General features: G+C 39.3%; 1 protein-coding gene across 1 annotated transcript; it reads right to left on the minus strand.

The window, feature by feature from the left end:
- Window positions 1–24,362: 24,362 nt before the first annotated feature.
- LOC310893249 (uncharacterized protein) lies at window positions 24,363–59,671 on the minus strand. The gene is made up of 4 exons (XM_083821940.1): window positions 53,707–59,671; window positions 37,203–37,301; window positions 26,356–26,430; window positions 24,363–26,015 (listed from the first exon to the last, which is right to left on the minus strand). Exons 1-4 carry the CDS (start codon window positions 53,764–53,766, stop codon window positions 25,947–25,949), a joined length of 303 nt encoding a protein of 100 aa, XP_083678066.1. The 5' UTR covers window positions 53,767–59,671; the 3' UTR covers window positions 24,363–25,946.
- Between the last annotated feature and the right edge of the window lie 5,460 nt (window positions 59,672–65,131).

The raw sequence follows: 65,131 nt of genomic DNA on the forward strand, positions 1-65,131 counted from the left end.
TCTGGACAAAATAATCTCTGAGAGGAATACAATAAATGTGGGAAAGCCAGTATGGAGATGCCATCCATGCTGAAGGTTTTTCCAGAATTCTTTGGTTTTCTGACTGAATGTGGAAGATAGGCATGTTATGTCAAGTCAGTTCAGTTGGAACCTCAAGACATCAAAATACTGAGCTGCAGACTGCAGAGTATGACCCAGATAGCTGAAATATTTTAAAACATTATTTAAAGACTTTTCATGAAGGTAACAGCCCTCTGGCTTAAGTCTGGAATAGAGCTCATTTAAAAGTCAGCATTTTCTAGGAAAATTTGTTACTTTTTAGTGGTAATTCAAATACTAAAGATTTTCTACCAAATTTATGAACATGTTGATGTGGAAATACTCCTAAGTTGCCACAAATATATATATGTACATATATATATATGTTATTAGACATCGTGTGTTCTCCTTTCTTGTTCTCTTCTGTTGGTCACTTGCAGACAGCTTTCACCCTCAGAAACTCATTATAACCTTCGCTTTAGGACAACGCAAAGGAAGGAAGCATTGCGCAGTGTGTGTCTTTGGCTACAGTGCACCAGTTGGAAATACATTGTATCTGGGAAGCCTGTCCCTAAAAGAGAATGGAGGCAAAAGAACAATAGCACTGCAACTCTCATGAAGGTTTATTTCCAATCAAAATACGTAGCTCTTCAGCCAAAGCTGCACAACTCTGTGATCTGTTTAAAGCATATATATATATATATGCTTAATTTGATTTAGAGAAATTTCAAAGAAAATTATCATCTTTAGCAAAACTAAAAATATCTGTTGAAAATAATATAAGAATTGAATTATTAGAATGCCTTATCTATTCAGCTTTAAATATTCACAATATAGAACTACAATAAATATGATTAATGCAAGTATAGATATTTGTAGAAAAGGTAATAGAGGCTCAAATAATACTCATACAGAAAGTTTCATATACTTAAGAAAATATCCAGAAATCACAAAAGATATTTCAATATTGCTTTATATGAAAAATATACAGATGTAATTGTATAGTTTCATTTTTCAGAACAAATTAAACTTCATAAAACAAAAAAATCCATCTTTTACCTGTCTATTATATAGTGTCATGAAAGGTAAGAAATGTTTTATCACTGTCAACATGAATATGCAGCTTGTGCTTTTCTTCCTCCATTTTAAGAATAGTCAAGAAGGAAAAAAACATTGAAAAAAAATATAGAAAAAGCCAACTAATGTAATGTGCTTTATACTGAAAAAGGTAAAAGGCACATTTTGCGATCTTCTGGGTGAACATACTCTTGAAGGTTTATCATATAAATCTGAAGTATATTTTAAAAGAATATTTATTTCATGCTACAGCTTGTAAATCAATCCAAGTTCCGCTTATTTCAAAATACTAAGGCAATCTTCTTTTAAGTATTTTCTAAATACATGTAAAATCTGAATGTTTTTAGTTTGAACTGTAAGTATTCAACAATCTATTTCAATTTCACAATTCTATTCAGGTTTCCTAAAAATTCCCCAATATAATAATAATTCCCCAAATTATTTTGATTTTTTTTTCAACTAGGGTATTAAATCACATTAATGAAATATTCCTGTGTTTGCATCCACCCAAGGTCACCAAGTTCAAATCTATTTTTCTCCATTTTCTCCATTGCTTCAAACTATTGTTGTCAAAGAAGGCTGGGGTGGTTTTCCATCATAGAAATGCAGACACAGTAGAAAGCATAACACAACTCTGTATGATCTGGAATAAGTCGGTGATGCTCTGGTGTGGGTTGAAGCACTCTTAGGAGAATCACTGGAACCTTGCTTTAATATTTTATTTTTTTGTGTGTTGTTGTTGTTAGTTTGTTTGCTTGTTTTTCCTGAATGATGGAAAGATTTCATGTGTATCATTACAGCTTTACAAGAGTAATTTCTGTACATCCACCTTAATATAGTATGTTACTATATGTTACTATTATAGTTAATATTATTATTACTAACACTAACAAATTCACACAATCACACACACACACACAAAAATAGAATATCTATTTTCCTGAAAATGAGTATAGAGACTGAATGGTCAAAAAAAAAAAAAAAAAGTGGAGGGTATTGCTGTTACAACTAGCTGCAAATACTTCTGATAGAATCATTTTTCAAAGGAAAATTCAAAACTGTCCAAAATAAGTTGCTCTGAAAACTTACATGGGTTTTTGCCAAAATTTTGTTTCAGCAAAAAATGAAGACAAAAGTTACAGCAATGAGGAAAAATGTACTGTTTGGCTATCTTCCAAATGAATCATTTCAGATTTTTAGTGATGCAAGCGTTTGTTTTTCAATACAAAAGTATCAAAAGAAGAGACTGTAATCAAAGGATGTGATTATTTCAGAGAGACATACTTTGATTGATCGGCAATATTTTCATGTAAGTGGAAGAAAGGATCTGATTTTCTTTACTGCAGTGATATGTAAAGCTTACATCTGTCACATTTTCTTTCCTTCACCTGCGTCCTTCCAGGCAGATAGCAGAATGGCAGTTTAGGTTAAATGAGTGCCACTGAAATTCTTCTTGCACAAGGTGATTTTCCTTTGTGTGGAAACTTCACCACCAAAATCTTCTGTAAAGACAGGTTGAGGTCCATGATGCCCACGATATGGCCAAACAGGTGTATATATAGCTTAGTCTACAAAAATCTCAGTAGATATTATTTCCCAGGGATGCAACTGTAGGCCATGACATGTTCTGGGGAAGGTCCTGCTCAAGTAAACTGCTTTCACAGGGCACATAAAACCTCTTACCCAGTAACATTATCAATGGCTCTGAGAGTTTCTCAAATGTTTTTGTACATCTGCAAGTTAGAAAAACGTGTACATACTTCAGTGAAGGAGCATTCTGGGTACAAATTCAAAAGCTTCATTTCCTCCAGTACATTAAAAAAAAAAAAAATTACAAATCTACGTTCAGATGGCTAGGGAAAAGAAATAACATTAGGAATAACTCCTGCACAGATTTTTGGCTAGCATCAGTAGTTTTGTCTAAGGACATTTTCTGTCTAGTGCCGGCTGCTTGTTGCTTCATAACACCTGACAAATTCTAGGTTCCTAAAAGCAACCATAAATGTTTTGTGAATTGCTTCATTTAACAGGGAGTTCTCAGGACCTCACCCTCATATTCAGTGTGGTTCTGTCTTTGCTTTTTACCTTATCTCTTTTTTTTTAATACATTTCCAGCTCTTTTTTTTTTTTTTCTAATCTCCCCTCTCTCTTTTGACCACAGAATAGATTTACCAACTGTAAGCTGGAATTTCCCCAGGCATGAGAACTTCTTCTGGAGGGAGATCTATTTTGGGAGGGCTAAGGCATATGGGAGCAGCCCTTACAAATCCAGCGCTTAGAAAAGAAAGAAGAGAGTAGAGTAACTAGAGATTTTGTGCAAGTGAAACAGGATTACTGAAGCATGTATTATATAATCACTCTTCAGAATTACAATATCATATATTTTGAATAATAATCATTCAAGAGACCAGAAGCAGCACCTTTTTTTCTTTTTCTTTTCTTTTTTTTTTTTTTAAGGAGAAGAATGGGGAAAAAGAACATATAGTGAGAATCCAGTTGAATACCTTGTGAGACTGGCTTCAAACGCTAGCCTTCAGAAAGGCAAGATATCAGCACCTTGTCTGTAATATTTTGCTGCGTAAGTTCTATTAAAAATGAGATAGCATATTGTAAATATAAGATCATGTGTTCAATCATTGTGCCAGCACTCACAGCTTCTAGTTCACTCCCAAAGTGCAATATTCCAGATATTATAACAAGGCTGTATGGTGCAGGCTTCCATTGCTCAGAAATGCTACCTTTTAAACTAGAGCATGTAAATGAAATACTTTATGCTACAAAACTAAACTTAGGACTAGTGTAACATAATCCTGATTCACTGCTGTATCCCGTACTACTGAAGGTAGAAAACTTAGCCTGCACTAATGAAAAATATCAGTCCTGATTTCACCAAGCACCTAGACAGGCACTTAAATAATAATTTTGTGCTTCTAGCTAGATTAACAAAGCAACACTCAAGTCAAAATGAAAAACTCAGAAAGCTCAAGTTACATTAAATATTTGCTTATGAATAGCTCCAATTTTGCTTTGATTGTATGCTTGAAGTCCACTTTCCTAGAATTCTATAATAATTGCCTGTATAATATTTGTTTTGCATGCAACTAGGGAAATGATGTTAAACAATCTATTTTCTCTACTATCTTTTAGTTGGTAGTCATAGTAATATCCAAAACATATATTATTTTTGTAGGCTCTCTGACTTCTTCAGTTTGGCAATAGCAAAATAACAAAAGCTATATCAGAGGACATTAATTCTAAAGCCATACAAGCAGAGCTAATTTAGCTATGTGGACAATATAATCGTCAGGAATTACCCTGGGAATCCTTGAAGATGCTCTTAGGATCTCTCACCCATTCCTAGGACAGCTCTGATTAGTATTTCCTTCCTATGAAATCAAAGATAGTGTTCAAATAGAAAGGGAATCCTCTTGGAGTCCTCCTTCCAATGTGATACAGTCTATCCTCTCACAAAACAAGAAATTAGCCTTGAAAAATGATTGCTTTGTTTGCATCAAGGAGATATGTTAGGTACCTGAAATTTTTACTCCTGCAGAACTATAATTCACACCTTGTTTAAAATGCAGATGCCTGAAAATGGGCCTGTAGCCATGCTCTACTCGTCTAACCGGCATTCCAGATACCTTCATAAAAAAAAAAAAAAAAAAAATGGGGACGGAGAGAAAGGCAGAGCCTTGAAGGACAAAAATGCTGATGATTAAAAGGAACAGTATGACCAGTGTATGCTTACAAGTTATGTTCCTTTTAAATAGCAGGTTGTTGGGAGGATTTTTGGAGGTGGTTCCTGGCTTTTTCTTTTTGCTTTACTGCATAGAGCCTACCAGCTGTTTAAGTCAAAAATATGGTCATCTGCACTCCAGCCATGACTGTGCATGAAAATCAAGGCTGGACAAAGTAATATACAAGCAGAACAAAAAGAAAATCTCTCCCAACTAAAATCTTGTCTACTGTATCATCACTTTTCCAAACAGACACTTGTAAAAAACTGTTACTTCCTTTGCCCATCCTTTGCTGATTTACAACAGGCAGACTCTAGGAACAGTTCCTCCTTTTATAGTATACCAGTTTGGTTATGTGTGCTCAGTGGTCCATTTCTACACTTCTACAACATTTCTCACCCTGGACACCAAAAACATAAACTTAAAAAAAAATAATAATAAAAATAAAAAACAAAAAGTAGACATTGTGAAAGTTTCAAAAAGCTGTATGTCACTAAAGGAATTGTGCCCCAAATCCTGCTGGTTCATCCCACTGTAAGCAGCACTACATGCTACTTGCATTCTCAATGTGCATCTCAAGAGGTATTTGGGAGCAACAAGGTCACTCATATTTTTCATCTTTCTTGCAAGACTTATCCGGAAAATTTCAGTGTTTCAGCTGTAAACATGATTAAATTGCAGCTAATGCATAATAGGTGCATGTCAGCGTATCTTTGTGTAAACTTGTTATTCTGCTGTTCTGTATTTGGAGCAGTGACAAATACATTTTATATTCCCAGTCCCTCAGAGCAGCTGGGTTCCCACCTAGTCTGAGCAGATTATAGCAATGGGGGAATGTAGATGAGAGCCCTCTGCTCCTGCAGCCTACAGCCTCAGTAAAGGTGACAATAGGCTTGCAAATATCTTGTGTTCTTTTTTTCTCTCCAATATGAATGCCCCTCATTGCTTTTGTAGCACACTGTAGCACGGTCCTTCCTTCCTAATTTTTTGAGGTAGCATGAGATCTCTACTTTTCTCAGTTTGAAGCTGTCTTTATTACATACCATCAGGTAAACACAAAATGTTCTTGGAAGATCACAAGATGCTCAGATAAGACGTACATGCCCATTTCTTTGTATCTAGACTGTGTCTCCTTGTGCAAAGAAAGTCCCTGGTGTTTTATCATGATGCAGTTACTAAGTACATATCCCCATATGCTCCCTGATAGGTTGGAAGAAGAGACGGTTCCCTCGTTTCCGAGTCATGAAAGTGCCCTGATGGACACTTCTGGTCAGTTTGTCCTCTGCTGGCTAAGCAAGCACATTGTGTTTCCAGCCCTTAGTGGCAGAGCTACTGGTAGAAACCTCTGCAGGCCCCAGATCTCCTGCTAAACAGAAAATACACCCATACAAACCAGTTTTCTGTCTCTGACAAATGCTTCTGGAGCCATGTTTTGATATGGCATCCATGCAAATAGGAAACCACCCAAAATGTAACTCCCTGCCTCCACACAGCTCCTCAACAAGAAGGCACGTGCTCTAGGCCTCTTGGTCTGCTGAGCTATACCAAACATCCATCCAGGCTGTGATGCCTAGAGATATGTAAGCATTACCTGACTTCAGATTTCCACAAGTACTGCTGGTCTCCTACCCAAAAAAGGAGACTCCAGTTCCTCAGGCAGGTGTGGATATAATACTGTGCATTAGAATGATATAATACTTTGCAGACAGAAGGACATTCCTTCACAAATTAAGGCCTCAGAATACAAAAGCAATCCTATATGTGATGGGCTGCAACAGGTGAGGACAAAGCATGAAATAAACCTTTAAGCTAGCCATCTCAAAAGAAGTAGATACATTACACAAAGTCTTTTCTCCATTCATTGCTGCATCTTGGAAAAGCTGCTGCTTTGCATTTTACTTTTTAATGATTCCACTTTTTGTTAGGAAACTGGACAGTAAAAGAAAAATATTAGTGGAAAAAATTGCAAGTATCCCTGCAGCTGAGCTCCCCTGTAGTCTACTCAAAACCTGACCAGTATATCTGCTTTTCAAGTCAGAGAAAATCCTCTGTTCCTTACAAGCAAGTTAAAATGGCAAATGAGCTTTGGGAATCAAAAACACAGCACCACAAGCATTGGTTAGTGCTGGAATGTGAAGCAGAGTCCTTGGGAACAGATGGTTTAATACATCACAATAAATCTCTTATGAGCCTTTGCAACATAGTACTTCAGATAAAAATAAGTTTAAGTTACAATCTGTGAACAAAATGCTGTCCTCACAGGCAGAGAGGAACTGCTTTTGACGTTCATGAGAGTTGCAGCTCCACTTTAGAAAGATTTTAATTAATTCGTATTTTTAAAGGAGCTAATCAAAAGTCCCTTCTCACCTTATTTCATAATCATGAAATTCAACCCAGAAGACTACTGAATGACTCAATACCAACAAACCCTCAGATAAAAATATGCCATTCATTGTTTATCCTGCTCACCCAGGACACCTGGAACAGCAGCTCATGATCCACCTGCTTCACAGACATTAGAGAGTGCAGGACAATTATCACAGCAAAGGAAGAATGTCATTTGAGCTACAAGCACTCACGTTACATACAGCTGACACATCAAAATACCTGCCTTGAGCAACCGTATTTGCGTAAGTGAAAGAGCTACAGACCATGACTGTCAGAAAGATGTCATGTCAATTGGACTGTGCTTCCTTCTTCATTAGGTTTTGTATCAGAGGCAGTCCAGGGAAGGGGAAGAATGAGGGGAAGAAAGAAGGGTTAGATATTCTGGATAACATAGTACAGCTGCAGTTTCCGATTTCAACAGCTTAAAGATCATATTTTTAGAATTACGAACTTATAGGGGACTAGGTACAAGATGGTAATTTCTTGATCTAAGGAACATTAACATTCATTTCTAATTCATATAAGTTGGCACACATCTTCAATTGCATCCACAATGTTTATTCCATCATTTGCTTCATTTCACATGAGTTCTTTCATTTAAACAATATTCTTGTGCAGTAGGGGTGATGGGTCCTAAGCTCTCTCCAGTGGTATCAGCAGCATCTTATGTCTCCCTTGGAGAAGTTAACAGTGGGCAAAGAGTTTGTACCGCATAATTTATCATACTCATGAACGCAGTTCATGAACAAACTGCAGCTTTTACAAGTTTGTTTTCTATTTGAAGCTGTCCAATAAATGTTTTGTGCAAACCAATTTCAGCCTACAAATTGCTCATAAACTGCTCACCGTGAGTAGTACTCCCAGTATTTGCTATTTGTAATTCAGTAGTCAGCCTTTGGGATTGGTTGGGCCAATCCCATGGCTTGTTTTTCTTTCCTGAACATTGAACCAATCTTGCCAAACTCCAAGCAGAGGAGAAAATTGGAGGTTGACTAGGTAATAAACCAGGATACGGTAGGTTTAATGCCCAAGGGAACTGGCAAAAATATGAAGGTCAGTAAGGAGAGACTAGTAAATGTTTAAAACAAATAAACAAACAAACAAAAAAAACAGTGTCAGCTTAGATGTTGGAGATAGAAGAAAATGAAGAGCAGTTCCCAGTCAGGAGCTATGAGCTACATTTATTCTCTCTATTCTTTATTTGGCAGGACAGCCCAGGCCAAGAGGAAATTCAGGCTCAATCTGGCCAATTACCGAATTTTCAGTGATAAATAAAGCAATTTCATTTCATCAAATTTTTAAAAGTTACATTTGTCACTACTTGACATACAATAAGACTATGCGCTTCCTAGATTATTTATTTCAATCATCAGTTCAAAACAGCCAGGTAGGAAAGTAGAAAGGTTTGTAGAATATGGACACTAACTTTTTGACACTTCTTAACACAACAAAACAAAACGAAACAAAGCAAAACAAAACAAAAGAATCTGAAAGTATTCTTTGGCCTGCAAGATGTGTTGATATTGTTTGAAAGTGCTTCAGACTCCACTTTATAGAAAACAGGAATACCAAGTATGGAATATCTTCTCCTACTTCTCAAATAGTAATTTTAGAACTGTGAGGGAAAAAAAAAAAAAAAAAAAGTTATTTCTCCATATTACACATAAGCTTGATCACAGTGCATTTTTTTTTCCCTTTGCCTTAAGGCAAAACAGAAATTTTAGAGAGGACTGAACAGGCATCGATAGTTGGTGGAGATATGCAGAAAGGCAGGAAAAGGACATAAAGGTATTATTGGTAACGCAGAATAAGTAAACAGAGACTCAGTAGGAGAGTTAGCTGAAATGTAGGTCAGAGCCAAGGTCTTCAAGTCCCTGGAGGCTAGCAAAGAATGTCTGAAACCACAGTAAAGTAACACAGGGGAAGTGTTTTTCAAGGTGTGATTGTGCCCATGACCACTAATGCTGAAGGAACTTGAAAGAATCAACAGTATAATGTAACTGTAATTTGTGTAGTGGGTATTGCAGGAGTTAAATTCTAAAACATTCTGGCACTTTTAATTCAGCACAGAAAATGGTGTTTAACAGGGTCCAAAGGCATTTTATTTCAGCCCTGAAATCAATATTGGAAGAAAAGAGAAATTCAGGCCATGTGAAAGGAAATCCAAAAGATCTATGCATTTGCTTCACTTGAGATGGGTGGATTTCTTTTGAGATTGGGTACGCTTACATGATGCCAAGGCTTCTGCAGCTGGCTGGGTTGTTTGTTGCTTCAAATACAGCAGCAGTCCAAAGCTTCCCAGAGAAGGAAGGGCTCATTCACAATGCAGACCTCTAACCCAGAATCTGCCCTGGACTCAGATGCGTTAAACACATCGTATCCTGCCAGTCACGGACAGTTAGTTATCTGTAAATGTTAGGCAGATGAAATACATGTTGAAGAATAAAAATAATACACAGAAATATTTTTATCTGGTGGGATGAGATTTGGAAGAAATCATGACAGTTTTCCAATCACCAGTCATGAAGAGAAAAAAAATCAGCTCCAGCAGAAAATTATCATGAAAAAGCTTGATAGCCTGGAAAGCCAAAGTTGAGAACTGAAGCAAGTGTGAAGTAGAGGCAATATCAATCATTACTCTTCCATCAGTTAGTGGCAATAGCATTGAGAAGCCAAATATTCATCACCTCCCACCATACAGGTGAACTGTAATTTTGCAGCTTGGAAAAATGTCATCCATCAATTGTACCTTGCATTTCAATAGGTAGCAAAATACTGCCGTCATGTGTGGGCACATACCATAATGTTTTCAATGCGTATCTTTGCACAGATAATTTTATTCTGTAGCATCCAGAGAAATTAAATGAGGTCATATGTGAAATACAAAGTGTTATGTGAAAGCCAGCAACACTTTGATTGCATCACCGCCAGCAAAACACCATACTAACAGCAGTAATAAAACCATTTGTCCAATATTGTTGGATACACACATTTTCAACTCCTCTGGATGGTAGTTATTGTTCAGAGACTTCTAGAATAATAACACATTCTGCATGTAACTCTGTTAGAAGGCATAAATAGGGAAGAGACGGATGATCTTTCCAACTTTCACTCACTGGAATCTTCTCAGCATTTGGTTTCCATAGTCTATCCATTTCATCTGGTCACTTGGGATGTCAGCAAGCAGTGATGATACAAGTATACAGTCAGATGCTGCTATTTACCAAGCATCATGTTACACCTATTGCTTGAATAAATCTGAACAGCATCTTAAAGCAAAGGAGACACTGCTGCAGTAACATTGACAGAAGACCTAGCTATTAAGCTGTCTACAGAGTCTAGTATCAGTGAAATGTTTGACAGCCGCAGGGACAAATATGTATTAGCAACATTGCTTAATCCATGTTTCAAGGGCAGAATTGAAACCATGCCTTCACCCTATGCAGGCACAGATTGCTGGAAGGATACTGTCATAAATAATAGTGCTGGAGGCCATACCATTATGCACCTCCTCTTCTCCCTCATCCTTCCACTTAGCTCCCCTAGGCCAAGTATATCTCATAAAGCAGAAGATGCACAAGCTCCTGGAACATCAGAGAGTGCAAAAGAAGTAATCACAGCTATAGTTCCTGGGTCTTCCTTTATCAGCTCAGAGTGGGGCAGTACCTCCCAGGAAAAACTCAATTTGTCTGTATCATGGGAAGAATCTGTCCATTATGAAAGGTCTATAGGTGTCATGGGAGACCTTTTCATATGCTGGGAAGTGAGAAGTTGACTTTCGAAAAGATATGCTCTAGTTCAGACAGGAATTAATTTGGCAAAGCCTATGGCCTGTGTTAAGCAGGAGGTCAGATTTGATGATCACAGAGGTCCCTTCTGGCTTTATAATCTATAAAGGCTAACCACTTTAAGGGGAGAAAAAAAAAAAAAAGACAAAGAAAGAAACCAATACTGGTATTTTAAACCTCCAAATTCACCACCATCCAATATGTTCTCTGATTTCATTTTAAGGTATGTTTGTGGCACTGAGACATATCAAAGAAGTGGACTTAATAAAAACCACAGCATAGAGCACCTCTTTCTTAAGGGATTAATTGGAAAAGCTTAGCAAGTTACACATGCAACATGCAGGTGACTCTCAAAATTAGCCTAATGGAGGAGACTGCAGAGGAATCCATCAATCAACATTCGTACAGGAAGGCGAAGAAGCATATTACCAAGTGTTATGCTTGTATTCCTATTCCCTTTTTCCTCACTTCCCAAACATTATATAAAAGATTTTCTCTGCTCTCTACTTGAATAATTTGGCAGAAGGTAAGAATTGTGCAAATCTCTGTTCTGTGAGAGCTTTTTCTGAAGCTTTGATTCACCTGGGTTCATAAATCTCTAGGTTTTGATTTGAGGTTTAAGGCCACGTAAGCTACAAAACTGCAAACCGAACTCACATTAATAGCATGCAAAATTGCAAAATTACAAAGCCATAAATGGATTTACATTTGCAACTTAGGAACAATGGTCTGACTTTCCCATTTGTAACAAAAAACTACAGTCAGGCACATGTTGCTGTACATCCACGGCACTTGTGCACACAGATAAACATGCAGCCGATTTACTTGCTGGAAATTTGCACTGAATTTAAAGAGTGAAAGCTCATAGAAAGAAAACAATTTGGAGAATATTCTTTCTCAAAGCACCCTTCATCTTAGGCTTCTAGGGATTTTCACTTTTATTTTCTCTTTTAGGAGTGAATGCTAAATCAAATAAAATCCACACCATGTAAAACAGGAAATCAGTCAGACTATTGAGACTGTAAGGCTTGTGTTTATATCAGAATATTTAAACAGAAAATACAAATCCCAGATTTAAATGCACAAATTAAAGTAAATTCAGCAGATACATTGGGTAACCTTTTAATTTTTTTCAGCACTAAGAAAAGGTCTTTTCAAGAAAAAGTCAGGAAAGAACCATTGTACTGATATCACACTAAGTATTATGTTTATATATCTTCACTAAAAGCAGTGTAAGCAAACTGCTTTACAAAAATAGTAAATTTATCTTCATTTGAAAGGGAATATTTTTGTGAAGGTAGTCATGGTGGCTGAAAGGGGCTGTTTCACTTTGATACAAGTGATTTGGCAGGGGAGGGACACGGTAAGGCATTTACTTCTCATTTTCCGTTTCACACCTGAAATGCACAGGAAAAGGTCTATCTCACTTTTGTCAAAGAACTGACTTTTGAGATCTTCTCTTTTTATGTCAACCATACAGATGTTCCATCGTTATTACTGCAGAGACAAGTATGTGTCTGTTCTCTTGTTATCATCATCATTACTGGTTATTTTGGGTGACAAAGAGGGAAGCTAGGCTTGAACTTCATTGTCTTAAGTGTTAAGCTTTGGCCTGAAACTAGGGCCCAGCAAGCCTATTTCATGTGTCTCAAAACAGCAACTTTCAGGTTAGGTACTAGAAACTAGAAACTACAAAACAGCAGCAGTTAGAGATACAAAACTGTGGAAACATCCATATCTAGAAATGGTCCAATTTTCAAAGGGAATTAGGAGCATAACAATGCAGGTAAGCAGAGACAGTTTTGAAAATCCCACTCTTAAAGACTTTTTTTTTCCCCATGAGACACATGAAAATTAGGCACATAGAGCAAGATCCTCAAAAAGGCTAAACATTTTTCTTTTCTATCCTTTTTTTCCAGCTTTTTTTTTTTTTTTTTTTTTAATTGTGCTAATGCGAAAGACCCTGCTGAGCTGGGTAGGGGTTCCTTCACCTCCTACCGTCCTTAAAGGACACCCTATAAAGAAGCACCATTGTTTCTGACTATACAGATCTCAGTAGTTCCTCCTGTCCTAGGCAGGAGTGTCAAAACAGCTAATCCTTGCTTTTAGACGTGGTAGATCATGTGTAGCTTGCTAGTGAAACTACTACCCCATGGCTCCCTGCGCCTTGTAGTTTCTCTGCAGAGGGGAAGAGGAAACATGAACATTTCTTACCTGCAAATGCAGCCTCATTTACCACCTCCCAGTCACATGCAGGCTCTGAGCACAGTCCTACCCTGATCTCAAAGACACACACACACAAACTTACAGGCAGACTATTATGCTAAGCAACTCTAGTGTTTGCCTTCTCTGTCACCCTCAAGACAAGTCAGTCTGGAGGAAACTACTTTGAGATTCCTGCTGCAGCCAGATAGCTTCACGACCAGGACCCAGTTAGCTTTATGAGCATCCATCAGCAGAAATTCAGGCACTCTCAGGCAGGGACTGTATGTATCAGAAGCACACAATTGGTACCTTTACTGCTTCCAGGGTCTGGCAACGAAGCTGCTGCAGTTCTGGAGAGGTGGATGAAGTTTCATCAGCTAGACAAGGGCACCAAGAAATTTCTGAGCCCTAGGTCTAGAGCCTTGCCTTTACTAACAACAGTGAGAATCCTAAGGCAAAGGCAATGGTCTTTGCTGCTGTCATTTTAAACACTACATTATTTATTCTCACTTGGAACAGAGCTACTAAACACAATATTTAAAAATTACTTTGTCTTCCCATATGAGCGCTCCCAATGGTTTTGGACCTGTGAAGCAACATTGAGAAGTATCTGCCAAAAAACCTCCCTCGAACCAGGAAGCATTAGGAAAAAAGTATCAGGAAAGCCTAATCCCTCAGTATTTGTAATTCACAGAAGTTTGGCTGAGTCTCCAAGCCTCTGGATGCTTATGTGAACTGGAATCACTGATCTTTTTAAAAATTCACTTCTCCCTCAGAAGCACTTAAAACACTCCAGTCTTGCTGCTCATTTGAACTTAGGTAAAATCTAACAATTTCGTGTCCCCACCATAGCTTTATGCCACCAAAGGCACAGCTATAGCACAGACAGGCTCCTAGCTGGCATGGATAATGTCAGACCTCTGGGCACGGACTTCAGCTCATGCTGTGAGATCTCACCAGGAATCTCAGGAGTGTGCTCAGATCACTGGTCCCTGCTGAAGCCATAACCAACGTGTGTTCACGCCTCTTGCTAAAACTCAGACATTACAGGCTATTCCACAGCTTCCTATCCAAGTAACTCAAAACAAGTGGATCACCAGGAGTAAACCCAAGTTTTTTTGTGATTGTTAAGGAGGACTAGGCCTTGGCCAGCTGTGCTCTAGCATCATCAGCCAGCTTCGCCTTCCAAGAGTGGCAAAGTTCTGGCAAAAATAAATATATAAATAAATAAGGGAGCAGTCAGCAAGGGAGGCAAGCAGAGGAGAAGGCTTTGCCCAGGGGCAGGCTGAGAGGGGCTGATAATGAATGACTGATGACAGTTACCCGCAATTTTTTACTTCCTGCAAAATGATAGACGCTGGCCAAGTCAGCCCCGCAGTGCCAGAGAGCTGTGGAGCCAGGCTGGAAAGCCAGCCCGCCAGCAGACCTCAGCTTCCTAGGCAGGTGGATGGTGGCATGTCCAGCTGCAGGAGACGAGATGCCCCGGGCACCCACAGGGCACCTTGCATGCAGCAGCTCCTGGTACCATGGCCCCTCAGCAGGAGTGGCCAGGGGGAAGGAATGGCAGGAGGTAGGGGAGGAGGAGAAAGCCAGGTAACAGAAGTGATTAATGGGTGGGTGATGAGAGGAAAGTTTGCATATGCACTTGGAGAGGAGAAAGGATGTTCACTAGCTTCCTCCATGACAAATGCAGGCAAGAAACAGGAAGGAAAGAACTATTAATCAGTGGCACAAGCAGATATTTCTTTTTCCCTCAGGAGGAGCTGGCCTAGGTAAACTGCTCAGAACAGTTGTTTCCAGCTTGCCCTTTTCAGCGTGCCACTCGGCAGACCCCACTGCTGTCTGCGATGAGCCAGCACTCTTTAAACTCAGCTTCTCCTTCATCTCCCCACACAAAGAGGAAAACAGTCCTAAAGACAATGTACGAGTAAAAGCCCTCATCTTCTTGTTCCAGCAAATGTTGTTATTCACAGTGCACCTTACAAGCATGGCTACCTGCCAGTCAAACAAATACCACTCTACCGAGTCCCCTAAACAGCCATCTGATCCTTTCCTAACTGTTGTTTAGAGTTGTTTAGGGGTGCCCATGGAGTGATGATTAACAGCTCCAGGCGCTCTGCAAGCACTTGGAATATGCATTTCTTACTAGTAGGGACATTTTTTCCTTCATATTTTTATTGGTTGTGTTTTATTAGTCACATTGCTCTTCAGCCTCCCTGCAGCATTGGCAGCAATGCCATTAGCCTGAGATGAAGGTGCACGTCCTCCCTTCATGGCTGAGGTGAGGTACCACAATAAAAGCAATATCAATAAACAGTACATTGCAGAAAATTAATAAGCGGTATACTGATGAATTGTTGGCAGCCAGTGGTGACTACAGAATAGGTAACACACTTAATATCAAGTCATTTCTTGTTTTGGTTTCCAAGAATGTATTTAGGAGTCTTGATAGCGTGCAGTAAAACAGATCAGGGAAGGTATACAAATATTAAGTGAAGTCCAAGCACATTAATTACTTAGTAAGTGCTTGTAATTATCTGACATCTAGAGCACCTTGCTTGATCTAACATGTGTAGTGTTACTCCCTTGCATCAGTCGCAAAAAAACATTGTAGAAACATTGGTGCTGTGTGATAAAACATTCCACTCTTTTACCCCAGAATCTCAAAGAGCCCTACAGCAAGCTGAGGACTTACTGCATGCCAAAAGGTAAACCTTTCTATACCTATTTTACAGGTGGGCGAACAGAAGCAAAGACCCCCAGAAGGCCTTATAAAATTATACACCGAGATAGAAATGGAAAGCATCATCTTGCACCAACACTCTCATACAGGAATAAGGACATCCAGCTTTTAATTTTTTGCTTTATCTTAAGGTTCATTTCAACATATCTAAAATAAGGACAGTAGTACATGTTATCATACATGTAAAGATCCTACACAACACAAATTAACTTGTTGTCCACCAAAAAGGCACTTCCATGTCACTAGTAACAGAGTTAGTCTGTAAGCCACAGACATCACTGTGTTCACTGCATACAGGAGGGCAGTTTTGGGTGGCAAACTCTTCAGGGTTTAGGACAACCTTTCCTCACACACAGGTGCGGAACAGAACGTAGGCAGGATCTGATTCTGCTTCATATTTCTAGATGCTGCTACAACCCAGCCATAAAGAGCACAAGCATGCACGCAGCATTCTCCATGTACAATAGCTGAGGCATAAAAAATGTAGAGAACATCATACAACACCTCCAGCTTTGCAGTGAGAAATAAGAGGTACCACTACACATGACTTTTTTTTTTTTTCCAGAACTTTCTGGAATACTTTATGGCTCACTGTTTTTATTGTGTTGTTTAAGGTTATGAAGAGAGAAATTATATAGAGGAAAGAAAAGAGGATTAACATATATCCAACCATGCTATTTAAATAAATAAATAAATAAATCAGAATCACCTGATCCTTACCATAACTTTCCTGAATAAATTGTTAAAAAGGAAAAAGAAAAAAAAAGTACAACATCCTATCCAGATGGTAGTTCTAGTGCTCCGTGGTCAGCCTGTTTATTAATGAACATCTGTTTTCCTTACAAAACAGTGTGGACTTTCTACTATAAATTCTCCTTTCACATATTTCTTGGAAAATGACATTAGGAGTAATTCACTGTCACATAGATAAGCCAAATTTAATTTTAATTTTAGATATTGCATATTAATTATAGCATTTCTGTCACTCACTAGATTATTGATGTATTTGTAAAACCTGCAGTTGAATATTGAAAATCTAAAAATATGACTTTGTCTTTGAAGATGTTTGGCTCCAGTCCCCTTAGTTGTCCTTTCCTTTTAGCTCTCTGCACAACTGGAAGAACGTTGCTGGTAGAAATGATAATGGACATCAGACTTCAAAGCACTACAGATATAGTGCTAGAGTTCCCTGAAATAATCAATAGACTTCAGTGCATCACTGTCTGGTCATGGACACTTTTTGAATAGAAAAATGGCTTAATTGTAATTCAAGGTAAGTTTCTTCTTAATTTTAACCATATCTTACCATTTACTGAATTCTATACATTAAATTATACAGAAAGACTGAGATTTGGTAATCTGAGAGGCAATTAAAATTTGGAAACAGACCAAAGCTACAAGTACATCACCATATGTAGGGCAATATTTTAATTACAAATGAGAACATGATGGAAGATTTCAGTCCAGTCTCAGGATTTTGAAACACCACAAACTAAAGACATTGAAAGGGAATGTTTAGATCCAAACATTTTAAAAATAAGGTTTAGATTTAAATGCAAAAAGCTTTAGTTTTCTATTAATGATATGCATCTTTAAGCACAAGAGCATAAAGATCTGGAAGCTCTTCTGGAACATTTCTTTTCTCAATACAATAGCTGTTTTTAAACCCCAGTGCAGAACAATAGTACTCTTCCAATATCTTTCCTTTTGTGCTCTGACATTGCTTTAAGAAAGAAACAAGCTTGGAGTCGGCCGGTATACCTGCTTATGCAGAAGTTTCAAAGCCATAGACAAGTGACTTCTGTTTATTTTAAACAGAAATATATGTGTACCTGTGTGTGTGTGTGCGCATCTGTGTGTACAAGTGTGTGTTTGTTTCTGCATTCACCCTGACATCCAAGGTACATGGCTATCTGCAGTTCAGTGGCTGTGATATCACTATGATACAGGACAGATCAAAAACGTGTGAATAAACAGAATACTGCTGGAAGCCACTGTTGCTGGAAGCCACAGTAGTGAGGGCAGTGAAACTGTGCTATTTAGAAACTATGGCTCCTTGCTAGTTTCAAACTATGCAGCATGGCTAGTATAAAACTAGGCTTTCCACATCCATCAGTGTGGTGACCATTACAGTTAAAAATTACAAATAAGATTTTTTTTTTATATATATATATTTTAAAAAAGGCAACTAAGTGAATGAGATGAAAGCCAGACATTGACTGTGTTGTCCATCCTGCAATCTGCTCTTCCAGCAAGAGCACGGATGTTCTTATAGGACATAGGTCAAAGCAGAGCAATACTGACCTCAGAAGAGGAGACCTTGGGAAGGGAGTTTGGTTTTCAACTGAGAATGTGGTTCCCTTTTTCCGATTGCTTTCTGTCAACGGTAATTAAGATTGCCATGGCAGGAGTTGACTGACCTCATACAAGCAGGGAGTGACCTGCTGGAGGCCCCAGTGGGCTCAGCCGCTGGGCAAGCCCTGGGCACCCCACAGCATCAGCCGGGCAGCTCCCACCTTCCCCATGCAGTTGCCATCCACTCACCTGGGAGAATTGCACTGTCCAACAATGAGCTGCTTGGTCATGGACAAGAGCCCAACCCCTGGTGTGAAGTTGTTGCCAGAGTAGTTTTGGCATCCAACCCTTCAATCTGAAGTGAAAGTGCTTGTTTAACATGCTTATTTAACGATCCACATGCCCCAACCTGCACCTTCAGAGACCTAAGGAGGCAAAATCAAGCCTGGATTGCATTTATCTTCAAACTACGAGCACAAAAGAGGATTTAAATATCTGGTCTTAAATGTTCCTAAAACTGCAAGTGTAAAACCACACAGAAACATGCTCCCTGAGGAAGGCTTGCAGCCGAGTCACGGAGCAGAAACTGCTCGGGTCTGTTCCAAGTCATTTACAGATGACACAAGTCATATCATTTTTCTGTGCCTCACTGCCACCTTTGGACTCCTCTGTTCAGGCAGTAAACAATTTCCAGAAGGAATCATCTCTGACTGTGTCTGTGCTGCTCTTAGTTCAGCGTAGCTCAGCTGAGGAGGTATTGCAACTATCTGTTTCTCTGCTGCAACAGCAAATCTCTAATTATAAGCTTATTTGAATGGCCTTAAAAAGGGGGCAGAGCATCATCTTCTATGTATATACATTTAATACAAATGGGGCTGGGAGACAGAATTGTTCCAGTTAGCAGCTTTCAGAAAAAAATTAAACACAATAGAATATTTTGGGAATTTTGGAGTGAGCTCATGACACCCGTGCACTGCTGCATCTGGGAGACATGCATTTTAAGCCCCAAGGTTCTTTCAAAAATCCTGGCTGCAGTAGTTATCGCTGTTTTATCGCCAACTGAGGGATCCCTTTCTAACCTTAGGGGAAGTCAGTGTCATCTACTGGATAACGTAGTGGCCTGGAACTGTACAGACTTGCCTCTAATCCTAGCTCTGCTGTTAGTTGGCTGAGATGGCCTTGAGTACATCACCTCACTCCTCAAAGCTCTTACTCCCCATACACAAAATGGAGACCCTGACAGTTACTTCATTTTTAAAGAACTTGAAGATCTACTGGTGAAGATGTCTTAGGTAACAGCCACATATTATCATTAATAACTCATGCTCCTTATGCAATATTCTCTGTGCCAAAGATGGAAGTCATTCAATTTGCAGAATCTGCCATTAATTGCTCTCTTGCTGTTAAAAAAAAAAAAGAGATCTTGAAAAAAAATTTGTAATAGGAGTAGTGGGGGCAAAATCAAAACTAGCTTTCATGTGAGACTGGTTGAATTTATTATTGATGCAATTGCCTACAACAGAATGAATGTAGGTCCACTGACCCAAGGAACTCCCTCTCCATACTCTTTCAGGGTGTCCTAAATGCTCTTAAAAAGGACAGAACTCTTCAGTTCCTCAATCACCAAGTCTCTAATTAAGCTGAAAAATATTTTGACCCTTTGCTCAATTTCAGTGTTCTTACTCAAAATAGCAAAAGGTATTCTAATTAAAAGTAGATTTTATGATGTGGGTTTCTTTTTTCCTTTTTCATTGGCACCTTGAAATTACAAGGTACCAGGAACCTGAAAAACAATGTGGCCTGTTTGCAGGCTTTTTGTTTTGTTTTGTTTTGGTTTGGTTTTAAATGAAGAAGGTTAAAAAAAATAAATCCTTGTGTGTACAAAGTGAACATTTGGTAGGTAAGGTGTAAGCACTTCTTTTTATTCCATAATTGTAAGAGAAACGTTCTTTAATGTGCAGTAATAACATTCAAGCTATGCTATTTTGCAACAAATAATAATACACACCAGCATGGGGCATGATAGCTAACAAACTTTTTCCAGCTAATGTATTGCCCACATCTATCTACCTTATTTTCCAGTGCCTTGGCTTTTTAATCCAGCCTTTTTTGATGGAAATCTGAGGCTGAGTGGAGCAGTAGTTACTTACCTTTTTAAGGAAAGAGTTTGAAGCAAGGCTGCTGAGTATCTCAAATCATTTCCATACAGAGCAGTGTATAATAGATTTCTTTTTCTTGTTTGTTTGAGTCAAATAATACTCAAAGTACAGAAAAGCTGGAGATGTGACTACTTGAATCCTTTAGTCCTGAAAAGCCCTAAGTTGTTTCCAAACTTGCACAATGTTATGCAAACAGGGGGGGAAACTGTCAGAAAAAAAATGCAGAGGTCATCAAGACCCAGCAATGTGCATCAGTTTTGCTCGCAAATGAAGGAATAAATTTATCATTGCAGACGTTGCATTAGTTACCGTAGACATGCACCATTTCCAAGATTTCTCGGGGGGTGAGAATACTGAGTATCAGAGCCAGCTTCTCCATTAGGCTTTTAACCGCAATGCTTCCTTGTTTTGTCGATGAGGAGTTAGATTTAGAAGCATAGGGAGGGGAAGCAAGCACACACAAAAAACACCAACTCTCTAGCTAAATTAAACTAAAACCTAGGTGAAGCCTCAGTGGGAAGCCTGCTGCACAAATTGGATCTCCAAATGCAGAAAAAATTAATTATTTGATGCACAGCAATGAAGTAAGCAACACCTTGAAGTTAACCTGGGCAGAGCTATTGATTCAGCAAGAAAAAAAAAAAAATCACTTTGCTTCACCCTCTCTGTTGTTCTAATGTTAGTTTGGACTGTTGCCTGACCATTTCCAGATAGCATTTCGTTCATCTGCAGCTGTTCTAAATGTGCACTCTTCCCCAATAGTTCAGACAAAAACTGATCCCATCTGAGTCAATATGTTGGTTTTGTGGGGGAAATACTGTGTGTGCAAAAAAAAAAAGAGCTTGCTGTAAACACAGTAGAACAGACTTTGCCACCAACCTGGAGCTCTGAAGTGGACAACTCTCAAGGCCTCCAGGGCAGCAGATAGAATTGCTCATGCAGTTTTGCCTACCTCTGCTCCAGCAGTGCCAGTAAATCACTAGCAACTGATGACTGTTCTCTGACCCAAAGAAGTCTCATCTTGCCCCGTCCTACAAAGTTTTCTACCATCTCCACTTCTATGTGCTGTGTAAATGGGAATGCTGTGTAAGAAAGATGATTTGGGTTGTGCACAAGAGTGATGCAGGGAGCACACATTCTACCTGACTGCAGTAGCCTGCCTGAATTTTAGAGAACTATTTTTAGTCTGTTTGGTGGTCTGAGAGAGGGCTTTCTTAACAGCAGTGCCCATTTTGCTGTTCAGAAACCCTGTGAACCCCAAAATTTTGCTGACCAAAAAACTTTCTGTTTCAGATTTGCTCTGCTGATCACAATCAGCCCCTAACCCAGCACAGCTCCATACTGAGAACTGGTGCTGCTAGTGCACACAACACATGCCTCTGCAATCATTGTTGCCTCCTCGTTCAGCCCCACTCAGCCAATCCTAAAAGATTTGGATCTGGGTAGCTTTAGCCACCCAGGCATCTTTTCAGTTGAATTGTCTTGAATGATAGACTCCTGAGTTACCTGGGAGGAAGCACAGCCACAGGACTCTCTAATTGAGGGGTTCCTGGTTCCAGACTTTTTATTTCCCTCCTTAGTTTAGCAGAGCCAAGATTTATTGACCTTCAAGTCGTGCTACAAAACCTTGCTGTTGTTCTTGGCTTTTCCTGAGGAGGCTATGGAGGCAGACTGAGGCACTATGGAACTTTCTGCTGGAGTACTTTTTCAGATGCTGAGCTATTAAAGTCTCTGTATTTTATAATGATTGCTGTTGTGTCTGAAGTTTCAGTCGACTGCCTTTATATAAACCAAAAATAATCAATCAATATATTGTTCTTTATGAACAATGATAAAATCCCATTATTTGTTAGTGGCTCATCTTTTTACTTCAGCTTCCACTGTTTTACAGGAACATGAAGAAAATTAAGATACATTTAAAAGAAAAAATTTACCTTTTGCTTATTTGGCAGGCTGTATGTAGAAGGTTCTAATCAACTTTCTCTTTTTGTGTCCTCTACTTTGTAACAATGAAGACAAAGTAAAATTTTCCACTGTCTTAATTAGGAAGAAAACAACTTTGTCGCAGAATGAAAATAAGGCACTCCTCCCCTCCCCACCAGCACTGCAGAGTCCTTTCAGCTGACTCACACAACAGGCCTGGAAGAGCATGATCTCACTTCGCAGAAGGTCTTAACAGCTGACATCTGGCGGATTGAAGTGTGTCAACACTAAGGCATTATTCTTTAGGGTAGGAAAAAATTTACAGTAATGAGGCTGGGATGAGGATACAAAACCCTAGGTATGGTGATGTATTATTTCACTTCAAGAAGAAAAAAAAATGTAGACTGATTCCGTGAAAAGGTTTCCTAGGAGTAAAGTCTGTTAGACTGTGAAATAGTTTTAGAACAGAGAGTCTGCAGTAAAGGAAAAAGAGAAGTAGTCCAAAAAAACATGAAGCCCATTGAAGGCTTCTGTGGCATTTACTAATTCTAGGCAAAAAGCAAACTGAGATAGATTTGTAAGAGGGGTGAGACTCAGTACTCTAGCTTTCAGATATCTTGGCACCTAATGCAAATGCCAGCTACAGGTCAGGTGTCAGTAGTTGCCTACAGATGGAATTCAAAGAAGCTAGCATTGTCAGCCAAAAAAACTAAGAGAGCTTGAGGGATTTTTGCCCATAAGCAAAAGAAGTGGCATTAAACCTGCTTTTCAAACAGTATTGAAGCTTGGCATTTCTTTCCCCTTGGGATATGCAGCCATGTAACTCTCCTTGGAGCATGGATGTCCAAGAAACAAATAAGAAATCCAAGCTCAAATCATTCCTTTGCAAGAGTGGGGTTTGACTCTCCCACATCCCAGTTGGCTGCTCTAAATATCCTATATTAATTAAGCCATAAGAGTTAGGTATAATTACCTCCATATTATATTTTCTGAGCAGTTTAATGCTTTCAAAGCATGACTACCATATTAAATCCTAGTTGCAGATATAGCATGTTAGTCCGATTGGGCTTAGGCACAGGAAGAGCCCAAAGTGCCTTCACACTATCAAGACAGCTGATTTTGCATACGGTCAATAACAGAAATAGCCAAGAATCTACATAAGAAATCTAAAGATATCTCCAGAACCAGAGAAGAGCTCTGAGTATTAATGTCAGACATAAATATCTAAAGAGATGTTTAGTCACATAGTTTCTCTCCCTCCCAAAGTTACAACGGTAGCAAACAAAAGCATAAATCCCTGAAACAGTATTGCTTTCCTGATTTCTACTTTCAACGTCAACATTTGAATTTGGATTATCCATAACAGAGAATTTTCCCTTGATAAAAGGCTCTGTACACCCTTGAGCCATCTCTGACCCTCTGTCCCTCTGAACAGCAAACTCTGTGGCCATGCCAAACACCTTGACAGTAAGTACTGTTTGAGCTTCAGTTTCTTCACCTCAGTAGTTTCTGCTCCAAAGGGGAAGCAAACTACCAGGAACAATGAAACTAGTTTTCCTATCCCTAATGCTATGCTCAGCACAGGACTTTTCTAGAACACAATGCTTCTCAGAATTGGTTTGAGACCTGGAGTGGAAGTGCATTACACGGCATTAAATATGAAGTGGACTACGAAAGCAATAAGCATATGACCAACAAGAAATTTGACTGGTCTTAATATATGATACTACATCTTTATGACTTCAGGTAGCCAGTTCAATTAAATACAGTTAAGTGCTTTAGTGACAAAAAACAGAAAAGTTAGTCAAAGTTGTCATTGACTTTGATGTCTATTTTTAACACACTCAGTCCCTTGGTGCAACTAGGTTGTTGCAAGTTAATTAATGACTGCTTAAATGTAAAGAGCTTTACATTTCCTTTCATTTAGAAAACACATTACATTTCAAGGGAAAACAGAAAGCTCATCAACCTGAGTTATCCAAAATGATTCAGAGCAAAATGTAGACACTGAGACAAAGCCCACCATTAATATAACAGAACGAGGACGTTCAGTATGACTTTGTTTGGAAAGGGAAGCATACCATTCCCAGTGAATAAAGTTAATCATTTTTCTAGGCCTTTTTTTCTCTCCATGAGTTACCTGTTAAGTCCCAGTTGCTTCAAGTTTGCTTAATGTACCCCTTGGATTCTTCATAAACATATGGCACAAATATTAATGAGTTACTGTTGCCCCAGTGTAATTGGTCATCTAACCAAATGGCTCTGTTTGCATTCCTTGATTGGATTACCTCATTTTCTTTACAGAAATGTCTAAAAATTGATTGGAGCTTGGTTTCTTTCAGGAGGTTTTTTCATTACCAACACCACCTTCGCCCAAACCACCTACCAACTCCTCATCCTTAAAATGATTTCTTAACCCCTATGTTCCTCTGCAACAAGCTCATTCTCTACATCCAGTTAAATTATCAATCTATGGTAATGAGCATGGAGGCTTTAGCCTAAAAGACTTGTGAATTTTATTTGTACTCTTATGAAAAACACATTTTTTCTTTAATAACTTCAGTTGCTCAGCTAAATATTCATAAATAATGGACTAGAAGACATTGTAAATGCCAACAAAACAAGGTGGGATTTTTTGTTGGTTTTTTTTTGGTTCTTGTTTGGAGGGGGTGTTTGTGTTTTTTTGTTGTTGTTTGTGTTATTTTGTATATTCATCCTGCTGGAGGCAAAAGGAAACCCTAGTATCTATAAAGATCTGAACCATACATTCCTCCTAGAGTTAAATGCTAATACTTTTAGATAAACTGAACTTATTTATAATAACACCATCTGCGGGATTCTGATAGTGTTGGGGGGAGAGATTAATTTATCTTGCATTTTAAATAGAGATGGCCGCTGGCATCAAAATCCAGATCTAGCTTTTAGCCACCCAGTTATCAGAGAATTCCACATTCAGGGTACTGCATCCCTCACCAGAATGTTTCCATAATACCAATGGACATGTGCTATGAGGTGATGTAGTGGAAGCACAGAGCAGTCCCTCCTTCTCCCCAAAGCAGGCAGCATGTCCAGATGGATCACAATGCAGAATTCCCCCAGTAATGATAAGATCTAACAGTTAAGACTGGATTTAATTTCTAGGTTTTTAATTAGCACATCACATGGCATAAGCATCTCACCATATTTCTGATCAATTGAGTAGGTAGCTTTACTTCTGGAACAAAGGCTTACAGGCCCAGGAAATCTCCACTAAACAGACTATTTAATACATACATACATACATTACCCACCCTAAACCTGTTGCCATGCCCTTTCTTTTGCCTCACTTCATTCAGCATGACTTGTACAGCATTACCAAAGGAGATGCACCTAGGACAGGAGTCCACATGAGCCATTGTGCTGCATTGCCCCTTGCTCAGTATTATACTTCATATGCTACAATTTTTTATTTTTTTTTCCAAAGTATTGGTTCTTGTAAACTTCATAGCTACCACAACAGTAGTTGCTGAAATAAAAGTGGTTGGAAAAGAATGTAAAACAAAGTCCTCTGCAAAAAAAAAAAATCTTCAAACGACACAAAGCAACCTGGGAATTAAGTGTTCCATGTGATAATGCAAGAGAGACTGGTTACATGACACCCTTCAAACTTCACAGCAGCAGCCTATAGGGAAAGGAAAGGAACTCTGAGACTTTAGGTTTTGTTTCTAAGTCTTGCTGTCTTTCACATATTTCCTCCTCTACCCACCTGAACAGTGACTGTAGATGGTATATATCTGATTAACGAAATCTAAAATGCAACACAAATACTTGCAGCAGATAAAATTAACATTTGATTCCATCTATAACATTTCATTAATTCCAAGTTGCTCAACCATTTCCTAATGAACATGAAGAAAAGTTTTATTTGCCCTTCCAGAAGAAATAAAATACTGGTTTCCCCCCATGAAAACCAAAATCTGTCTTGTTAAGACAAGTCCCAACAAGAGTCAGTTATCACATACCAACATTTCCTTCCTGTGACCTTTTAACTCATTCATGACATCCCAGCCTGTTTCATTAAAGAAGTCATATTCAACCTGTAAAGGAAGGAAAAAAATGTCATGCTTCAGTAATGAATTACTGCATATGCACAAAGTGATCTAATGAAAGAACATTCATGAACACAAGCTCTGGTATTTACTAACTTCTAAGTGTTTCTGTAAAGTTGTAAACCAATATTCTTTTAATATCAGTTTTTCACTTAGTGCCTATGATTTACAGGTATGATAAAACTGGGCCTACAAGTAAGTTGCATAAAATTCTTTACATTCATCTCTTAGTTGAACATGTGGGTTGCACAGGAAAAATGGCTGCTGTTTTTGCCAGATAGGACACTGTAAACTTATATATAGGATGCATGCTTTGGAAACATATGTAAGCTAATTTATGAACTGGAAGCAATATAATCATGTTAGTGTCACCAGCACAATCAAGGTGAATTTGCTCCCAGTTGCCTGAACTTCACTCAGGTACCTCCCTGCAGCACTCACCACAGACATACTGCACAGCTGCACACACCTTCTGTGGCATGCTACAAGGTGTCTGAGCAGCAAAGCCAGTAAATATATGCAATTCTGTAAAAAAGAGGGATTAAAAGACACTCGAGAAAGGATTCTATACACGTGAGGCGATATCACGTAAGTGTGAGTACTATGTGTGAACTTGATACATGTCAGGCAGCATCATGTAAGGAGTGTGTGTACCTAAGAATTTTCTCTAAATAGCCAAATATATCTGTGTATCCTGGCCACTCCACCCCAGGCTTCCACTCTAGGTCTCCTGAAGGCACAGATTCAGAAACAGATGCACCCCCATTTATTAAAACACCACATTTACAGGGGGGGGAACGGGATTAAATAACAAGAAAACCTTCCCCTCTTAACACAACAGTCTTTAAGAATCACTGCTTTCTAACTCTTAGAAAAGACAAAAGCCTTTCTTAGTTGCAGAGTAAATGAAAAGGATGTTATGGAGAAGGGGAGTTCATGAGGATAGCAAGGACTGGAGGCAGGGAAGAGGAGTGTATTTGTATTCATCACTCTTGGTGTTATGCATTACTGTTGCTTTAGCTTGGTCAAAAATGTCCATGCAAAAGGATTGGGGGAAGCCTCCTTGTCCCCCCTCCTGCCATGGAGCCTGGCGTGAGGAAGGATGTGCAGGAGGAACCTGGCAAGAGGCCTCCGCGTGCCAGGTTTTGACTATGTGAGCCCAGGGAGAAATCCACAGGCGGCTACGGGGAGGTGAGAAATCACTCCTGACAACACATTTTACCTGGCAGTCCGACATTGTTTATCAGCATAATAAAAAGTGCCAATATTTACCACCTGTCTAAAATATGCAGTAATAATAAACACAGTTACAGGGCATATTATGGTCAATGATGAGATATTAATTTATACCCTTGGAAGGATGGGAGGAAGGCGAAGGCTACAGTGCCTTACAGGGGGGTGAAGCTTGCTGTAGATGAGGCCAAGGCCTTTCCCTCTCTGATGAGAACAAATGGAAAATTGCATTTATATATATATTTTTTGTATTTGTTTGTTTGTTTGCTTTTTTGTTTTGTTTTAAAATAATATCCCTGTTTATATGATCAAGTTACAGAAAACAAAATGCCAGGATATTACCTTTCAGCTCCTGTGTCAACGCCTAATATCTGCATAACAGCATGTGTTGATTTTGTACAGAATTAAAGATAAATTAGCTGGTGTGTCGGGGCAGCAGGGGCTCCCTACAGGGTCCATCAGTGAAGGGCCTGGCAACCCATCCCCATTCCACCACCCCACCAGGATCGGAGCAGCTGGGGACATCAGAGCAGCCCCAGTCCCAGGCACTGGGCACCCCCCTGGGGAAGAAGAGAGGCCAAGGCCAAGCCTGGAGGCAGACCCGCAGCTAGGCCTGGCAGGGCAGGGCCCATCAGACAGGGCAGGGCTGTGGGTAACTGGAGGCCAGCTCTGCTGGGGCCTTGCTGGGGCCCCAGGGCTGACATGGCGGCCTGGGCCATGTGGGAGGCACAGGGACCAGGCAGGGACAGGCAGAGCCGGCAGTGCCTCAGGGCCATGGTAGCCAAAATAAATATCAACATGCAGCGCTGTCTCATCAGCCTCTATGTCCTTCACTGAGTTTTTTCCCTTTCCCCCCTCCTAGCTCTGAACAAGAGCTTGTTTAGGATGCTTTCTTCTTCTCTCTTTGGGCTGTTTTTCCCCTGAGGAAGGTGAGAAGCCATCCAGTGGCCACCGCTGCTGCCAGCACCATCCTCACAGAGAAGGAGGAGAGGCCGCAGGACGTGCACAGCTCTGTCACTACCACTCATAACCCAATTAAATTCAGTTACCTCTAGTGCAAATTTGGAACTGTGGGCTCACTGCCAAGTAGCAATATATAAATTCTCTGCGCACAAAAGCATTTTTACCTACAAAAGCCAGGGAGTCACCTTCCATTCACGAATAAGAGACTTCTGAGCACCTCTGCACAACAGAAGCTGCAGGTGGTTGTTACAAAAGATGTGTTTTAATGGACTTGCTCTATTTTTTAATTTGGTGATGCAATGCATTGCTTTCAGAAGAATATCTTCCAGGGCTGTTTTTCACAGTTTTGTTCTGCAGTTTATACAGAAAATTGCGATGGTCAATTAGGCCACCCATGTTGAACATAACCTTGCAAACATCACTGATTATCTGCATAATACAGAGAACTTATGTTGTATTTTGCCTTTGGGTTAACATCAGCTGTAAAAACACTGTCATTTGAAAAGGCCAGACTGTACATAGAGTGGTAAGGGCTGGCACCGAGTCACTCAACAACTGCATGTTTTTCTATATTATGGTACTGGTTAAGAATATAGTTGGCTGGGAATTTTTCAACAAAAGGCTTATTCTTGGCCATGAAATTTCAATTAGCTCAAGCTTAATTTAATGTCATGGCCATCAATGGGGTTCACTAGTTTCCCGAAAATGACACAGCACAAGAGCATATCATAGGAAATAACCATACACTTAACTATAGTGAAAGAGGTGGACAGCTTCTTACCATGCCTGTGGTCTTCTACAGACAGCTCTCTGCCTATAACTTCAGACCTGTGATGAAAAGTGGAGGTAGCCCTATAATTTAAGACACCCTTAAGTACAGCAGCAACTGAGCATTCCTCACTGCCATGCCTATGAGTGCAACCATCTAGGATAAGACTGGGGTTTCACTTGCCTTGCTGTGCAGCATATCTGGGAGAGGAATGTGGATGGAGAAGCACACCTTCCCCTGACTTACTGCCCTCCTGCTGCAACGCAAAAACAGGGTCCAAGTGCTCATGTGTGGGAAAGAGGAAAAAAACAACAAAAGGAAAAGGTCCTGCTGTGTGAAGAGCAGACCTCTTTGGGCCACCTGCAGGATGAGCACATGGGGCTGCTACAGCATCTAAAGAAGTAGGGGTGCACAAAGAGCTGGCACAAGCTCTTTTCCACATACACCCAGGGATGCATAGATTGGCGGTCAGCCATGCTATAGCAAATACAAAGTCACGTGTAGATTTTAGCAGAGCAAACAACTCTTAGTAACTATGTTAAATAGAACTTATATTCCAATATCTGTGGCCAGAGAAAAATCTTCTAATTAGCACTGTAGAACACAACAGAAAGTCCCAGGAGAGAGAAACCCTAGGATGTTCTTGTTTAAATGTAACCCCCAGTTTTGCTGATGGTCATGTAGAAAGACTGGGAGTTTTCTGTTTGCCTTCGGCTTTTGGACTAGAAGTACTTTTACTGCAAGTAACACTAGAGAGCAAAGATGCAGGAAAACAATTATTATTATTTGGGGAAGTAATTAGACCTATGCATCACTTGCCTGCACATTTGTTCCATATTTCCATAGCATAATATGTGGAGTCATCCCTACAAATGAAATAAAGAAGACAGTCTCCCAGCTTCAGGAGTCTGAGGGCAAGTCAATTCTAGAAATCCCACGTGGAAATTTTCATGGTCTGCCACATGAAGTCAAACACAGGATTTATTTCTCCCTCCTTCTCCCCCTCCTTTAGTTGTATCAAGAGTTATTTAGAATTGGTCTGGTTGTCTACCAAACATCTATGCTCTTTCTCTCACACAGACATACACACATGCACCCCCACACTGCCGCACTGGTGTGTGCATACACATCTCCAGCTGTGTCCTGGAGGTTCCTGGGAGCCTGAAGGGAATGCTCATGAAACATGACTTTCACAGATTCTCAGTCCATCTGGAACACTAGGGCAGCATATGGTGGGGCAGCACAGTAACTGTTTGTGGACATGTCAGACTATTTTTATCTTGTGTATTACCTGATTAAGGTAAGAGAAGATGTGCTGATTTAAGCTCTTTCTCCCACATTAACCCTCTCCAATTTTATTTTTCAATTTAAAAAGAGAAGACATTTTAGCCAGCCCTGGAGGGATAGTATTCCCCGAAAGGTACAAGAATGTTCACATAAACATGCCATTGCTGATACAATTATACCAGCTTAGCATAGACAGAGATTAAAAATAAAAAAAAAAATTAAAAAAAAAGGTGTGCAAGAGAAGGATGTTTTTTAATATAAATTGTAGGGTTATCCCTGGGGCTGGAGAAAAAGGTACAGTTAAAAAAAAAAAAAAGGATTAGGAAATAATAACTAAAGCTGCATGCTTTATTACTTCAGGTAAAAATATCTTATGAATAATATAATCATTGTCTCTGGTTATTGGGTATGAAAAAGATAAGTGTAATCAGTGTACTGTAATACAGGAACATTAACACTTTCACATTGACTGGATACAGACTTAGAAATGAGTTAAGAATCACTGGGTCATCTAAGTGGAGGATTATTCTACACACAGGCCCCTAGGTCAATTTAAATTATTTAATTTATCTCAGTGACCGCAGGGGCCTAACCATCCCTGTGCCTGCATTTTTATCTTGCAGTCCTGTTAGAATAGGTTTAATTCTAAGGGATCAGAAAAGCTAGGCTAACAAGACAGTGCACCAAAATGCAGGCACTGGCTCTTGTAGGGTTAATAATAGAACCACAAAGAGAAATGACTCAAATTATACCAAGGACATTTTATTACCCAGCAGCCTTAATCAGTATTTTATTTTTTTTTACACATTATTATACCAAGGGTCCTTTCAGTGCTCATTGGCTTGTTACAAGCATTAAAAGAGGGGACGATGCATTGCAATTAATTCCATGCCTTACTCTGAGTCTCACTGATTTCTTTGAGTAGAGTTGGGACGAAGCAGACAGATGCAGCGTACCCTACTGCTGAAAGCTGTCCAAAAATTACCAAGAAGGAAGATGAAGTAAGTTTACCACCGCACTACATTGTCACTCATTACTTTCACAGACCATTGCAGTCATTTGACCATGGGACATATTCAGTGCCAAGGCATGCAAGGTTTTCATAACCCACCATCCAGCCCCACTGCATGTGAACGCTAGTCTGATTTCAATAAAGGGTCAGCGTATCTGATATTCCCACTGATATGTTTTGGAGCTATGAAAATTTAAAACTTTGGCTCTTGCACCTCTAGTGAAATATTGTAAAATAATTGCTATTTGGTAGCGCTTCTCTAGAAGTTTCAACTATAGTGGCTTTCAAGCAGAGAAAGAAAGAAGAGAGTGCAGTAGGGCCAAATGTAAGATGCAAAAGCACTGACAAAACAAATCAGGGAATAGTTACTGGCTAAAGTCTGTAATGAATTATTGACAAATATACTCATGCTTCAATTTGAATTTAAATTAAATCAGTTACACAACCAACTCATCTTGACCCCACAGATAGGAAAGATTAAAAGCTCACTTTAAAATAAAGTACAACCCTCTTTAAGAAACCAAATCAATGACACCTGTGGGCTGACACAAGACACAACCAGGCTGTGAAATTCCCAAAGGCCATGTGCTCTTATTTTCCAGGAAGTTAGGAAATTCATATTATCAATTTACTCATACTCAACAATAGATCAACATGATTAAACTTCTCATTGGTTTCACTTTTGAAATGGAGGGAAAATTGTGGTAGATATTAAGATACTTCCCCTCACGTGGTGCTCTTTGCACAACGATATGGTAGGATGTTATCATGTCTCTGTGATCCCTTCAGCTGTGAAAAGCCTCAGCTAAAGTAATCGCAGTTATTGACCAAGAATATTTTTTTTTTAAATGAGAAAATACCTGCATTGAACATATCCCTAGAATGATATTTAAGGATATTTAACAGAAAGCTGACAGCTACCAGTGCTCATTTTGTGAAGGATTATGCCACCAGTTTTGTCTTTCAGTAACAGCTGACCAAAAACCATCCAAAGCAATGTTAAACACTGTGGAAGTTTTCCTACCAGGAATAAATCAAAAGTTGACATACATTGTTTTGCAGATTCAACAGGGAAACTATGCCCAGTGAGGCAAGTTAGTTCTGTAAGGTTTTGTTTCTTCTCTATCCAACTTTTTCATTTTTTTCAGTTCACTTTAAATTATAGGCATAAAAAAATCCCAGAGAAAGAAAATTTACCTGAAACAATCAACTTTTACCTATTAACTGTCTGCAAATCTGCAATAGCTCAAGGTTGTCTGTTGAGTGAATCTCAGTCTTGACATACTCAAAACAAATTCAAAGAAGATATCCTCTTGGGAAGCTTAATTTTATGCCAAAACTGGATGCAAAGAAAGAGTTACATCTGCTTGGTTGTTTTTGTTTGTTTGTTTTCCAGAGGGCAAACAGAAAACAGACAACTCTGCAGTGCCAATGAAATTCTGATCTGGATAAAGCTTCTGCAGCTTTAAGTCATGGCAAGGTTTCAAATTGGTTACAAATATTAAAAAATGCAACAAAATCACAGACATGGTGTAGGTTAGCAGAAGATTTTTTTTTTTTTTTTTTTAATTAACCACTGAGAGGTCAGTCTTGACAGTATTCCCAGAGCTGGTACTTTCCACTCTGACTGATTAGCCTAGGTTACTTTCAGTGGTTTCATACAGCATACTCTTTTTAACATGGCAACCTTTTCCACCAATGTCAAAAAAAAAGGGTTCTAGTCTCCATGTAGAAACCTATTTACATGCAGATTTAAGCAGTCTATATACAGTGTTTCAGAGGAAACTCAAGGTGGAAATTGTTGAATCTCTGTATACATTACAACATGAACCTGAAATAATAGTCATTCAATACAAGTTAGTCAGAGCTATTTATTTACTGCTTATTTTTTCCTTTAATTGGAAATTCACAGCATCAATTTTAAAAGTAAAAACATTCTTTAACAGATTACCTTTTAGAACATGTTTAAACTTAAAAAAAGGTCCTACAAGATACTATGCTTCAGTCAGCCAGGTAGAAGAAAACAAACAGATACTTTAGAGTTGATAGGCACCAGAAAAATTCAGAGAAATCTGGAAGTCTTGAAACAAAATCCTATAGATCAGCGGCAGAGCATTTTAGTTGAAAAACATTAGGGCACCTATTGAAAATGATTCTGAAAGCATTTGTAGGTCAAATATTCCTCTATTGTTACTCCAAGGTGCTCAAGAGAAGCAAATTGTTTTATTTGCTAACTTTTTTTTGTATTGGCCAACAGGCCTAGAAGTCCACAAGTGTAAAACTGCTTCTTCCAAAACATTACAGAAAATTGTTGATTATTACCCCACTGCAGCAATGCTCCTTGCCTCAATCAGTATTTTCTTTTTATTGAGGCAATGCTTTGTTTTCCTTCACTGAATAAGCAGCACACAACCAACCTCTCCAGCAAGACTTCAACTTTACTCCTCTTATCCCTCAAATTAATGGTGGAAAGTGAAGTTTGTAAAGACACTAGAGCTCATAACATTAGAAACTCTTGCCTGTGTTTGCAGTTCCCCATATGCACAGCCTCATTTGCTGCTCAAACTCAGTAGTTCTAACAGTTACCTATGCAGATCTTACTCTAGAGTTTGAAATTCCCCACCTACAATATATATAGTTAGTCTTAATAAATAAATGACTTGGACCATGCATTATATATCATTCAAATCCATGAGGACACAAATTATGTATAATACATTGGCTGTGTAATTTATTTATTAAGCAAAACGTGAATTTTCCATGCTTGTGTTTTGAGGCACAGTTTGTCACACACAGCTAAATGATGTATTCTTATTAGTCCCACTCAATTACCAAGTCATCCCTCTGTGCACTGTATATTTGTTAATGATAGTGCCACAACGCTGCATCTACAATACCTGTGATTTTAGTGATTCATAACCACTCACTAAAACTGTGAAAATGATAAATTGACTGCTGTTGATTAAATGCCGCCAACAGTATGTTTCGTATGTGTTTGTCGCAGTTAGAAGTTAAAGAAACAGCATTGCTCCAATCATTTAAATATCTAATTAAGCAGAGCCCTGGCTAGATAGAAAGAGCTTGTTGGAATGAAATATCATTAAAAATAAAAAAAATAAAAAAGTATAGCCGTGATTTTTGCATGTGTGTACATAAAGACTTTTCATCACAACCCTGCTGATCATAAATATGTCATGAACAAAACAAGACCAAAAGGTAAAAATTAAAAAGGATGAAAAACTTAGAACGGAGTGGAGTCCTCCCAGACTTACTGCAAAGCTGCACATGGTTGATTTGATGGCCTTAGCTTGTATCTGAGATTAGCGTGAGACAACAGTGAACTCCAGTAACATATAAGGCAGTCCTTGATGACAGCCCTTAAGACTGGGGCAAATAGAGTGGAGAGGAGATGATGTGGGTGTGGGGAGAAAGCTATATTCCAGTAAAGCAAGCAACACCTCTCAGCCTCCCACTGTAGGAAAAAAAAAAAAAAATGTTTGCACATTTCTAGCAAAGGAATGGCAGATGAAGGGGAAAGCATCTCTTTCAAACTTAGATTAATTATCTTTACTGCTTTGCTTAATGCTTTTTCTTTTCCCCCCTTTAGATTAATCCTGTGTAGAGTCCTCAAGCTAATACTGGAAGCACAGTGGAACGAGACCAAGAAAAGTGGATGTTTCTGTGCCAACAATTTGACTCCTATCTGAGGATGCTGGAGTAGAGAGTACTAAAAATAAAGACTTGCCAACTTATGGTCATCTTATTAAGATGAATTGGAAGTGGTTTTTTTTTGTTTGTTTGTTTTTTCCTCTCCCTCATTTTGAATTTGGAGCTAAGCATATAGATGCCAGAGTACAGTAGAAGGTTTCTGCCTTTTTTTTTTTTTTTTCTCTTAACCATTCTTCACACAAGCAAAGCTTCCAGATTTCTGTACGTAGATAGGGACTTTCATTTCAAATCATTCTGCACTATCTGTGCCCAGAAAACTGAGGAGTTGCACATGAGCTGATGCAGGTATGTGATATGCAGGTATGTTGCAGGGACAGCACTACTGAACAGGAGAAGCAGAGAAGGGGGAAAGTCTGACAAAGAGTCTATGTCTTGTGTAGTCCATTGTAGGTTTTTTTATTTCAAACACACAGACTATGTCATGTCTAAAAATATTTCCCATTTAAAAGCTGCAAAGAACACATATATGCCATTTATCACACCTAAAGGGTGGAGGTTTGAGCCAATTCTGCTTAAATTTTAATTTATGTCCACAAGGACAGTAAATACTTCAGATGTGGTGCTTACATCACAAAATTACCTCCTGCAGCAGAGTCTTACCAATATAGCATGTATGGTCTTTTTCATTTTGTATGCAAATGGTCTTCTCTCTCTACAGAAAATGTGTCCCCAGCATTGCACGTGCCTTCCTGCTCCTGTATCTCTGGACTCCCAGTCAGGGTTTTATAGAAGCCAGTAAATTAGGAGGAAAGGAAAGATATTTGCCTTTCCTAAGAACAGCTTCCTACAAAGGGAGTAAATACTAATTATGATAAAGAAAGCTCCAAGCTGTGCAACACTGACATGGAGAAAATAGTCTTCAAGGTGGGCAGCACTATGGTTAAAGTGGCATGCCTAAGTTAACAAAGAAAATAAGGGCCACAATTGTAGATTACTCTGTGTCTCTCTGAAATTTAGACTAATGCCTTATTTCCAGATCAACAAATCATCCAATCCTCTTGTCAGTTAATGAGTCTCTTAAAGATACTTTGCCCTTAAAACATTTTTCATCTGTAGAACTGAAAGTGCCTATTCCTCTTTACACTGTAAACTTACACACCACATTATTCAGACCACACAGACTAGAATATTAAGTGTTGCTCTAGTACAGAAATCTTGAGCTTTCCCCTCAAGTCCAGCAAGTAGTGGTATTGGATAAATCATTTACCTGAACCATCTCATTTCTGACTTAGAATCTCCATGCAAAGTCCATCCTTACACATCCATTAGTAGGAGTGTTTACCGAAAGACAGCAGAGTAGAATTTGTTGCTCCCTGCTAAATTTCAGACAGCAGCAAAGAAGTTGCAACAACGTAAACTATCTAGAAAGTGCAGCGAAACAGCAAGGCCTTCACTTGCATGCAACTGTGCAGTCACACCTGCCTAAACCAAGCAGTTCTACAGCCGGCTGTGGGTCAGAAGGACCAGTTTGGCTTTTAAGTTTATCATTTAGCTACATGCAGAAGTGCAGCACTGTGCTTAGCACTGGTTAATTCACCCCATCAAGAAAAAGGAGCCTCTGACACAGTCTATTGCTTTTTTAGAAAAGACTCTGTGGGTGAGACTTGGGTCTATCTCAGTAAATATTTTAAATAAATAAATAAATAAATAAAAAGATTTAAATAAATAAATAGAAGAAGAATGGAGTAGAAGGAAAGAAAGAAAAGAATCCTTCTTAATCCATGCCAGAATGGTCAGAGGATTTTCTCAGTACAGTGTTTCTACTACTACCTCCTCCATCTGAAGCTCTGAGCAACTTGGAAAATCTTCATAAATAATTTCTTCGGCAGAACTCAATTCCTTCAGTGCTCCAGAAGATAAGTCATCCTTGAAGACAAATATACAAAGTACCTGTAAGGAGATGGCAAACCACTAGAGACCTTCCAAAGCCCTTGGAAAAAGCCTTCTCATGTCAAAAGAGCAAATAACACAACCAAGTTCAACAGAACAACTCAAGAACATGAGCTTATAACCACCAGAGTCCCACTATTAGCTTATTCAGTGACCTGCCTCAAATACAGGAGAAATTTGACAAAAAGCACAGAGAGAGAAAGAAAAGGCAAGTAAGCATCCAACCAGAAAGAAAACATATCTGGGCTACATCAAGCTGGGGAGAACACGGGCAGCTATTCATGCACACTCGTGTGTGCGTACACATCAGCCGGTTGTGTATGGAGAAGACAGGCAGAAAAGAAAGCCTCAGGGTGCTGGAGAAACTGCTGCTAGGATTAGTTTGTTCTTCCAAGTGAGCTGTGTGCAAGGTAGCACTTTGAAGCACATCACCTAGCTGTACGGCAGCAGAAACTTTGAAGCAAGTACAGGAAGAAAAGGCAAGATTTTTCTACAGGTCAGAGACCAGAGAGATCAGGAATTAATGTCTTTTCATTGTTTTTTCCACGCTTAGCACAACCAGACCCCAAATATAAACTCTGAGTCTTGCAACAATACAAATAGTAAGCCTATTATGCACCAATGGAGAAGGGACCTGGAATCATGGATGTATGTCTAAAATGGGAAGAAAAGAGTGTCTGTCACCAAAATAATAAAAGTGGCTTGATTTTTCATGACAGATTCACCATCCCAGCAATTAAATACTTTTAAAAGGCCAGATCTCATGTTACTTTGCATCTGAAAGCCCACAGGAAAAGAATAAATAAAAAGCACTGCGTAGAAATACCACACATTAATACTTTAAACACAAAAATCTATACTATAACAGAATTCTAATGAAACTTACCTTTTAGACAAACTTCTAAATGAGTCTCAACTATAAACAGCTGGGGAAAAAGGGAGCAAAACCACAATTTTGTCAAAATAAAGACCCAAAGTATTAGGTGTCATAGAAAATGCACGTCATTCTTCCATAAATAAAGTTGCTAAGCAGATTTACTGTGAAACAATTTATGCTGTGTTATGTAAATCGCAAAATTCTTAAGCCTGCTTGGTTGTAAAGAACAAACCTGTGAAAAGAATCCATTTTTACCATCAGTAACACCATACATTTAGCAGGTGTCTATTTTACCCACAAGATATGCAAATTAATACATAAAATGCCAAATGTATCAACTATTCTAATAGCATTTTTTCCCCTCATTATTTTTTCCCTAAATAAATGAACAATTGCCTTATTAGACCTAGATGGATGTCCCTTTCCAATTTCTTTATAATCAAACAGGAACTTGGCAATGAACCAAAGTGTTTACTCTGCACAGAACACGATGTTTTAGCTACTACTTAGCTACTCCTCCTGTAAGAGAGTCCTATCAAGGACTCTATCAAGTATACCATGACGTATATTCATTATAGAGAATAAGCTTCTCAGCTGGCCTGTTTCCTACCCACTTCCCAGGCAACACTAAAAAGTCAGGTTAGAGAACCACAGATACTGCTGGTTAGAATCAAGGAATCAAATTAGAATACCAAGAATTCAACCAGAAGGTCAAAACTATGAGTGAACCAAAAGATATAAAACAAAAATCTAAACTTAAGAGGTTGGAAGGAACATGGAATATGAAGAGGTGACAGAGTGAAGGGGAGGAGAGTAGGACGGAAGTGAGAGAAAAAGATTCAAAAAGCTAAAATGAACAAAAACTGATTTCAAGGAGCTGAAAGCATAGCACTGAAACAACAGAAGCCAGAAAGTCCATTCACTTTCTACTGAGTGGAACGAAGGGAATGAAGGCAAAGAGACTTAAGAGACTGAATGAAGTGAACCCAGCTTTTGTTTACAGATAACATGACAGCAGATAACAAGTGCTGAATGAGTAGGGTGACTACAAGTTACCCCTTGCAGGGCATGGCTCTAAGTCACACTGTAGCTTTCAATATCTATCATTAGCTGTTATTATTAAATAGGTGATTCCCTGCATTTTCTGATACTAGATTTCCTCCCTCAATCAGAAGGGAAAATCTCAATTGAAGCTTTCTGTGCCCACAGATTTCAAGCAGTTGTAACTGAAAAAATAAATCCATCTTTTCATTCACTCCAGCTTATAGGCCCAGTATTTAGTTTCCATGCACATCCACAAGAACAAAAATGTCAAATGTTCAAATCTCTCTGAGGAGAGTGACCACAGTCATAACTGGACTGTTCTGAAACCAATGAAAGGCTAAGGAGATAATTCTTCCTTACGTGCTTAGCCTATACACTGGTGTCAAAAAGGCACAGGTTGAAGGTAAGCAGAAGGCACATTTCTGACGTAATGAGAAATAAAGTGCCTGCAGTTTAATTGGTTGCCATGTTCTCACACATTGGTGATGCCAGCACTTGAATTCAGAAATAGCCCATGCTCTTCTGCCTTCCCACATCTTGGAAATGAAGAAGCCAGGCAGCAGAGAGGCACAAGCAAAAGGGGTTCCCCTGACTGCCCACCGTCCAACTGTAGGACACTGATAGAGCCTCCCAGTTTGTAATGCGCCTAGGAAATCAGTGCCACTGCTAAGCAGATACAAACATGACCCAAATAGTAGAAGCAATCAGTTTTGGGGTTGCTTGGGATTCAAGTGTTTTTCTTCTGATCTTGTAGCTGTCTTCTACCATACCCCATTATCACTCAGCCTCTGTGATATGAGCGCCAATGGAATTTTCCCCTTGCAAAACTGAAGCAAATGATTATGCAAGGTACTCCAATGAAGTTAAGCCTTTCCATTAAAACATTGCATAGTTGCTGATGTAAGATGATTTTTAAGAGTGGATCCTTTTCCTTTTTTTCTTTTTTTTTTTTTCCCCCTCTAAGTTTAGCAGTTCCTGAAACTGTTATGGATGTTAGATTTCTAATTATTTTAGTTGTTTCTCACTGATCACTAAGGGTGAGTGGCTGGCAGATGGTATGAATCAGTCTGAGTGCAAGGATTTGCACAGTACAGTGTTTCCAAAAAATGTGTAGTGAATATTCAAGACTCTGTCCTGACTGTATACCCAAATTAGTCTGATTGTCTTCTGCTTTCAACCAGTTCACCTGCAGCAAAGAAGTCACTCAGTTTCAGACTCACGCCAGGTAAAATTTCAACATGTATGAGAACAACTCTATCAACAACGTGGGAAATGTAAATTAATAAAAATGAAAATTCTTAATAAACAAAAAATGAACATCTCAATTGACTTCTATCTTATGTTTGTTCCCATTTGCTCTCTGCATGCAGGTAAAGTTATTGTCTCTATTTTTTCCACCAATAATTCATTTATATTTATGGAGTCAAAAGGCTTGATTTCAAATTCTAAAATATAATAGAAACCAAACCTTATTGTAATTATAGCAGAAGAGACATGAGCAGATATTATAGAGGAAGAGGGGTATGAAGTGGAAACCATGAAAGAACAAACAATAAAGAAAGAAACTGATTTATCCCTCAAAAGTTTGTTGGGCTGCTTGGAGAGGTGAATGAGGTGGTATTATTTATGCCTTTTCATTAAAATTGATTTAAGGGTGTTTTCAGTTAACATGGCAAGCCTATTTAAACCTTGTGTTTTCTTTTTGTATTGCAAAGTATCTATTAGAACGTCTCTAAATTCATATAAAATATTACGTGCATTCGGTGGTTGGGCCTGCATAAAATCTTAATGGAAACAAAATAGTAGCTTTTTTGGCATCAGTGCTTTCAAGGCATTCCTGTTTACAAAGACTCTGACTTTTCTGTTTACTGATACCTTCATGTCTCATCTTCCAGAAAAAAAAAAAAATGAAATCATCAAATAGGTATTTGGTCTTCCTATTTGCTCAGTTTAAAGTACAGTTAATACCTCGTTAAAAACAAAAACATAAAACTAAACAAACAAACAAAAAAAAACTCCATACATTTCTAGTTTGACTGCCTCCAATAAATGCAAAGTTATAAAAGGAGTCTGTCAGTTATAAAAGGGAGTAGGCTTCACTTCTAATGCAAGAAGTAAACTTCGATTTCAGGGGAAATTTACCCTGAGACAACTGTATTAGTCAATACATAAAATAATGACAGTTCTTAGGGAGTAAGGGAATTAGAGATTACTGATGTATCACAGCCTGCCAGAATTGCAAACACAAGGACTAGGACAAATTTTGTTGAGCAATACATTCAACTCGCCTGGAATTTCTCTCCCCACCCCCACAAAAAAAAAAAAAAAAAAAAGAGAAAAGAAAAGGCAGGAATGACTTTACTTGAGCTGTTTGGAGTAGACTTAGCGACTTAGCCAAATGAGGACACAGAAGAACTACAGAAACCTCAGAACTGTCCTCTGCAGTTTTAATGAAAAAAAAAAAAAAGAGTAACTAGTACTTTTTTTTTTTTCTTTTCAGAATAGTTTGGGAGAAAAGATGATGTTTTCTTTCTGGTTTCCAAGCCTTTGGAATGCATTTTTTGACCATTCTTTCCCAATGCTTTTTCTTTGAAAGCTAAAAGCTGAGAGGATCACCCATAACCTGATTCCAGAGTTGTGGATTTAAAGTTCACAGAAAGCCTCCTACTTTTCCCCACAGAAGACTAAAAGTTATATAAAATACAGATATTGAGAGCTCCACAAGTCTCATGGCATATTTGTTCCCAACCCAAACCAACAGAAATGCTAAATAGTACAGGAGCTGCTCTATATTCAGATAATTTTCAGACATCCTAAGTGAACAAAAGGTACCAAGACAAAAATTTCAACCAATCATCTGCCAATATATGTTGAACCTTTGTAAAAACAAGGCTAAGAAACTTGAATAAAAGTTACATTTCAGTGCTTTTGTTATTCGTTTTCCACAGCTCTGTATGCAAGATCTTAACCGTGCTGCCAGAATAGACCGATGACATAATGCAATATAAAGTTATGCTTTGAATCTATTTTTGGCACTGTTCCATGCAGTTCTTGCTCTGTTTCCTTAAATAAAAAGTACATTAATTGCTGGGATGCATTTTTAAGCAAACATACTGTTTTGAGCACTGCTGCCTTCTTGATAGCAGATTTCAGTCTACATTTCAATTGCAATCTATTGAGACGCACCACAAATCTGAAATTTCATAAAATCCAGAGTAAGGTCACCAAATCCAATTTCAGCTACATAGGACAGGAAACCAAAGTATTTCCACTGTGCAAGCTATTATAAATTTCAGTCCTTTGTAGCTGAAATCAGGATTTGGACCACTGAATTTATTTTCCCCATTTGTCTCCTGTGAAACCCAGTTCTGTATAGGCGTCCACAGAAGAGGCTGGTCTGTTCATTTCAGTTGTTTGAGCTACTTTGCATCAGTTTTAGTAAACAACAGCATGCCTTCCATTTTTCCTTCTCAGACATTTTCTTTCTTCTTAGAGAAAGCATAAAAAAAAAAAAAAGTAAGTGCTTTCTTCGTGAGTCTTCGGCCTTACGTAGTGGCCTGTCCTCCCAGTGTCCTTCCCCAGGCCCCGAGTCATGCATCACTCATCTTGTCACATTGAACTCCAGATGCTCCTACCCTAGAGAATGCTCTGACTCTGGCAATTTTTCTTCATTCTCACTAACAATTTGGTAATGAAATATTGATTTTTAGTTAGATTCATATTGATGCTATTAGGTTTGCATTGATAAATCATGCTGGCCTCCTGTCTGAGAGGCTAGAAAGTGCTACACTGAACCCTGGAGATTACAATCAACTCATTGATGTGTTAATTTGATGGATTTTTTCGTTCTCTTAGAAGGAGTAGGAGGGGTAGGGGAAGATTTTTCAGTACGGCTGTTGTAAAGTTTTCACAGAAAAATCAGGGACAGTAATTGTGGGTTTTTCTACACACATTTGCTTTAAAAGTATCTTTCTGCCTATTTGTCCAGAACATAAAAAGAAAGGAGGGGGGAGAAGGACTCGGGTTGAGAGGATATGACACACCTTGTAAACAGACCTCCAGACTCCCACATGGAGTGGAAAAAATAGGCACAGTTAAATCCCAATTAAACCGTTCAGAGGTTGCAGTCAAAAAGCATTTCCTTCTGCTAAACAGGTCTTCATGTAGAGCTAAATCCCAGGTGAGGTGAACGTACTGTGGCAATGGGCACCCCCTCAAGCTGGCTCCACTCTACCTGGAGAGGCGGTGGTGGGATAGCTCCCCCCTTCTTCCTCCAGCAAAGTGCCACTTAGAGAGCCAACCTCCACATGCATCTGCAGCCTATTTAAAACAGCCCCGTAGCTTTGATTTATGGTACTGTGCAAATGTAATGCCTGTCATTAAGGGACAATACGTGCCTAACCAAAGGATTACATTGTGATTTCCTTCAAAGGCACAGCATTTCAAGGGAGTGCAGCAGCCACTACAGCACGGGGCGGGGAGGGGGGGGGGGGGGGGGTGAAGCTTTTAGAGAACATTTAAGTCAAAATTCACTGTATCATTATTTGGTAAAGAAAACCATTTCACATTTGGGCATTGCTTTAGTTATTTTCCCTGAAAGTCTATCATCCTCCCCTCCACTTGCATCCCCCACCATGCCCCTCAGCACCAAAGGACAGTAGCAAAGCCCATTTGACAAGAGACCAATCCTGTAAGTAGAATAGGCCAAAAGTCTGTTTCATTAATAAAATCATCTACCCACTGAAATAATCTCTCAAATCCTTAAACTAGATGCACTTTTTTTTTTCCTTTTAGTATTTTCATCTTTTTTTTCCTGCCCTTTTAAAAGAACACTGGTGATCAGACTGCCAAATCAATGACGTCTTCACCGAGTCTCAATACCACACAGAGCCTACGTTGGACCAAGGGAATTACCAAAAGAGCCTCATGAGAAGACAGTCCACCTACCCTTGATTAATAATTATTGTATGGAGTTGGGGGGGAGAGGGATTGATTTGAAGAAACTCCATTATCAACTCCTCCTGCCCTTCCAAGAGGCTTTGCTACTCCATTCAAGGTTGAACCATTAAAAATAATAAAGCCACTGCACATAGGGCAGTTTATTATTACCTTAGCTATTTTGTTTTGGTGCCAGCTGAAAGAAGGGAGAGGGACTTGGAGAAAAAAAAAAAAAAGGAAAAAAAAAGCTTTTTGTGCCAGGTGGAAATGGGCACCTTTTTGCTGGAACCTGATTAAATAAACCACTTATGAATTAGGACATTTTCTAATTAGCTTCACTTCAAGACTCTCACAACCTCCCTCTCCTTAGTCTCCCTCCCGTGTGAAAACATACAGAGTCCTGTCCTAAAGAAATATGTCTTGGTATGTAAGGAGGCAATCATCTGTACCTTGAAAAGATGATGTCAGTGATGAAACTGTTAGTTAAATTCTGTTGTACTATTGACATCTTAATGCCACAAACCCAGCTGGTACGAGATCAGTAACTTAAAGAGCTGAGTTCAGATTAATCTCTTTGAACCTTGCTGCTGAGCTGAAAACTCTGTTTGACAGTCTAAACTGCCAACTTCATCTTCTTCTCCCAGTTATACAGTAGGCTAAATGCTACAAAAAAAAAAAAAAAAGCACCCTGCTAATGCAAAGAGGTTTCACATGTAGCACGGAAATTTAAACTCTGGCAACCATTTCAAGCATAGCTCTGTCTCTTTGCACACATGTAGCAGTTTGCATTACCACATATGCTGTTAACTAATTTACTCATTTATTTAGATTTTTACAGCACTTATCCCATGCTCCAAGTGCTTTTAGAATTATTTAAACATTCAGTGCAACACTTAACATTTAAATTTGGAATACTTAGGTTATGGCAGAACAACCAAATTTAAAGCTAATTGACTCTACCAAAGCACCCTCACAGAAAACCCACAGGGACTTAAAGCTATCAGCCCAACTCTATCCCAAATGTCTACCTGAAAAAAAAAAAAAAAAAGAGGAAGAAAGGAAAGGCAAGCAAGCCTCTGTGCTTCTGCAGTTCAAACCAATAGAGACTCTGAAGACCAGGGAAGACAACTATGGTCCAGGATCAAAAACCCATCAAAAAAGCACCCTGCCAACATCTCTATGCCTTTGAAAGCCAATTCCAGCTATTCTGTCAATGGCTGACCACATCCCAAACTACTTCATCAGGAGTTATAAATCTGTGTCCACTGAAGTCACGTCAGCTCTCTCCTACGAGCACAAGGTGGCTCAGGGTTTATACCCACAGTCAGGCTACCATGGCTAAGCAAGTTACCAGAGATCAGTTGAACCTAGATAACTCTCTTTGAGTGCCCTTATAGCCCATCATAAATATGAGGTAATTCAATTTAGCCTGCAATGAAAATAGATTAAACTAAGTCATATCACCTTACATTTGTCAAAGGCGAAGAGGACACACACGGACTGTTTCTGCAGCTTAGCTGATGCATGGTAACCTGTTAAACTGCAGTAACTCAATTGCAGCTCTGAGCCCTAAACTGCAGTCACTCAGAGGGACCCAACTTCTTGACACTGAAGCATGTCATTTTTTACTAGATTTTTTTCCAGTAACCTCAACAATTGCAAGTGACCACAGTAAGAGCAAAAGTCACGTTGCGTGGTTTAACTACAGGGTAATTTAACTAGATGTGCAAATACTTGTGCCGGACTGCTCATTTGAATTCAACTTGAAGCTTTTAGGTCTTCTACTCTTACTATTGAAATGCTCCCACTGCTGATTTAAGAAACTTTCACGGGCCACAGGGTGTCAAGAGATAAATGCAAAGCACTTGAGAGAGTGCAGAGTTTAGTCAAAGCCATGCTGCAGTCACAATATGACAAGAAAAAGAATTGCAGGAATAGTGGGAAGAAATTAAGAAATAAGATTAAGGGCTAAGCTCTGGAAATTGTGTCTTTTCTGACTGATTATGTAATATTTGGTGATAATTTCAGGGACTGTATAATTAGGAATAACATGGGGATCTAGAGGTCTGTATTTTCTACATGACAAAGCACAACAAGAAGGTATGTACTACATATAAACAGTAAATGATTTTCTGATTGCTAGCCATTTTCCTAATTATTTCTACATCACACTTCCTCAAAATGTCTTAAATGCACTCGATCCAATTGACTGAGGTTTTTATGTCACCCCTAACACTGTAGTATTGGTTTGCTTCTATGCAGTTCAAAGATAAAATCCCTTGTAAAACTGCCCCTAGAAATCTCAGGGTATCTCCCACTTGATCTTTGCAGTTCTCATACTTTGGACCTTATGTGCACAGACCCTGTCTCTCCTCTTCTTTGGGCCTTTCCTGTTTTCATCTTGCAAAGCTCCAGTTCACCTCAGTTTCCGGGTCCTGAACAGGCTGGAGAAATGGGCTGGCAGGAACCTCATGTAGTTCAACAAGAAGTGCTAAGTCCTGCACCTGGGTGTAGTCATCACCACCTCCTGCCCGAGACATGGCCACCGGAAGAACTCCAGCTTTTTGTTTCACAGATGGCATGGAGGTAGCTTCTAGGCGGGTGTTCACTTCACTCAGAAGTGAAAATCTTGCAAAATGTGGCAAATCATAGCAAGTTTTCAGTGAGTTTAGCCCTGGCAACAAATGAGATCTGATGCCTCCCTCCACAGGGAGCAACAGCACGGAGTGACATTTTGACCAGCCCATCTCCCACCTCCTTTCCTCCGGATGGTGTCCCCAAAATGAGACCCTGGGCCCAAAGATGACACTGGGTCCACGGGGTCGGAACTAACCAGGAGGTGTCTTGTGGTTTGCCACTGCAGCTTGTGCAACTGGCCTTCCCCCGACCCGACCCTCCCCAGCCACACACCACAATTAGATTTTGCGAAAAGACAAAACCTCTCTTCCTCCATCTCTCCGTAGGAGGTCTTGGGGAGGGGGCTGCTGAGAGCAGTGAGGGGAGGGGGTAGAAACATCATCAACATGCAGCATAATTTCCTGCTTGCCAGCATATCTTAAATTGATGTGGCCAACAGCGTTCCTGGTGAATGTTAAATTAATTTGGAAAGTCTTCGTGTATTGTTCCTCACCATGAAAAGCACTCATCACCTCTCGCTGGCTATCTGCCCTGCCTGGGAACGGGGAGGGAAGCTTAACAGGCCACAGCAAAAATGTTCACAAGGCTGTAGCTTGTAGCTTAGCACGAGAGCTGGGAAATTCCCCTCACCAAGATATCCAAAATATTGGGCAGCAACGATAGCTTTGTCTTGAATGCAGAGAATTCAGAATTTATTAATGCTGCTGCACCAACTGTGAAAGGAAGATTGAATTGTCCTTAAAGGAAAATAAAAGTAAATAATGATGTTCTGTTGGCTTCAGACTTACTTAAAGCCTGCTTAAAGGTTCAGTATCTAAAAGCTCTCCAAACTAACAGCAGTATAGGTACAGAAAACAGTATTATTGAAATGTCAAAAGAACCAAGAAATATTTAAAAACCTAATAAATCATCTTCTGATTAGCTCGAACTGAGCATGTGAAATTGTACCGGGTTTGCTTAAATGCTATAAGGAAGCAAGAATGATTCAAATTAAATTCTGTAGAGCAGGTTTCTTTCTTTGTTCTTTTAAAAACCACTATATTGTCAAAATTTGATTCTATATTATATTTAATTTCCCACTGCTGTTTTACCTCACCGTAGATGCCTCCAAGTGTAGCCAGTCTCTTTTCCAGTGCTTCTCAACTATTAGCTCTATTTATTTTTTTAAAGTTATTGAACTCACTCGCGTTCTCCCTCTGCCTTATATTTCAGAGGATGCTGTTACATATTAAGCCATTCTGTCTTTTATCCATCTAGTAATTTTGATTTTTTGTTTCCTCCTCAGAATGGATTTTTTTATTATTAAATCCATGTTCCGCATCAGCCCACTAAGTTGAAGACTGACCTTTAATTTCATTTTGCTTTTAGGCTTCCATTTCCTTCCCTAAAAAGTATTTTTGGTATTTCTTTTCTAATTAGAAGTGCATCTGAGTTGCAAGGAATCCCTAATCCCTTCAGCCTCCTGAGCACTTGGATCCAGAGGTTTGAGCAGCCACAGCCAGACTGGCCAGCTGTGGAGCCTGGAAGTGGACCCTGCCTGTAACTCCAGTGGCCTGAAGGTCGCAACTTTGGGAACCGGAGTTTCCATGAAAGTCGCTATTTAGAGAGAGACCAGCTACTTTATTTCTAAAAGCTTACAGTACACTAACAAAAGGAACACGACTCTGGTTTTCCCAGCAATTACCCAATTCCCATGTAAGAGAGAAAGGTCTCCCGGTTCATCCACTCAGGAACTAGAGTATTGCCTCATAAAACAGACCAGAACTCCCCTGTTATCACTCAACTTGTTCACTGAACTTTAATTATGAGATATCACAAAAAGAAGCACTTTAAAAACACATTTTTAAGACTGGCCTTAATAATACTCATGCTGCAACAGTCAGTGACCAGATAGGGAGACAAAACAAAATGCCCAAAACATTATTTCCATCATTCTGCAGAATGGGAAAGCCTCCTTATAGCTGAGGGTCCAAGACACAGGAACAACATGAGCTGCTTTGTCATTCATCTTATTGCTCCAGTCTGCATTTGCTGCCTCACCAATTCAAACATACAAATCAGAGTAGAAGGTGACTGTTCCCGACCTCAAAATTTTCACCACACCTACCGAAGTGGAGCAGCACGTATTAAACATACGTGTTTAATATGTTCAATGTATTAAACAATCTTTCCCACTCATCCCTCCCCCACATTTCACCAGCACAAGCAGATGTCTCCTCCAGAGGTATTAGCAGGCTTGCTGGCTTTTCTGACCTGTGTTTCAGGTCATAGTGTGGGTAGATGCCTGTTTCAAGCAGTTTTTTCATTTCCTGTCTTGCAGACAGAGCTTATGCTCATCCCAGACCAAGCAACAAAGTTGGAAAGATCACTCTCCAGGCTTTCCATTTCAGACTCCTTCAGATTAACAGTGCCTGACAGCTCTATCCTAAAATGGACTCCTCTTTTGCTGGTGGAAGCCAACACGCACCCCAGAGTTCACATTTCCAGGCAGGCAGTACGGACTAAAACTGGGAGAAAGGCATTATCTCCATTTGATAGAGAGAAGAAAGGCAGAATGATAAAATGACTTGCTTAAGGGAGGACCAAGAAACAAACTCTCATCATCTAATGTCCAACCTCATGCCTTTAAGGTGAAACCTTATTATCCATATTTTCCGGCAAAAAAAAAAGCAATAGGACTAATATCAAAGGGTGGAGAGAGGTCTAATTTGAACAATCCACTCATAAAGAAACAATTAGTAAAAGTACCACGAAAGAATATACCTTCCTGTTTTCTTTTTTCCAATTCCACATCAAGAGTTCCCAGACTAGGCTTACCTCATTTCAGGTGACCAGAAATGCAAGGAAGCATGGATTTTAACACCATGCACTATCAGGAATAAAGATCAGAGTGACAGGGAGCCATATTCATAGCTTAGTAAATTAATTAATTAACAGTTACTTGCATTTAGAGGAAGGGAATGGCTACTTAAGTGGCCTGCTTAAGAAAGGATAGTTTAGCAACCTTATTGATTTCCTGTGTACACCTAAGCGGCAGTAACAATTTTGCTTCACCAGTGAGGGCCTGACCTTCAGCCCCAGGTTTGCCTTCCCAGAGCATCCCATATAACACCAAATGATGATACATGATAACAGAAAAAAAAAAAAAAAAGAGAGAATGATCTTAACAGGCCCCAAGTGCTTGATGGCTTTCAGTAAATGACTTCTCATATGCAGGTTGCCAGACTCTGCTTAAAATCAACAATTTAATATATTGCATTGGCATCAGCAGGCAAAGGCCTAGGTAAATCTAAGAAAAGATAATCTGTCTCAGGACTCTGGTGTATCATTCAAATCTCTGGAAAAATCAGTATATCATGCAATAAACATCTCAATCCTTTCTTTCACAATTAGATTGCAAGAAAAAATAAAGTTTGTTTTCTGCAAAATCCTTAATTACAGGAGGAAATAACTGCCATTTTTAATGTTATATATACATGTATATATACATATATGTATATATATATACATATATATATTTTTAATGTTATATATACATATATATATCCCAGGTTATATATATATCACTAGAAAATAAATTAACCTTGACTTTTTTTCTCTTTTCCTTTTTTTTTTTTTTTTGATTCTATCAATTTCCTTGTGGTCTGCTTCCTTTTTCTAACTGGTAGCCCCAGAAACTTTATTCCTGGCCAAATTACACCATAAACTTAGGCTAATGAGTTCTGCCAGGTGTTTCACTGAAAATTAGTTATGTGTGTGAAAGACTTTTTAAAAGACAAGTGTATCAGGTACAGCAAGGTGGTAGTAGAAAAGACTGTGACTACTTAGTGTAAAATCCATCCCCAGTCACTCCTCCCTGCATAAACCCTGCCCTGGTCATGGGGAAGGCCATGCTCACTAATAGTCAGAGAGGGTATTTGCCATTATAGCTGATTGCTGATTACAAGGAAATGCAAACTAAACAGAAACCCTGAAGATTCTCTCCAATGGACCTATTTCAAGAGGGTGAGATATATATTTGATATATTTTAAGCATTTGGAAGGGGAAAATTCAATCACTGCCATACATATTTTCCGTCCCTGTATTTTTTGTGTCAGATCGTCTGGCGTGGGTAGATTTTTTAAGCAGAGTGTTTTCTGCAGAGCTAAGCCAGAGATGGAGAGATTTCTTTGTACCCAAAGTTACATCCCCTTAAATGAGTTTGAATGTGGCCTCCTGAACATGCAATGCCTGTATGTTCCCTTTGTATGTGAATCAGGTAGAGGTCCACCAGCCACAATAACTGGATTGCAATCTTCTAGTAATTATCAATAGGCAGCCTTTCCCTTTGTGCATGCCTGCTGGGAAAAGTAGTATTTATCTGAATAACCTCTATTCAACATTTTAAAATCTTGCTACTTATTCAGATTAAATCTTACTATCATTGTTTCTAGAAGCTATCAGGTATTGTTGGGAAAGTAGTTATCTTGCTTCTCCAGTCTATTCTTTGCACTAGAGATATGGTTTTGTGGAGTTGCAAATCAGAATTTAAAAAAAAAAAAAAGGGAAAGAAATCATCAGTCCATCAGGATTTCACAAAACCAGCTAATAGGTGACACAAATAAGATACATCTCTTCAGTAAATGAATAGAAAACAAACAGAGGAAATGCTTATCTTCCTGTTTTAATATGTTACTCCACTTTTTTCTAATATTTAAAATCTGACCACCTGCAAAAGATTATCAAGAGCCTCTGTGGATTTACAGGAATGCTCACAGTACTTGGAGCAAATGAGGTGCTCTCTCTAGCACACACTACTCGCTGTCATTCAGTGTGCTAACAGCGAGAGACAGGGCCATCAGCAATGCAATTGTTATTATTTGGTAAAGGCTGGTGGTGACTTATGAGTTTCAGAATGCAGCTTCCTCATTTGTTTAATGTCGAGAGATTACTGTTTCCATTTGCTATGGTTTTATAACATGCAGGTGGGAAAAATCTCTTTACTGAAAGCCTGTCGGTAACTGATGCCAATGCTGAAATATCCCTGCTCAATCCTTGCAAAACGAACCTGTGCCATATTCGGGTGTGACACAAGGCACAGATCCTGCGACTGATGCACACTTTTGGCAGCTGCCATGGGTGCCCATGGACAGGGCACCCCAGCCAGGTGCTGCACCCCATCAGGGAAGAGCCAGGTGGGGATCAACCCACGTTAGTGATGAGACTGCTGCAGGCTCAGCTCAGCTTCTGGCCCTGCTTTCTTCTGTCTCTATGTGGGGAATAAATAGAGCACGTCCAGATATGAGAGGGGTCCTGTCCCGAGGAACTCTGATGGCCTGGAGAAGGGATCCATCTGTACACAAACTTTTTAAAAGGCTAGGGAGGATTTTACAGACTGCCAAACAGTGGGTTTGAATGGCAAGATAATTGAAACATGGGCCCTTCCAACCTCTTTCTGCTGCCTATTCCCAGCCTGACAGCATGGTACCAGCTCATGGTACCACATGCCCATGCGGTACCAGCCTCCTGGCTCCCAAAAACAGGGCTTTGCTTTTGGGGGTTCAGGTTGAGCTATGTCTTCAATGCACCAAACCTACATTGCTTTAGATCAAAACCAGTCTGTTAACCAGGCTGGCAACCCCAAATCATTTTACACTGGAAAATAAACAGGTTAAGGGTGGGTAGGCACCTATAAGGAAAAAAAAGAAAAAAAGAAAAGAAACACTTCTCCACTAAGGAAGGTTCTTTCTTTCATCATAGGAAGACAGAAATCAGACTCTACCACCAGCCTAAGCTCAGCACAGGCAGATAAGGAAAATGTCCATGTTGAATGGATCCCCATAAACATCTGCAGAGCATGGGCGCACAGAGGTAAAGACTCATAATACATGGCAAGCCACATGGCAAGAATGGTTCGGGGACTTACGGTTGATGCTGCCTTGCAGACTCTGATGGGTGCAAATGGGCTTTGTGCTGTACAAGTCCTGGTTATGGGATGACTGTGTATTACATCATTACTGTGGCACAACAGTAGGATTCTGGAAGGGTGGGTGAGTTTGGGGTTAAATTCAACAGCTCTAAAAATAATGCTTCCAGTTGAATTCAGGCTCAAGAAAGAGAAAACTGGGGGAAGGGCTAAGAGCAGGGTTAAGTGCTCGGTGTCCCTCCCTTTCACCAATGTGAAATACATGTTTTAGCACTGCTTGAAAAATTGGCAGCCCTGAGTTCCTGATATGCCATGAGTGTGAGCATGTAGGAATAAGCAAAACTTGGTTACAGGACTTTGCATCTTTCTTTTGAGATCTGAGGGTATTTTCCAGCTCTGCAACACCACCTCATCAACCATGGCACAAAATTGGGGTGATGTTGGGGCCAATCTGGGGGACCATGGATTAGCCTAATGAAAAAGTGTCCACAGTAGAGTAGGGGTCCAAGCCAAAGCAATCTGATCCCCTGACTCCAGTGAAACTCTGGTCCAGGTGTTGCAGCTGTAGCTGATCTCAACTACAAACCTCAGGCTCAATCCGAGGTTAATCTTAGCCATATCAGCATTAAAACTTCTATATACAGGTTTTGTTTGACTCTCCTCATCAGAGCCTAGAAGTGCAGTGTACTTAGCATGATTTTACTCACCTCTACAGATGAGGGAAAGTAGTTATGAGAAGGGTCAAAAATCATAGTCCGCTTTCACAGCTTTGGCTCAGTCTCAAACTAGTATGCAGAAAATAGTCGTTTCACCCAGTGAAAACTGGCATTTTTTCCTTTTCTTTTTCATAAGAAAGCGTCCTGCCCGTTGCTGTTTGTGAAGGCTTTGGAGGCCTGAACACCCACATAAACACACTGGTCTAAGATGCTGCTAAAAGATGAGATCAAAGTCTGGATTCTGGAGGGGGACAATGTTTTACCTTGCAGACCTTGTTAGCAGGTGCCAGTCTGGCCTTTAGAGCACAGGTGATGCCCTCCATTTAGTCACGGATTGCATGTTCTGGGACGGTGAAGCCCATCAGAGTCAGCTCTGAGACAGGGAGGAAAACAGAACAATTTATTTGCATGCTAGGAGATGAAGAGGTCTTCCTGCTAATTTTATGACCCTCAGAAAAAGGGGTAGTTCACTTCTGCCTTAGAAAAAAATATTCTTTTTCATTTAAAAACAAAAAAAAAAAGAAAGAAAGTTCATAACATGCAAAGGAAGGAAGAAAATATGGCTTAATGTACTTCCTTTTTAAGCTAGTTTGAAACGGACTGGTTGCCTATCCCTTCCCCCATAAATAAAATCTGCACTGTGTGTTTAATTATATCTTACATTTATTTTAGTCTTTGTTTCCAAAGATATCCCAAGTCAAAGCAGAAAAATCACTTCACCCATCACTGAAATTCAGTCACCTCCGGGATGAAGAATGGCAGTCAAGGGGACAGCTAGTACACAGTAACCTTGGCCAAAAACCCAGGTGCAGAAATCTGCTACCACCAAAAGTGCCATGGGACCTTGCTTTTAAAGACTTTCCCACAGTAAATTAAATGAAAGTGTATTTATCAGCTTCAGGAAAATGAAATGTTGAGTTGACTCAGCCAAGCCTCAATCTCTCATTTTATAGACTCTGGGCATCTCAAGTGTAATGCAAAAAGCATTGTGCTCCTGCACGTATAGCTTATAGCAACGATAGAAAATGTTGCAACAAACCAGTCACCAGGTAAGACTTTGAATTTCTCCAGCAGTTGAGTGTTCCAAAACCACAAGGTGATGGCAGATTCAGAGCTCAGATTCCCTCTGTTACAGACTATACATTTGCTCATCCACACCCTATTACCAATTCAAAAACAGGAAGATTGCTTTTGTCATCATTGGAACCAAGACTCATTTATCTGGCACAAGATACCTATGCACATAACAAACATATTCATTAATTGCTAGTTTAGTGCAATATTATTCACCACATCAAATGATCCATCTCCAGTGTTGCTTAGACACTTATGCACATAAGACCCTTCTGAACAAAAGGTTTTCTTCTTTCAATAAGTTTGTGAAGGGGAAGAAACATTATAATGGCCTTTAGAGCACACTTAGCAGAAGTGCAGATAATGGGCACTGTGACATTACTGGTTTTTCTTAAACACACCAGATTTTTCCTTCAATTTTTTAGGCCCTGGAAAGACAAAATTTCATTGGAAAAGCAGATTTAATAAGTGATTAGAGGGTAATCATTGTTCTCTTGTAATATGTAAAGGGCAATTTTGGGTTGTGAGGTAGTCTGTGGGTCATGTGAATTTAATTGTCATATACAGACTTATACCACATTAAGTGTATCCCTAGTGAAACAGCAGAGTTGTAAATCTGTGATATATATATATATATATATATGCACTATTTTATAACAGAGCTATGGGAATAGTCCATTACCTATAAAATAAAGAAATAACGTTAAATATGCCAAATCAATTTCCTCGTGAAACCAGCAACAAATACTTAGCTAGTTACTGCAAGAGACTCCAGTTCCACACACTGTCCCCATTTCCACCATTTTAGCTAGTGCTTGCATTGCCAATATAAGAAGTGTCAAGTCAAAGAAGACATGTTGGAAGGTACATCAGAATAAATCAAGTGTTAAGTTTCTTTCCCATATTTCTTTGGGGGGGGGGGGGGGGGTTTACAGGAAAGGGAACTAAAATAAACAGATAGGGACCTCAAGATTGCCTATATGCAAATGCAATGCTAACCATCTTGTTTATAAACTTGTGGGGGCCTGAGGTTGAAAACTTGCCCCATTTGAGGTCGATGGGTATTCTGCCATTCATCTAAACGAGGATTGTTCTGAATCCACTTTGTGAATTCGCTGCAGCCTGCACCATGACTCTTAAATTGCTCTCCTAGTACCAATTTCCTGCTCCTTCATTAGTCTGTCCTACTCCTGAAAGCAGATGCAGCTCAACTCCCTCCCCCAAAACTTCCTGCTCCTTCATTAGTCTGTCCTACTCCTGAAAGCAGATGCAGCTCAACTCTCTCCCCCAAAACATCTCTCTGTTGCCTTCTGGAACTCTTGGATGATCTCCTCCTTTCTGAGTTACAGCTTATGTAGAAGGGGCTTCACTAGATAACATAAATAAGAATTTTTCAGATGCAGCAGCATACCAGTTTGTCAAGTCCTATGATAGGAATTTTAAGGACTGCTGAAAGGACATTGCTGAAAAGACAACATTTGCCATTTCACAGTGATTATGTTACTGTGATATCACCAGTTCTATATACAGAAAGATATCCATTACCTCAGGTATCTAAAGCAGAATATGTGAGAAGTGTTTGCTGTAATGAAAGAGAGTAAAGAAAAGTGAGTGAAGAGATGAGTGTTGTAAAGAAAAAAGGCCACAGTGGAGTTTGAAATCTAGTATACCTCCGCTGCCTTAACGCAAATTTTTTTTTTTTTTTGCATTATTGTTATTCTTTTGGCAAAAGGCCATGTGCTAAGGCCAGAGCTGAAGCCAGGATTTTCAGCCTTAACCCTGAATTTCCTGGCTTTTATGGGTTTAAAGCCAAGCTTTTATGTTACTCAAACATAGCTCTATGTAGCAGAATTGATTTAACAGTGTCCTTTAGCTAAATGGAGAATTTCCATAGCAGTTACTTCAAGGGTTTTAGAAGTCGCTCACCTGAACTCACGGAACTCCAAGGCACCCTTTCAAACGTGCCTCCTGATAACGTGCTAATGCCTGGACTTCAGAGGCAGCCAGCTTCATTGAAGGCCTATGCTAAATATTATCCATGTAGCAACAAAGAAACCTCCTGCTTACTCTTTTATACAAACTGAAAGTGATTTGCAGCCCATTGTTTTGCTCAAGAGGACAGCAACACCTCCCTGAGGCTCTTCATCCAAGTGGATGACGAACATGTTTCCAAGTTGAAGCTCCTTGAAAAGAAATGCCAGTTTACCAAGACTGCATGTGGAGACATGGGATGGTCTCCCAGCATTGAATAAAGCACCACGTTACGTACATTGCACAGGACAGGATGAATACATTACAGACATGCAGCTTTAGGTAAAAGGGGAACTGATTTACTATTTGGAATCTTCAGTGTTCAAAAACCCTTTATTATTATAGGCTGACCTACATTAAAGTTTCCTTTCCTGTTCTAAGCAACATTCTGCAGGCAGAGATAACCATTCAAAAATGACTCTGCAGCAAAGAAATGATTTGAACTATGGTGCTACAGATATTAAGTATCAGAAATGAGCAGCTGGCTACGTTTTTCTTTTGACAAACCTCTTATTTCCTTTTCTCCTGGCTTTTGTTTTGTTCTAACACCTAGTTATGTATTTTGTGAGCATAAAGCAATCTTCCACGCTGCAAGGCTGTGTGTTTTAAACACCAATCATGATTCAGAACTGTAGTGTGGAGATTTGAAGCTGTTTTTGGAGCTGATAATTATTGGCTTTGGCTTCTCGTTGCTTATATCTGAAAACATAAGCCTCAGTTAAAAAGGGAAGGTTGTCCTCTGTAGAAACAATACAGCTAATTCAGAAGTGGCTTAATACTTTAAGTCAACTAAAAGTACTCTATAAAGTACGTAGACATGAACAAAGTACACACAATCAAATGGGAGCGCTTCTAGGTCTATGCACCTGATTAGCTAAATCCCATAAGAGCTTTCTCCTCTATTGTGGATTTCCAGCATAGAAAAGCTTGGTTGCTTTTATAAGTAATGAGAAAGTGGGGGGGACCTTGTCCTCCAGGAAGATGGAAGGAATAAAGGGTACTCTTGTAAAATGTTATAAATGTTGCATTTAAATAAAAAAGTCTTAAATTGCGGAGCTGGTCCATGTAATAGAAGGATCAGTAATTTTAAAAGAGTGCCAGAAATGAGCCAATTTCACAAGCTATTTGAAGGATATTTTCATGTAACTTTTGGCCAAAGCAATGTTCCAAAAAGTCTGAAAATTGAATCCTAATTAGTTACGAGGATCCCTCTGGCTCAAGTTGACTATTATATTGTGCTTCGTGCTCCCGAAGCAGATGAGAACCATCACACCTTGCCAACATATGACAAGGAAAAAGGTAAACTCACCATGCCATTGCTTTCAGAAGAGTTTAAAATCAAAAAAGGAGAGAAAATTACACAAATCTTGAAAGAGAATTGCCATTCTTTCCACATAATAACAGTCATCTGGGATAATACGCCCGTATTTCACTTGTCAAAGCATGCTGTTTACTATTTGGTCTTTTAATAGTGAATTTAGTGAACATTAAGAGACATTAAGGCAAAGCAAGCATTTTTATGTTATATCAGCTCATTCCCCTGCCCCTCAATACACAGGTCTTTACATTCCTTTGTGTGTTCTGAAGAGACCCTATACATCTTTCCATATAGGTTAAGCTGACACTGCAGGAATGAACATGACCGATTTAAATCTTTATTAAAAATATAAATGTCTCAAATACTAAAACTACCTATTCATAAGACTGAGACTTTTACTCTCACACATGCTGAATAGGCTTGGGGGTTGCACAGGGGGCAGTAGCAGTCTTTTTGAGGTTTTGGTTAGTTGTTTTTTTTTCCTCCTTTCTGAATTTTATCTTGTTGTTCAACAAGAAATGAAATGCTAATCTCAGCTCCACCTCTATTGGGTCATCTTCAGGTCAGCAGATTAGAGAAATCAGTGGAAGAATGAAGACAGTCTACTCCAACTGCAGGGCAGGACAACCCAGTTATTAATCAATCTGATGGCAGCATTTGAACAATGACAGTCATCTGTCAGAAAGCAGGAGGTGGCTCCTCATTAACACACTGCTCACCTGCCCTGAGCTAAAACTCTTTTATAATAATATCTATCATTCACCTCCAAGGTGTTGCTTCTTTCTTAGGCTACATGAAATAACAGACTATTTTCTGCCCTCTCCCTGGTACTTCATTTTCTTGAAGCTCACTCAGCCTACATTGCCTTACAAAAAAGAAAACTAAACAAGGAAAAATACCCAAACAAAATTAGAGAGACCAAAATGACTTCTAAATAATTATTAAGACTTTCAAGCCTCCAAATTAAAATAAATAGACTGAGTTAATAATAGCCATTTTTAACACTGTTAACATACCACAGTTATGTTATCAATCGGCCACTTTCTCCTGACTAGCATGTCAACCCTTATTTCTGCCAATCTGATTTCACCACGACCGTCCCAGCAGGTTCTCTCACACCAGCTTTATATGGTCACATACCTTTTAGAATTACTCTGTTTTGCTCCGCCAGTTTTCATTCCACGTGCAGATGTCCAAGCCAACATAATATCTTAAGCAAATAATTCTTTCATAAAATACTACTTATCAACATACATATTTGTTATTAGATGCACACACACAGAGGAGGTCAGACACGGGGCTGAAGACTAACCCAACACAGCACTGCGTCCACCATTATCTGTGTTTAAGAAGGGGCTCACAGCAATTTCCATCAGCCTCCCTGAAAGTCGGACCACAAGAGAGATCATTAAAGGGAGGGGAATACACAGGTAATGTAAAATAAAACTCAACCTACCAATTGTGTTCCAAGTTATACACTGGACCATCAAGCTGCTGGGGCACCTGTAGATTTCTTGCTCCCTTGCCTTTGATTCCAGTGCTTTAATTACTGTTCACTCTTAAAAACCTCATCAAACAAAGAACTGGACAACTATGTAGCCTGAGGATTTTCTTCAAAGAAAATCCCCACAACGTTGGTTATAAACACACTGGGTATTACAGTTTTAATCCAAAGGTCCTGCTCACCCTATAGCTCCACATGGCCTGCTTCCTCTGTCTTCTCAGCGACTTCCTCCACCTCTCAGCCCATAATCTTCTCCTCCCTGTTCCTGTACCCCACCCTGCTTTTGATTTTTCACAGGTTATTTAAGGATGAATTTACTCATAGCAGAAATCTTAAAGGGCTGTGGATTTTCTGCAGTGGAAATTGTAGCACCTCTCTCAAACCTAGGGCTCATGAAAAGGGGTTCCTGATGTGATGTTACCCCACATAAGGAGGGTCAATTGCATCAGCAGTATGAGACTATTACTGACCAGATAAAGGATGGTGATGCCTCACACCAACCAAGATCAAAATCCTTGGTGCTGGAAACAAGCTGGCTGGAACCGAACACATTCTGAAAGCTTGCAACAAAAATGGGTGAGAAAAAACAAATGTCAGAGAAAACTTCCAAGCCCACCAAGCAATGATTTTGGTGCCAGCGTTACAGGAGAGCTACCATGTCCTTTCTCTGAATTTATTCCCAAGGGGGATATCTACCCCCAGCTGTTAGTAGTCTACTGTGCTAGCACCAGCTGCAGACAAACCACCTTCCTCACACAAGCAAGCCCCAGAGTGGACAGGTGAAAAACAGAGAGGCAGCAGCAGCTTAGCAGTCATTAGTAACAGGTAGCACCTCATCCACACTGCTTCTGGAGGATGACTGCAGCGCGGCACTTGGAAAGGAGGGAGGAATCACAGACTCCAACTTCCCAGAAAATGCCGAGCCAAACCCCATTGAAACCATGTCAGTCTGCTCAAATGGGCTGGAAATGTAGCAGAGCTACAGAAGCTCTGGTATTTCTGGCCTCCTTTCCACTCCTACAGCAAGGACAGCATCTCATGAGCTGTCTAAGCTGCTTCCCGTTTGAGTTAGGCATTACTAGGGCATAGTGAAACAGGCAAGAAGTTAGCTTTGCAGATGTTTTCAATAATTAAAAAAAAAAAATCATTTCAAATATGGGAGTCCAAATCATTTTTGTCTCTCACTTAATTGTTAGTAGGCATGCATTATAATTTCACTAAAAAAGTGCAAATTTGTATTTTAATTTTGGCAATAAATCAAGGTAACTATGTATTATGCTGTTTCTTAACATTAGGCACTAGAAAAACAACGACAAAACTTACTGAAAATATGCAACAACAACAACAAAAATAGCCAAACACAACCACATTTTAGGAACACCAGGACCACAGTCTTTCTGTCTAAACTCTGTTTGTTTAGGCAATTACATTGCCTGTTACTTTCCCATAATGTGCTCCTTTTAGCTAGAGTGCTCTGCAGATGATTTGATGCTGCTAATGCCTGGTTCTCTAGGAGGGGAGAGGAGAAAGGAAATGTTATACCCGAACTCTGACCTCAGTGGATGGCTTTCTGGGGAATGCACTACACTAATTGTCTTCTTTTTGAGCTGCAGTGGATGTAATTGCATATATAGGGCTTGTGTTTTGCTTGTGTTACTTTTTACTGTACAGAACGGTGTGTCCACAGTGGTGCATTAAAGCAATAATAATGAAAATAGTATCCATCAAGTCATTTCAGTGCTGTTACCACGCTGGGATGTGACCACCCTGCAAGTCCTGTGTGGTTACAGCTCTGAAGCTCCCGGGCTCCCCCCACCCCCGCGCCATTAGCCCTCTCCCTGGATGGCAGGGAAGCAGCACCAACCTCACGATTCTCGTGTCTGCAGCTTGCTTTCCACCTAAAGGAGTATTTGGCAGCGTGGTTAGTCGTCCCTCCTCTGCTATAGTGACATGTGTGTCCTAGTGTGTGCACATCTTCGGTATGGCTGGAACCAGAGCATCATCACAGGGAAGCAAGCAGGCCCTCAGCCGCACCCTCCCATGAAGAAGGCATGTTACAGGTGAACAATCTGATATATTTAAGTAATATACCGAGCACTAGCAAGTGAATTAGTTTCAGACTAATGAAGGTGGCCGAGCTGTTATTGAATCTTCCTCTCCCTCTACAGACATGCCTGCAAATCCTTCCTGGCTGGCTGTTTGTGCAGGAGGCCCCTGGAGCACGTCAGCTGGGGCTGATTTCTTCCCTCACAGCTTTTTCCTCCAAATAATGCTTTTTCCCCAGGAAAAAATAAAATGCTTCATTTTATTCTTCCTCTGACTCTCATTTCCTCCTTCTCTTGAACTGGGCTACTGTTAACATTAGTTCCTGACTAAAGTGATGTGTCTTATATTTTTTTTCCCCCTGTGAAAAACCCTATAAATAAATTATTTGTAAGTGAATATCCACCTTTTTTTTTCCCCAATATCATATTCCTGACTGAAGTTTCTTTATTCATTTGATTAGGAAATTCATATTATAATTTATTTTATCTTGTATTAATTCTGTACAAGTTTTACTTCATTTAAATCTCTTTCTACGTACGCTTGCATTTTTTGTGCTGTGTATCTTTTATATAGTTCATATATACACATCTAGTCTCTATATATGAATAATAAGAATAATATATCTCCCTCTTATGTTCTTCATATATATACATTTATATATACATGCATGTGTGTATACATGTATTCCTCTGTATATGTGTGTATATATATATGGATGGATGGATGAATTATATATATATATATATATATATATATATATAATTGCCCAGGCTTTACAAACGGATGCCAGCAAGCGAATACCTGTCTATTGCTCTGTCAAATGTGACTCGCTGGGAAAGCTATTGGGTTTATAGAAGAGACAAACATTTCAGGCACGCCATTCTGGGGTAATGAAGCATGGCAACAAAATATACCTGTGCAACATTTGATAAAGATGAGCTGACACACCAGTCCAAATAGGTTCTTTTGTGTGTCTGCACGTGTCTACCATCATTGCTTTCATCTTAAAACAGGAAGGTAGCAATAGCAGCAGCAGCTGGCAGGAACCACAAGAGGAAGAGCAGCTCACACAATTAAACGTCGTTTACCTCTGGCCTTTATTTCACTCCTCCCTCCCCCTAATTTATTATGTGTTTTCTCCATCTCTATGCAAAAAACATGGGCTCAATTTTTCTTTCTTTCTCGTGCTATCTAGCTCTCTTTATAGGGGGACTAAACAAGACAATAGGCAAAATCCCATGGCATTTAGCTTTGGATCTTAACTTGAAATGCTTCTTAGTAAGGTTTTTATGGCCTTTATTGTTCTTTGATTAATGTAAAGTAAAATTAAACTCTACAGTTACACATTAGTACATCAGCTAGAAAGAAGGCAGAATTATGCTGTGCACCTCGCTGTACAGAAAACACCTTTTTTTTTTATTATTTTTTTGCTTAATCTTCAGAGCAAAGGAAGGGAAAAACCTCTCCTGGTGGGGGGGGACCTCCAAAGGGAAGGGAAAACATGGATTTCAGCCACAGTGCTGAGCACTTGGAGCAACCCAGTTAACACCATGCTCCTAAAGAGGTGCTGAGTAACAGCTCTTCCTTTGAGGTCAGCAGGAGTTTTCGTGGTACATAGAGCCCAACAAAGAGATCTCGAGGGGTCTGCCTGACCCCCAGAGATTTTGCATGCAAGGGGCATGGTAACTAGAGATAACCAAATTTTATGGTAGGTGTTATTATGTGGATCTACACTAGTTTTTTACCAGAGAGACAGCTGCGTAAATCTTTCTCCCAGGTTTAATTTAAAACCATGTTTTCAGTGTGTAGAGATGTTATGCTTATGTGTATGCTTGCAAATGTTTGCATTCAACGTAAGCGAAAGCTTAATTATGTATAGCATTTTGGCTAACATCTTCTACCAAACAGGCGAAAGTCCTTCTACTATATATATTGTGTAAGGCACTTATGCTGTATTAATTTCTTTATTAAATGTGCTCTACCCTCATCTCTTCTCCTTACACACAATCTTCTTGATATATGTGATTTTTCACTTTGCCAGCTGGTAACTTCATTTTTACTCTGGGTTTCCATTGGATCTTTTCTTCTTCATTTTCCACAGAAGTTTCTAAGCAGAATGCAATAACAGTTCAGCTGAAGTAAAACTTTCAACATTATGATGCTGGAGTGGGGTTTGAAACCAGACACAACGTGTTTGGCCCCTTGTAATCTCTATACTGTAGCAACATGTAACTGAAAAACTGAAATGGGTTTTTTTCTTTTTTTCACTAGTAAAATTCCTGCTAAATCTGAAAGATGTGTAATAGGTTTGGCTTCATGTTTTCCTCAGAGCAGGAGTACTTTTATTATTTAATACAAGTCACTGTGGTTGATAATAAATGCCTCTTAGAATGCTTATTCCTTTCAATTTTCGTCAGTAGTCAGAGCCTGGGAACTTCAATTTCAACCTCTGATTGTCCCCCACCTCGCACCCATCTCATGAAATCTATTGTATCTTTAGCCAAGTTCACAAGTCAAATGACACATATGTGGCCTTTCTGTTCATTTTGTCTGACACTAAGACAATTCAATTGATGCTCAAAATAAAAAAAAAATCCCAAAATTACAGAGCATCTCTGCCAAGGGTAAGAACAGGTCAAGAGCCGAAGGAATTTAAGCAAACCGTCTTTTATACACAGGAAGCAGTTAACATATGGAATAAAAGAACAGGGATAGCAATTGATGAAACATTTGGGAGAAACTTAGATAAACAATCATAAAAAAGATTTAGACAAGTACTTGGAGTAGCCAAAAAAATAAATAAAACTAACATAGAGCGCACAAGTCACTTCATCGTCCTTCCACTCTAAAATAGCTGGAATAAAATGGCAATGAGCAGATAAACTGCAAAATATCATTATGATTTAGTACCCATTTCTTTCCATCAGAGCCCCTATTTTAATTTTCATTCTTCCAATTTACAAAGTAACAATAAAATACCCTTTTCGATTTATGGCAATGAGACCCTTTTAATTGAATTTCAGAAATGAGTTGATTTGACTGATGGGTAGGTAATGGGAATGTACTATTTACAGTGGGAAATGGATTTCTAGTGGAAGATTTTGAAAAAGCAGAGGGAAATAGCAGATTTTGGATAGCTTATGTACATATACATGCATGCACACAAATATATATGGTGACCCTGAGGTAAAACAAACAATATTTTTGTTTTAACCTAAAGACCTCTACCAAAAATAAGAAGTTCACAAGCACTTAGACCATTTATTCCAGTAACAGCAAAATGTACAATCACTATGACCTCATTATAACTCTTACTTTTTCTCACTGTGCATAGAGACATGGGACTGAGTGTTTTTTTTCTCTGACTTTTAAGCCAAAACTGGAAATATTGGCAACTTATGGGCCATCTCACTCTGCCCAAGAGTTAATGTGGAGTAGCCTACATCAGCCATCACTCTTTGCATTGCAATGGCAAAGTTCCAGCTGACTTTAATGGAGCCAGAATTTCACCCCAGGTGCACTATTACAATTGACTAGGGCCTGATGGATTGATTCCTGAGATGCTCTGGATTCCAGATGTGGATCTCATAAAATTGTAGACTGTGGTGTGTGTAAAGCTTTTTTTTTCCTTGCCCATTAAATAAATAATAATAATAAAACACAGTCCTTATAAGCAGGGAAAGGGAGAATATGCACTGTTTTTTTCTCTGTCTTC

The sequence above is a fragment of the Anser anser genome (assembly GCF_964211835.1).
Source record: "Anser anser genome assembly, chromosome: 2".
NCBI lineage: Eukaryota > Metazoa > Chordata > Aves > Anseriformes > Anatidae > Anser > Anser anser.

What these genes read in the sequence shown, in the direction of transcription:
- LOC310893249 (XM_083821940.1), bottom strand. Translation starts at nt 53,766, where the DNA reads ATGGAGGGCATCACCTGTGCTCTAAAGGCCAGACTGGCACCTGCTAAC. An exon ending in AGCTTCAGATGGAGGAGGTA is followed by an intron (nt 26,431 to 37,202) that starts GTAGTAGAAACA and finishes CTTCCTTTACAG; the next exon opens with GTTGAATATGACTTCTTTAA. An exon ending in GTCACAGGAAGGAAATGTTG is followed by an intron (nt 26,016 to 26,355) that starts GTATGTGATAAC and finishes CTTTCCCTATAG; the next exon opens with GCTGCTGCTGTGAAGTTTGA.